This window comes from Zootoca vivipara, chromosome 1, assembly GCF_963506605.1.
Source record: "Zootoca vivipara chromosome 1, rZooViv1.1, whole genome shotgun sequence".
NCBI classification, from domain to species: Eukaryota; Metazoa; Chordata; class Lepidosauria; order Squamata; family Lacertidae; genus Zootoca; species Zootoca vivipara.
In genome coordinates, this window is record NC_083276.1 from 11,266,814 (window position 1) to 11,337,586 (window position 70,773).

The 70,773-nt window shown below is 45.6% G+C and overlaps 3 protein-coding genes across 5 annotated transcripts in view; 2 read left to right on the plus strand and 1 right to left on the minus strand.

Moving 5' to 3' along the window:
* Nucleotides 1-13,219: 13,219 nt before the first annotated feature.
* On the plus strand, nt 13,220-49,784 carry ADSS1 (adenylosuccinate synthase 1). 2 transcript variants are annotated; one of them, XM_035104825.2, is made up of 13 exons: nt 13,220-13,473; nt 24,529-24,631; nt 28,579-28,641; nt 29,432-29,482; nt 32,030-32,096; nt 35,358-35,465; nt 35,778-35,859; nt 36,862-36,988; nt 37,782-37,936; nt 39,480-39,604; nt 44,030-44,127; nt 44,756-44,905; nt 45,860-49,784. In XM_035104825.2, exons 1-13 carry the CDS (start codon nt 13,273-13,275, stop codon nt 45,910-45,912), a joined length of 1,383 nt encoding a protein of 460 aa, XP_034960716.1. In that variant the 5' UTR covers nt 13,220-13,272; the 3' UTR covers nt 45,913-49,784. The 2 variants fall into 2 exon arrangements, with proteins under 2 accessions (XP_034960716.1, XP_034960725.1); XM_035104834.2 differs by lacking the exons at nt 13,220-13,473; nt 24,529-24,631; nt 28,579-28,641; nt 29,432-29,482; nt 32,030-32,096 and adding an exon at nt 32,117-34,917.
* A 2,065-nt stretch (nt 49,785-51,849) lies between these two features.
* On the plus strand, nt 51,850-61,583 carry SIVA1 (SIVA1 apoptosis inducing factor). Its single transcript, XM_035104848.2, has 4 exons — nt 51,850-52,177; nt 54,831-55,022; nt 55,494-55,650; nt 59,150-61,583. The coding sequence occupies exons 1-4, from the start codon at nt 52,060-52,062 to the stop codon at nt 59,205-59,207; spliced, it is 525 nt and encodes a 174-aa protein (XP_034960739.1). The 5' UTR covers nt 51,850-52,059; the 3' UTR covers nt 59,208-61,583.
* Nucleotides 61,584-61,775: 192 nt separating this feature from the next.
* AKT1 (AKT serine/threonine kinase 1) overlaps nt 61,776-70,773 on the minus strand; it is a 106,244-nt gene continuing 97,246 nt past the window's right edge. For both annotated transcript variants that reach the window (XM_035104871.2, XM_035104862.2), the window contains exons 11-14: nt 68,767-68,981; nt 66,640-66,727; nt 64,474-64,576; nt 61,776-63,223 (exon numbers count right to left, since the gene is read on the minus strand). In XM_035104871.2, coding sequence (XP_034960762.1) covers nt 63,144-63,223; nt 64,474-64,576; nt 66,640-66,727; nt 68,767-68,981 — 486 coding nt within the window. In that variant the 3' untranslated portion in view covers nt 61,776-63,143. The remainder of the gene's footprint in view (nt 63,224-64,473; nt 64,577-66,639; nt 66,728-68,766; nt 68,982-70,773) is intronic.

A 70,773-nucleotide genomic window follows, 5' to 3' on the forward strand; every position in this document is an offset into this window, starting at 1 on the left:
TCTAGCGTTTCTAATAATTCTAATTCTAATACACGATTATTACTTTTTTCCTGCTTTTTTATTTTGTTTTAGGAGGTTGAAAAAAAACACAGAGACCTTTTGCAGCTTCCCAGTGATCTGGAGTGCGTTTCAAAGGCAGCTGGGTAAACTCTCCTCCCTGCTAACATTTGAAATAAAAAGGGTTAATGTGTGTTTGTTAAAGCAAAATTAGAATATGAGCAAGTGGAGAACTCTGTGGCATGGGGGGGGGGCGGGGGACGACACAGAACTACGGTAAGCAAAGGCACTCCCTTCCCCTCTTCCTCCTGTTACCCCAACATCCTTGAGCACTGGTCCTGTTAGCTAGGGATGATGGGAGTTGTAGTCCCAAAACATCTGGAGGGCCGAGTTTGCCTATGCCTGCCCTTGTGTTTTCAGCATTCCTAAATGCTTAGCTTTGGAGCACCTTGTGGCTAAAAAGCGCCCCTTTTGTGCTGGATGGGGTAGCTGTAGGGCACTGGGGACAAGGACCCTGCAGAGACCCTGCTGCAGAAATGTGATTCCTGTACCCACAAAGGCTCCTTGCATACATGTCTTGCATACATGATCTCTCTCACCACAAAGACTCTCCTTCTGCGTTCCCCATTGAGAGATATGTGGAGGTGGGGGTGTTGAGGAAGGGAAGCTTCCACAATGGGTTTGCTTATAGATGCTGCTTGTTATTGTTTTTACTAAACCTCTTCCAGAATCAATTTAAAAGAGATGCAAGTGGAAGTGGAAGGCCTTCTAAAGAAATTGTTGGAAATCGAGCAAAAAATATCTTCATCCAAGGATGATGTGAAAGTCCAGTTTGGGAAATCTATTAAAGTAAGTTAAAGGTAAAGGTACCCCTGACCATTAGGTCCAGTCGCAGACAACTCTGGGGTTGCGGCGCTCATCTCACTCTATAGGCCGAGGGAGCTGGCGTTTGTCCACAGACAGCTTCCGGTGGCCAGCATGACTAAGCCGCATCTGGTGAACCAGAGCAGCACACTGAAACGCCGTTTACCTTCCCACCAGAGCAGTACCTATTTATCTACTTGCACTTGACGTGCTTTCAAACTGCTAGGTGGGCAGGAGCTGGGACCAAACAACGGGAGCTCAGCCCATCACATGGATTTGAACCGCCGACCTTCTGATAGGCAAGCCCTCCTAGGCTCTGTGGTTTAGACCACAGCGCCACCCGCGTCCAGTATTAAAGTAAGTTACGTGGATTTAATAATGGTACTCAAGCTTCCTTTTATTCCAGAATGTTTCTTAGTTGTGTCTGCCAAATGGGTTTCACAGGTCCTTGCTCTCTTTAAGAGTCATGGGTCACATCCACACCATGCATTTATTGTACATGTGTTGCCCCCCCCCCAAGAAAAAACCACAAATGGGAACTGTAGCTTACCCTTGATGGAGCTACAATTCCCAGCACCCTTAAACTACACTTCCAAGGATTGTTTAAGGGAAGCCATGCTCTAAATGTAAACATGCAATGTGGATGTGTGACCATTGTTTCCTACAAAGAATCCTGGGAACTGTAGCTTGTTACGGGTCTCCTAAGCCAGTGATGGCCAAACTTGGCCCTCCAGCTGTTGTGGGACTACAATTCCCATCATCACTGACCACTGGTCCTGTTAGCTAGGGATGATGGGAGTTGTAGTCCCAAAACAGCTGGAGAGCCAAGTTTGGCCATCACTGTCCTAAGCTCTCTGCACCATTTATGGTAACCAGATGTCCCCGTTTCCCGGGGACAGTCCCCGGGATTCACAGCTTTCTCAGCATTCACATGTACATTGCAAACAATAAGTGTCCCCGGATTCATTGAAAAAAATCTGGTAACCTTACCATTAACAAACTACAGTTCCCAGGATTCTGTGGGGGGAGCCATGACTGATACAAATACTTTAAATGTATGGTGTGAATATGAGCCAGATCAATGGTCCATATAGCTCAGTATTGTATCCTCTCTCCATGACCCTCTGAATGGGCCAGGGATCGAACCTGGGAGCTTTGTGCATGCAAGCCACGGAGCTATGACCCCTCTGAAATGAAAGAAAATGGAGTGGCCCTAACATGGCTCTGCTTGCATGCGCTGGAGCACCTGTGGTTTTTCTTAGAATCATAGAATTGGAGTGTTGGAAGGGGCCTTGAGGATCAACTAGTACCACTCCCTGCAATGCAGGAATATGCAGTTGCCCCATACAGGGATCGAACCTGCAACCTTGGCGTTAACAGCACCCTGTTCTAACCAACTGAGCTATCCAGGGGTGCAGTTTGTGGAATAACGTTTAGGAGAGACCACTGGTGCGTGGTGGTGTGGGGCGAGACTAGCCGTTTATTTTTAATTTGTCACCCTACATTTATTTATATATTATCTTTCTTCCATCATGGGACTGGCAGCATGCATGTGGTTCTCAAGCAGTGGCTCATCCTAACGCTGTCCAGACCCAGCCCGGGTGCCTTGGTTTTTTGCAAAGTGGGGCCTCGTGCACCTGGGATGCAAAACCATGCTGCTCCCCTCCACCCCATTAAGAGACGAGGTGAATGCATGTTATCTTCAGCTGGCTGAAAAGAACAAATAGACTTGCCTGGTTAATTTAGGCAGCCTGTCAAGCAAAATTCTGAAAGCAATTCCCCTTGCTGCCAAGAGATTGTGTGCACGAAAGAGTGAGAGATTGACAAGATGTTTGCCCGCATTGTGGCTTAAAGCCAGTTGGATCTTTCTGCAGTAGAGTCTTCTTCTCCTTCAGTTGACGGGTTTGCCATTTGCACAAGCATATTCTGGACAGTGCTGCAGATTGCAGTGGTCTGGCTAGCTGGAGAAAGATTCATCGTAATAATGCATTGTGAACTGAATGGTGCGAAACAAAATAAAAAAGTGCTTCCTTGAGGAAGAAGTCTGGATCCCAAGCAACAACTGAGAAAAGCAGCTTGTTTTCTCCTGCTCTGAAGGGTAGGACTTGAACCTGTGGCTTCAGGTTACAAGAAAGGAGATTCTGACTAAACATCAGGAAGATCTTTCTGACAGTAAGAGGTGTTCAGCAGTGCAACAGTCTCCCTTGAGAGGTTGTGGACTCTCCTTCCTTGCAGGTTTTTAAGCAGAGGTTGGATGGTCATCTACAATGGATACTTTAGCTGAAATTCCTGCAATGCAGGGGGTTGGACTAGATCAGGGGTCAGCAAACTTTTTCAGCAGGGGGCTGGTCCACTGTCCCTCAGACCTTGTGGGGGGGCCAGACTATATGTTGAAAAAAAAATTGAACGAATTCCTATGCCCCACAAATAACCCACAGATGCATTTTAAATAAAAGGACACATTCTACTCATGTAAAAGCACCAGGCAGGCCCCACAAATAACCCAGAGATGCATTTTAAATAAAAAGACACATGTAAAAACATGCTGATTCCCAGACCGTCCGCGGGCCGGATTTAGAAGGCGATTGGGGCGCATCCGGCCCCCAGGCCTTAGTTTGGGGACCCCTGGACTAGAGGACCCTTGGTTCTACGATCCTACGATTTACTAGGCTAAAAGATGATTGGCTAGAAAGGCCTTTATTCTATTTATTTCATAAAGTTGCTCACAAGCTGCTAAAGAGCTCTTTTGAACTATTTTCACATACTTTTTTTCTTGATTTTTTTATACCTTACCTTATTGTTGTTGTTGTTGTTGTTGTTGTCTGAGGCTGCTTATGATAATATCATTTATATCAGTTGTTGTTTTAACTAAGGTTTATTACGAGAAGTTTTAATCTATTTTTATGGATTAGTATTGAATTCTAGAGTTAATGATTTAACTAATACAAGTCTTATTTGTTGAGTCTATATGTTAAATATTTTATATATAATATGTTTGAAAAGCATTGGTCTGTTATGCCTAATAAAGGTTATTAGATTATTGAATTATTGATAATATTAGCAAGTAATGGTTAAGCAGAGCATTAAGACCAACCAAATAGAAACTGTAAAAAGCAGTCAAACAAACCGCACCAGGTGCAATGTTATTTTGAACAATGTTTTCTAACATGCGCAAATTGTGTTTGCAAGTAGGATAGCGTAAATGCTTCCAAGGAACTGGGTGAGGAAATGAATGCCCTTGTGGAAAAGAAAGCTGAGCTTGCTGATTATCTCTGTGAAGATCGAAACACACACTCATTAGATGATCTTTTTAACACTATGAAAACCTTCAGGGATCTCTTCATCAAAGCTCTCAAGGTTTGCAATAATAAACAAGGTTCGATAATGACAAGTGGGACCCGCAACAAAATTTTGCTATGTGGAATGTTCCCATCCAGGGTTCCTGCCAGCCATGCCCTTTCCCAATATATTCCATTCCCACTCCACCCAGTTTTAATTTCTTGTACCCCAGCAGCCAGCAATTTTGGGGGAGGGATACTGCTTACACTTTGTTCTCATTGGGCTGTATATTGTGAATTCCTTCTCTTATCTCCCTACCCCCGCAATCATTTTTCTGTTGCTGCAAAACTCGGGGTTCCCCTGAACTTACTGGTTCTTCCCTCATGTTTGTGGGCGAATCTGTTTTGGCTACATAAGTAATGGCACTCACAGCCTGAAAATCGGAAATAAGGGGGATGTAGTAAAGCTACCAATTAATGTCAGAAATGCGTGAAACTACCATTGTGGGAATAAAAAAATTATTGGGCTTCACAAAACTGCGTACTTAAAAATTCCAGCCATTTCTGGTAGAAGGAACCACCAGCAGCTCCTTAGTCTTTGCTAGAACTGAATATAATCCTCAAATCTCTAGCTTGCATGCTTCTTGTGGGCATTTTGATACCAAAGGAATTACGTGCGCATACAGCAGTGTGTTTGACTTTCACACGCTTCTGCATGCACAGAGGCACCAGCACAAGCCCTCTCCACTATACTTGCTGATAGCAAGCCACTTCTGAAATTCGAAAGAGGGAGTTGCAAGAATAATTTGCAATGTTGCGTGGGGGCTTTTGTTTGGAAGGAGGACATAAAGAACCTTGTTGAGAAAGTCTTTTCATCTACTCAGAACTCTGCTTTGTAGCCTTTGTCTGGTATGAGCAGCTAAAGTAGATAACATGGTTATAATAAAGCACATGCTACTTCTCTACGCATGGGTAGTGCAGCAAACTCATTTGACTCTTTTTAATAACAAATGAACAGGGAGTTGTACAATTGCTGCTGAATTTAGTAACTGGTTGTATGTTGTAATTACCGTATTTTTCTGTGCATAAGACTAGGTTTTTAAAAATTTGGTTTAAAATTGGGGCGCGTCTTATACATGGAAAAATACGGTGTATCCCTGCACATTTTGTGGCTGTGAATCCCATACATTAATTCGTAGTTTCATGAAGCAGTATTTTCCTCCTTGCATGTCCTGAGCCCACCGCCAGTCAAATTAAATCAAATTGCATGCCGTTGACTGCCCTGATCTCATACTACTTTAGCATGGTTTCCGTCCCAGTGCACAGTGATCTACTGTGGTGGTTTGTAAATTAATTCAAGGAATGTGTTGTTGTTTTGTTTAAAAAGTGGGCTGCAATTTTCAAATTAGGTGGGTTTATTATCCATGTGCATTATTTTTTTTGTCAAGCTTCTATTGAATTTTAGATTTTTGTGTGTTGGAATGTAGGAAAATCAGGACAGAAGGGAACAAGTGGTAAAGGCAGAAAAGAGGAAGAAATTGCTTGAAGAGGAAGAAGCAGCTAAGCGCCGGAAGCATTGTTAAAGAGGTATAACCTTTGGAAATAAGTTTTCCTCTGTTCCCCCACTTTTCATTTATTATCACAACCAGTTTGGGTAATCCTTTTTAACATTTGATTTTTTAAAACTGGGTCCATGTACAGGATGCAGGGATGCGGGTGGCGCTGTGGTCTAAACCACTGAGCCTCTTGAGTTTGCTGATCGGAAGGTTGGCAGTTCAAATCTGCCCAATGAGGTCAGCTCCCGCTGCTCTGCCCCAGCTCCTGCCAACCTAGCAGTTCGAAAGCATGCCAGTGCAAGTAGAAAAATAGGTACCGCTGTGGCAGGAAGGTAAATGGCATTTCCCTGCGCTCTGGCTTCCGTCACAGTGTCCCATTGTGCCAGAAGCAATTTAGTCATGCTGACCACATGACCCAGAAAGCTGTCTGTGGACAAACACCAGTTCCCTCGGTCTGAATAGCGAGATGAGCGCCGCACCCCATAGTCGCCTTTGACCGAACTTTACCTTTTAACCTACCTAGATGCCTTCCTGATTTCAACAGCTAACGCCGGTTATTAATTTACTTATTTACGGCTCCTTAAGTGTGTGACGCTGTGGCCTAAAATGCCCATCATTTCCCTTTTTATAACAAACGTAGGGCTTTTTTGGGGGGTGGGGGAGAGAAACGGGGAGAGGCTGATCACAAAGGAGGAAGTTAAAAACAAGTAAACTTAAAATGGTTCCATGTTCCACATTGGGATTAGTGGTGGTTGGGTCCCAGGTTCCAAAAAGATTGAAGGTTTGGTAGATGCTGAACTTAAGATGCTTAAGACGGGTTTATTTTCCTTTATTGTCTCAATTTGGCCTCCTTTTTTTTAGTGAACGTTGCCATATCATATTAGGAGAAGTGGCTTGTGGAGCCGGGGGGGGGGTAGGCAAGTGGATTGTGATGGAAGAGGGACCCTCCAAAGACCAGCTCCAGATGACCCCATAGATCCCTTAGGAACCCTGATAGAGCCTCCACACTGGGCGACAACAGCAGATACCATTTCTGACAGCTACCACTGTCACCTGCAGAAATCCCCCTAGCAGCATGGCAGCGTGTTCCTGTTCCATAGCTGCCAAGTTATCCCTTTTTTACAGGGATTTTCCCTTATGCTGAATAGGCTTCCTCGCGAGAAAAGCGAAAACTTGGCAGCTATGTCCTGTTCGCTCGCTGTTTTGCTCGCTGCTTCTTGATTTGGGGCTGTGGTTAAAGGCACCTGAGTGAGCAGCATTGAGAAGGGAGCACTTAACTTTCTACAGCTGCAGTCACTTGGAGACCTCACCAAGACATTTTAGGGCTTGCTTCACGTTTAGGGTTTCCAGACTCAATAGAGGACAGGACTTCTGTGCCTTTAATTGCCCTGCTCTCTTTTGAGTCTGGAAACCTTAAAGAGAATCCAGCAGACCTTTGCTTGGAAATTAAACAAAGGGTCTGCTGGTTTCTCTTTAAGGTTTCCAGACTCAAAAGAGAGCAGGGCAATTAAAGGCACAGAAGTCCTGTCCTCTATTGAGTCTGGCAACCCTATTCACGTTTCATATTTAAGGTCCTAATCTAGAGGCCAGGAACCTTTGGGGCCAGATCTTGATCTCTCCCTCACCACCCCAGTGGATCAACTTTGAGAGATGGGTAGAACTCTTCATCTGTCAGTGCATCCTGACATCATTGATGATACCAGGTGACTGATAAGCGAGCAGTCCTACCCACATGTCAGAGTTGACTGGCAGGATGGGGGTAGGCTGGTAAAACATGATTAATAGTAAAATAATGCCCAGCAGGATTGAACCCTATGCCTGCCAGCTGATGAACAGAAGGTTTATTCCTGCTGGCTGCAGGGGTCCGGTTAGCCCAGCGTATTGTCTGCAGGGAACATGCTGGCAAAGCAGCACCCAGCAGGACTGAACCCTCTGCTGATGTACATAGACTCAGGCTATTAGTCATTCTGTTTTTTAATTCAAAGGCGCTGGTATGTATTGGCATGATTTTTACAGCATACAAATGTGAGGCATATTCTCTCCCCCCCTCTCTCTCTGCATAGCCTGAAAATGAGCTGCAACAAAGGAAGCTGGCATCTTTGATGCTTTGTCGAAGAAAGGCTTTCAGTTGTGGGAAAAACCATCAATTCCTGGAAACTCTATGCAGGAGCTGTCTTAAAAAAGAAATAATGAATCTGGCTCTCTTTTTTGGGGGGGGGAGGCTTGTACTTCAGTTTACTTTCTTAACTGGAAATAATAATACTTCATGTCCACGCAGTTATTTCCCCCTCTCCAACTTATTAAATGAAAAAAAATTGAATTATTGTTATGTATATAAAAAAGAGGAACTTGATAGTGGGTGCTTGTTTAGATTTCTGTGCTTTACGTATTAACATATTTATTAATTTATTATTTCCATTGTATCAGTTTTGGCAAGAGCAATGCCTTTATTAATTACTAAGCCGAACAACCTATGGAAGAAAATAAAAAGCTGTAATATAATAAAGTTTGAATAAAAAACAAATAGATATGTGTTCCAGTCCTGTAAGGAGTACACAATATTATATTTTAAACACTAAGGAGGAACTTTTTTATACATAAAAAAGTTTTGAGGCGAGCAGAGAGTTATAAGAAAAAAAATGGGGGGGGGCATCAACACATTTTCCTACAGTAACTTTAAAAAGGCCAATTTGAAGTGTTGTTGCTGCATATTTATATCCTGCATTTTTCCCTAACAGGGAAAGCTTTGTACCAGTTTAAATCAATGCCCATGCATTCCTTTTCCTCCTTTTTTGTGTGCAATAGACAGGTAATTTACAGCAAAATTTCTAGAAGTGCAGCACTCACTACTGGGGAGACTGAATGTTGCACTGTTCTGGCATTGGTTTGAGGCCAGCAGTGTAATATTAAGATGCAGTCAATTTTATTTAAATAACTGAAAAGCCAGAAATGAAATACTGTAATGTGATAGTTTGGGGCAAAGCAAATATTTGAGAGCCAGCATGCTGGGCTTGGAGCGGGTGGCCGAATGGGTTCAAATCACTGCTCAGCCTTGGGCTGGTCATGATTTCGGGTTAACTGCTTCCCTGACAGGTTTGTTGTGCAGCAGATAAAATTGGACAACGCCCGTGTGCATTCTGAGTGCCTTGCTGGTTGCACAATATGTCATCTGTCCCTCCACCCCACAATGGGCCTGGCTCTATTTCTAAAGGAAAGGGATAGCAGTGTTGTGGCAAATGTCACCACCTCTGCTTCGGGGGAAATGTCAGCCAGCCACTTATTTCCCTATAAAGCATGCCTGCTCCTCCAGAGAGGGGAATATGCTCTGCTTAAGTAGCATGCCTGCCAGCTGCCTGCTGCTAAGTGAACTTCGCCTGCCTGGCCTTTTGCTTGTTATTCCTTCTACGCTGTCATCCCTGTGCCCTGTGGCGTGGGAAGGCAGAAATGGTCGTGAATTTGACATGAGGATTTACTTAATTCTTTCCAGTTTTTTTTGCCTCGAAACTGTAGAGTGAGCATGGGGAACCTGTGGCCCTCTAGGTGGGTGCCGCTGAGTGGTTGTGTGCATCTACTTTCCAAGGTACCAAGGTTCAGTCCCCAGGAGATCTAGGTAGGTCTAGGAGAGCCTGTCTGGAGCTGCCAATCAGTGTAGACAGTATTAAGCTAGGTGGACCAGCAGTCTGAATCTGCATAAGGAAGTTTTCTGTATTCTGCGGACTACAATGCCCATCGTCCCTGACCAGCCTCAGACAGCATGGCCAATGGTAGGAGTTGGTCAACAACAGCTGGAGGGTCACAGGATCCTCACCCCTGATGCAGAGGAAAGGACTTGCAAATTGCTGTTTCTTTAAATCAAAAGCAACTTGTATGCATCAATGCAGGACTGTATATGCATTTATTTAAAAATATATAAATTTGCTCCTCTGTCTCACTACAGTTTCATGGTAAAGAAGGAATTCACAAAAGTCCCCCCTTACCACTAAACCAGGTGATCTAATGCCACTAAATATGTTCATACCTGAAAGGTTGTTCCATTATTGTGATGGAAGGTCTAAAAATATTTTTAAATGAACTTCTTTAAAAAATAGAATGATACTTGGGAGAAAATGGCAATGTAGTTCTCTGGATTTTGGAAATGAATTAGTGGCAAAAAACTATTTTTTGACATTTTGCCACATTGATGGACAAAGCGACTAGTAAAAAATTGTAGATATAAGATATACTATTCCTTCCTTCCTTACTAAATTTTTCTGCCGTCTTCCCCCCCAAAGGAGCCAAGGGTGGCAAACAGCAAAGTGGTAAACCAATACAATTAATTGATGTGTTTATTTTAAAACAGCCACATACCATCATAGGTAACAGTTTCAAGGTTACCAAGCACATTATCTTTCAGCCATTAAGTACCTAAGTAAATGAATATGTTTAAAGTTGCTCCTGAATTCTTTTTTGGGGGGGGCCAAGGGTCCCCTGCATGCCTGTACCATAAGATTAACCTCCTCTCATTTGCCATGTGTCTCTGTCATGCTTAGTCTCCCTCAACCTAATGTAACCCTACTTCTCAAAATTGTGCATACCACAGACCATCCCATGCATCTCTTACTGTAAATAGGGTAATTGAGGGAGTGGAGCTCTAGAACTTTTCTCAGGACAGGAGTGATGCAGTAGCATGTTCCAAAGTTCCAGGCTAATTGATAGACCCCCCCTTGTTTTGGCCAGTGAGGTGATAATGAGGCTTTCAAGTTTGTGGCAATTAGCATAGAGGAAGTCAGAGAACGTGGAAAATAAATCAAGCAGAGACTGGATCCTTCTTTCCTTCCTTTGACGGGAGTCCCTAAACTTTATAAACGGTAACACTTCTTTGCAAGACTGCATTTCCAATGAAAAGATAAAGGTTGCATTTTGGTTGGCTGCTTAACAGTGGTTGGACTCTTGCAGTCAGAAAAAAGCACCACTGAATTCTGTTGAGCTTAGAATCATAGAGTTGGAAGAGACCATAAGGGCCATCTAGTCCAACCCCCTGCCAAGCAGGAAACACCATCAAAGCATTCTTGACATATGCCTGTCAAGCCTCTGCTTAAAGACCTCCAAAGAAGGAGACTCCATCACACCCCTTGGTAGCAAATTCCACTGCCGAACAGCCCTTAAGGTCAGGAAGTTCTTCCTAATGTTTAGGTGGAATCTTCATTCTTGTTGTTTGAATCCATTGCTCCATGTCCGCTTCTCTGGAGCAGCAGAAAACAACCTTTCTCCCTGACATCCTTTTATATATTTGAACATGGCTATCATATCACCCCTTAACCTCTTCTCCAGGCTAAACATACCCAGCTCCCTAAGCCGTTCCTCATAAGGCATCGTTTCCAAGCCTTTGACCATTTTGGTTGCCCTCTTCTGGACACGTTCCAGCTTATCAGTATCCTTCTTGAACTGTGGTGCCCAGAACTGGACACAGTACTCCAGGTGAGGTCTGACCAGAGCAGAATACAGTGGTACTATTACTTCCCTTGATATAGACACTATACTCCTCTTGATGCAGCCCAGAATTGGATTGGCTTTTTTAGCTGCTGCATCACACTGTTGACTCATGTCAAGTTTGTGCTCTACCAAGACTCCTAGATCCTTTTCTGGATCTGAGGGAACTGTGCATAGGAATGCAATCAAGCTGATGTTAATAAACTGGGTTTTATACGATACACCTTTGCTCTTTGGGGTACGTGGCACAAAAATGCTGCTGGCATTTTTGGACTCTCCTTGGACACGTGGCTATGAAGGACAAACCATGGTAGCTCCTGCCATTTATATGCCACCATGGCTCTCTAGTTTTCCTGTGATGCAGGCTCTCTTCATATTGAGGCCGGGCAGGCCCACAGATGAGGTGACTGCCTCAAGGGCCGGAAGCCCCAAAGGCAGCACCAGTGCTGCCCACCCCGCCACCTCTCCAGCTGTACTGGTTTCCAGTGCTTTGTGGGTGCTGCCACGGCACGCAGGTAAAAGAGGTGGAGTGGCATCAGGGTTTGTGGCAGGTTGCTGTTTCGAGATGCGCTGCTCCTGGGTCAGTGTGTGTGTGCATGTGCACACATGTGACGCTAACTTCCCTTAGCCACTTACACACCATACATTCAAAGCACACGACTTTCCCCAGAGAAACCTGGTGGAGCCAATGTGGCGTAATGGTTAGTGTTGGATAATGACCAGGGCTATTTTTCTAGAAAATGAGGTGCCGGCGCTCACCAGGAACTTCTCCTTTGCTGTCTTAGAATGGCGATGGCGCCCACCTGAAAAAAAAAGCCCCGACTGTGACCTGGGAGACCAGGGTTCGAACCCCAACTCAGCTCACTGGGTGAGCTTGGGCCGGTCACAGCATTGTGGCCTAGCCTACCTCACAGGATGGTTGTGGGGATGAGGAGAACCATGTTTCACCACCTTGAGCCCCTTGGAAGATAAAGGCGGTATTTAAATGAAACAAACAAACAAACAAACAGTCATTTATGCCTCACAGAACTGCGATTCCCAGCACCCTTAGTAACCTATAGTTCACATCCAGGATTATTTTGGAGAATCCATGGTGTGTGGTTGTGTCCCATTGGCCTGAGGTAAAATTCCAGCCAGGGCTGTCTTGACTTCAGTGTGCTATATTAACTTTCATACACAGAAATTTCTTTAAAAGTTTTCATCGGGGTTTATTTGCCATTTGCAAGATACGTTTACATTCTTCAGGGGAGCGAACTCTTAGGTGACAAAATGCTTGGTTTTAATAGTTCTTTCAAATGCGTAATGTGTTTAATTCCACATTTTGGTTTTTTGGTAGATGCACAAATAAATAATAATTGCATTAACCGTTATTTGATAGGCATCCTATGCCCTTTTAAAGTACACATGTGAGGGTTATTGAGTTGTTTTTGTTTTTATTATGTATTTTGTGGTTTTATATTCTGATTTTATTTTGTGAATCACCCTGTGCCTGCAGGTATAGGGTGGTACATACCGTATGTAAATTCTAATTCTTACTCTAATAACAACAATAATAAACACCTTTTAATAAATAAATAAATCTTGATTTCAGTGTGCTATATTAACTTTCATACGCAGAGATTTATTCCTTTTAATTTTATTTTTTAAGTTTTCGTCTTGGTTTTTTAAACTTTTGCACGATAGAGTTGCATTCTTAAGGGGAGCGTAACTCTTAGCTGACGAAATGCTCGGTCTGAATAGTTATTTCAAATGCATAATGAATTTTATTTCGAATTTAGTTTTTTTTGGGGGGGGGGGTAACGAACGGCTTCTATCTAAACCCCCGCCGCCTGCTTCGTCTGAGGCGAACCGCGCTTTCCCCTCAGGAACGCTTCGCGCGCCCTTTGGCGACGCCCGTAGGCCCGCCCACAACTGCTTCCCCCGCCCCACCTCCAGCTCCCAGACACCCAACCCCGCTCCTCCCCTTGCCCAACGTCACGGCTCCGGCCGCCGCGATTGGCCGAGGGCCGGCATAAAAACGCGAGCGGGAGGCGCGGGCACTCGAGGTGGGCTAGTGCGAGCAGAAGGAATTCCTCTCAGTCCGCCGACAGAGCCGTCCAGCCAGCGTCATGTCGGGCACCCGGGCGGCGACGGCCGCGTCCAATGACCGCGCCCCTCACCCAGCTGGCGCCGGTGGCCTGAAGCGGCTGCGGAGTGAACCGGGCGGCAACCGGGTGACGGTGGTGCTGGGCTCGCAGTGGGGGGACGAAGGCAAAGGCAAGGTGGTGGACCTGCTGGCCACGGAGGCCGACGTCATCTGCAGGTGCCAGGTGGGTGTTGGCACTTCAGCCCTCTTGAAGTCTTCCGTGAAAGGCTCGCTGCCGCTTTTTCTCTTGCTCTTGTATTTGTGACCTTTCTATCCTGCCCTGCTTCCGAGGGAATCCTAAGTGGCTTATATGGTGGCTGTGGTAGTTTCCGCCCTTTCAAATCCTTCCATTCTCCCTTTCAAGACTGTAGCCTTTCCCCGGGGTTTCCACCTTCTTTTTATCCGCACAGCAACCCTGCGGTGTAGGCTAGGCTGGGAGAAGCACGACTGGCCCAAGGTCACGGCCACTGACTGAGTTTCATGGCTGAGTTGAGATTTTAACTTAGGTCATATTCATCCTCTCATCTCCTCTTCCTTTCCACTTATTTACTATTATTAATATTATTAGCTGCTGTAAATTTCCAGTGGTTTGACCTTACCCCAGATGGTGCATTCTTCCATCGTCTCTTGAGACAGATTGATGCCAACAAGGAATTATTATTATTATTATTATTAAGTTGGTTAGAGTGTGGTGATGTTAATGCTGAGGTTGCAGTTTTGTTCCCCGCATGGGACAACTGTCTATTCCTGCCTTGCAGGTGGTTGGAGATGATCCTCAGGGTCCCTGCCAACTCTACAGTTCTATGATTTTGAGGCATTATTGTTCCCCCTCTATTCCCCCCCCCACCATTTTGTATTGGTTTACCCCACCATATTTCCCCTTCTTCACTTTCTTCCACACAGAGGAGAGTGGCGCCCTTTAACACTTGCTGCAGACTGAATGCCGCTTGGGAAGAGGAAAGTAAGCCCGCACGCCTTGAGCTACAAATAGAAATAGCTGACCCTTGGCGATAAATGACATAAGATCCCGAGATCCAGACAAGCATGGTCTCAGTGCCAGAACCTGTGCGTCTGGACAGTAGTGAATCTGCCGGAGGCGGGTATTTGCAGCAGGTGTCAGGTGACGGCCTTCTGCAAGGGAAGGTTGCTGAAGGTGACTAGAGCAGCCCAACACACACACATAGTATGCATTGTTGTGGGCCAAGCTAAATGTGACGAAGGTAGCAGTGTTTCTTTATTCTTCTGCTTGCCTTTTCCAGTCACATATTAAGATTCTAAATGAGCTGGTTGAGGGTGGCAGCGGTAGTATAGATTTAGGACTGGGGAGATGGGGGTTCATAGCCTTTAAGCCAATTAGAGTAGTCACATTTTCTGTCTAGCCTACTTCACAGGGTGGTTGTGATGATAAAATGAGCGCTCTCTCTCTCTGTGTGTGTGCGTGCACTCACTTGAATGGTGAAATAAACCAGATATATGAAATGCAGTTGTGTATTGTCCAGTTCTTTCCACTATCAGTTGTGTTGTGATCAGTTGGGGTTTGTGAAAATGTCACTCTGGGACTTGGGAACATCATTCAATTGCAGTTAGTAATCATCTAGTGGCTTCTCTCTGAACAAGCGCCTCATCCAGCCAGGTTCAAGTTGTTATTGTTGGCATATAAAACCCTTAACAGCTAGGAGCCAGTTTGCTTGCGGGATCGCCTTACCCCATGTATGCACTCTCAACTGCTTTGGTCTGTGGAACTGTCACTGTTACAGGCACCAAAAAATATGTGCTTTGCAGTTGTAAGAAATCAATCTAATAAAATGTAGGCAGTGCCTGCACTTCAGAATTCCCTGCCTGTTGACATCAGGTGCCTTTGTTGGACTCTTTTCAAGGTCTGCTCAAAACCTTTTTGTTTAAGGAAATCTTTTTTTAAGTCCCATGGACTGCAAGAAGACCAAACCTATCCATTCTGAAGGAAATCAGCGCTGAGTGCTCACTGGAAGGACAGATCCTGAAGCTGAGGCTCCAATACTTTGGCCACCTCATGAGAAGAGAAGACTCCCTGGAAAAGACCCTGATGTTGGGAAAGACTGAGGGCACAAGGAGAAGGGGATGACAGAGGATGAGATGGTTGGACAGTGTTATTGAAGCTACCAACATGAGTCTGACCAAACTGCGGGCGGGAGGCAGTGGAAGACAGGAGTGCCTGGCGTGCTCTGGTCCATGGGGTTACAAAGAGTCGGACACGACTAAATGACTAAACAAACAAACAAATCCAGGCACGTTGCTGTTGAAATGATTTACTCTCTTTTACTAGTGATTTTCTTTATTTTTAAATGCTTTGAATCATTTTGAAGTGGTTTTTATTTATAATTTTAATGTTTCATGTGAACCACTTAAAGGTTTTATTATGGTCAAGCGGTTTTATAAATTTTGTTAAATGCAAATAAATCTGTAGACGGGTCCTCTCCATGGCACTAAAGAAATTATTCTGAGAAATTCATGTTGCTATCAATTAATTGTTTTCTGCCTGGGCATACTTTCTAACTAACCCAAGCACTTAATCAGTTTATTTAAAATATCTATCTAGTGCTTTTCATAACATATCACAGGATGGTTCACCATGAAGTACAAATGAAAGATAAGATCATCAACATAACTGGTCAGGGAAAAGGCCTCAGAGAACAGATGGCTCTTTAGCAGGCATTGAAATGGCAGCCTTCCTTTCTTTTGCAGAGGAGGTTGTTCCACCACAATGGTAACATCTGCAAGTTGTGCCATGACCTGGGAAGGTTCAGTAGTGATTAGGCAGGTCTGTATAGATAAGACATTCTGTTAGGTAACCTAAGAACAGGGTAGTTGGGTCAGACTTTTGGCCCACCAAGTCTAGCACAGTGGTTGGACCTATGGGAAGCCCCACAAGCAGAAATTAGTGTAACAGCACTCTTCTGAAGAAGTGTGCATGCACACGAAAGCTCATACCAAAATAAAAACTTAGTTGGTCTTTAAGGTGCTACTGAAGGAATTTTTTTATAGCACTCTTCCCATTTGTGATTCCCAACAACCTTTATTCAAAGGCATATTTTCTCCCAGCAGTGGAGCTAGTATATAGCTTTCATGGCTACTAACCATTGACAGCCTTTTGCTCCATTAATTTACCCACCCCACTTTTAAAGCTGGTTTTGCCAACTATTTCATCTTGTGGCGGTGCATTTCTCTGTGCACTGTGTTAAGAAATACTGTACTTCCTTCTGTCTGTCTAAAACCTTCCAACATTCAGGTTCATTGGATTCTAATAGTATGAGAAAGGGAGAAAAACATACCTGCTTTCTCCTCACCACACATCATTTTATATACCTCTGTCATAACCGCCCTATTCACCTTTTTTTCTGAACTAAAAAGTTGCAAATTTTGTAACCTTTCTTGTGGGGAAGTTGTTCCACTCCTGATAATTTTGGTTGCCTTTTTGCAACATTGTGTAGCTACAGTAACCTTTTTGATATGTGACAGTTCAGGCTCTGTATTATGTAGGATTTATTATTTTGTTTCAGTGTGCATCACTTTGCACTTGTTTACAGTGAATTGCAGTTGACATTTTAATGCCCATTCACCTAGCTTTGGGAGATCCTTTTGGAGGTGGTCCCAAGTTGTTTAGGTTTAGGGCTTTGTAGGTTAGTACCGAAACCTTAAACATGGCCCAGAAGCTGATTGACAACTAGTGCCTTGCTTTTAAGAGCAATGTTACAGGTTCGTGGTAAGAACCTTGGCACCTAGCATTCACCACATTCTGTATCATCTGCAGTTTCTGGACCAAGAACAGTGTCATATAGAACACATAGGTATGCAGTAGTTCGCTCTTGAGTTTATCAACACATGTGTCACTGTGTCCAGAAAGTGTTGCAGCTGGCATACCACCTGAAGCTCTTAAAGATGCTTCCAGCCACACAGCTGCTTGTGTCTTCAGCGACAACGATATATCAAGGAGCACCCCTAAACTGGACTGTCTAGCCACAAGATCTCCAACTTGCCAAGATTCACCCTCAGTATGTTGGGCGTCATTCTGTAGCATCCAGACACTTATCAAGAATTTGCATGGCCACACCTGTTGCAAATGCAACTGAGAAATAATGCTGGGTATGAATACTGATTATACCATGCTTGAAATCCCTTAGTGTCTACTCCCAGTGGCTTCATATTAAGGCTGGAGGGAAGCTGATACCATAGCAAGAACTCTCAGGTTATCTCTTTACATTTTTTAAAGCTCAGGTTCTGCTTGCATCCTTCTTATAAACATCTGGTTGATCACTGTGAGAACAGGATGGGTCACTGGCCTGATCCAGCTTGCTCTTATGATCTCACTTTTAAATCTTATGATAGTTTTCCAATAGTAAAACTGTTAGTAATGATGTGGAATTTTTAAATAGTTCGTTTTCCGTCAATGAATTTAAATTTCTCTGATTTTCATAGTCCCCCCCCCACTTTATTTTTACACATTTTTCAAATTAAATAAAACCTAATATATCCATTCATCATCTTATAGTAAGTAAAGACTTCCAGACTTATCTTTCATTGGCATCCTGTCTCCTTGATCCATGCCCATCCTGGCTTATAAAAGCTAGCTGGGAATGGCTGGGCGATGGGCTTTGCGGGTTGGTAAATGCTTCTCTCTGTGAGGGAGCCTTCCCAGACCCGCTGAAAGAGGCGGTTATTAAACCGCTTCTTAAAAAACCATCTTTAGATGCGGCCAATATGGTCAGCTATCACCCAGCCTCAAATCTTCCATTCTTGGGCAAGATGATTGAGCAAGTGGTTGCTGAACAACTCCAGACACGCCTGGAAGAAGCGGATCATTTGGATCCCTTCTAGTCGGGATTCAGGCCTCATCATGGGACTGAAACTGCCTTGGTCGCACTGGTTGATGATCTTTGGCGGGCTAGGGACAAAGGTGAGAGTTGTTTCCTGGTTCTGCTGGATCTCTCAGCGGCTTTTGACACCATCGACCATAACATCCTTCTGGACCATCTAGAGGGGTTGGTTGCTGGGGGCACTGTCATACAGTGGTTCCACTCCTTCCTCCTGGGCTGCGTTCAAAAAGTGGTGGGGGGGATGAGTGTTCGGACCCCTGGGCTCTCACTTATGGGGTGCCTCAGGGCTCTGTCCTCTCCCCCATGCCTTTTAACATCTACATGCAGCTGCTGGGAGAGATCATCAGGGGGTTTGGGCTGAGTGTTCAGTATGCAGATGACACCCAGCTCTACCTCTCTTTCAAATCAGAGCCAGTGAAGGCGGTGAAGGTCCTGTGTGAGTGCCTGGAGGCGGTTGGAGGATGGATGGCGGCTAACAGATTGAGGTTGAATCCTGACAAGACAAAAGTACTGTTTGTGGGGGACATGAGGCGGGCAGGTGTGGCGGACTCCCTGGTCCTGAATGGGGTAACTGTGCCCCTGAAGGACCAGGTGCGCAGCCTGGGAGTCATTCTGGACTCACAGCTGTCCATGGAGGCGCAGGTCAATTCTGTGTCCAGGGCAGCTGTCTATCAGCTCCATCTGGTACGCAGGCTGAGACCCTACCTGCCTGCAGACTGTCTCACCAGAGTGGTGCATGCTCTGGTTATCTCCCGCTTGGACTACTGCAATGTGCTCTATGTGGGGCTACCTTTGAAGGTGACCTGGAAACTACAACTAATCCAGAATGCGGCAGCTAGACTGGTGACTGGGAGCAGCCGCCAAGACCACATAACACCGGTCTTGAAAGATCTACATTGGCTCCCAGTACGTTTCCGAGCACAGTTTAAAGTGTTGGTGTTGACCTTTAAAGCCCTAAATGGCCTCGGTCCAGTATACCTGAAGGAGCGTCTCCACCCCCATCGTTCTGCCCGGACACTGAGGTCCAGCACCGAGGGCCTTCTGGCGGTTCCCTCATTGCGAGAAGCCAAGTTGCAGTCCTCCCATCAGATGTCAAAGAAAAAAACAGCTACCAGATTTTTAGAAGACATCTGAAGGCAGCCCTGTTTAGGGAGGCTTTTAATGTTTAATAGATTATTTTATTTCATTTTTCTGTTGTAAGCCGCCCAGAGTGGCTGGGGAAACCCAGCCAGATGGGCGGGGTATACATAATAAATTATTATTATTATTATTATCCTAATCTATATTCTTTAGTTTGCTACATCTCCTTATGTTTCTCTCCTGCCCCTTTCTCCATCCTTTGTAAACCCTTGTCTAGTCAACTACTGATCATAAACTTACCCCACTGGCCAGTTAACCTTGATACCTCCTTTTAAAAAATATTCTCCCAAATATTCCCACTCCTTGTTTTCTTTTCATCATTCTCAATTTGTTTAGAGCTTTTTCATTCCAGTCAAGGCTTTTATTGGGTCATCATCTGTTTAGCACACAGTATTAAATCCTCAGGAAGTTAAGGTACATTCTTAAACATTTCATCTCGAAAGAGGAAGTAGAAAATATATCTTCAGGATTCATGGAGGTTATTTAAAACCACAATAATAGAGGGTCATATAGAATCTATACCACAGATTATGAAATTCAAGCGGATGCCAGCTGCTTTATGAGCAACATCAAGGAAATCATGAAAGGCAAGAATACTTCCTTTAAAAAGAGAAAGTCTTGCCCAACTGAGAACAGAAGGAGCACAAATTGGGCTAAACAAGCAAAGCAACTGAACAAGGTGCTCAGCAACATGCATCTTAAATTATTTTAAGCTGAATAATTAAAATTTCTTTGAATAAGAGGCACTTGGACAGTTAGATGGAAGGGCAGGGGAGAGAGAAGCTGAATATATTGTCTTCCCTGTGGGAGATGTTGGGCACATCCTTATGTCAGAATGAGGTGTTTGGGTGGGGTGGGAAGGTAACTGAAGAATGAAGTCAAAGAGAGATGTTAAGAAATAAAAAATGAGAGATCTCACTAATACACCCAAGCATTTTAACAGCACAGTTCTGAGTTCAGAAATATGTCTGAGTTCAATAAATCTGAGTTCACTGGTGCTTACTCTTGTGTCGGTTTGCCTCTCAAGAGTACTCAAATGTGAGTTGATAATTTTGTGTCGGTTCGCCTCTCAAGAGTACTCAAATGTGAGTTGATAATTTTAACAAAAATCTTCATCTTGCCACTAATAAATACCTCTTTAACTAGAGGTTTGAAAGGTAGCCATTTAAAAACAAAAAAACAAAACAGGATTAAGAACAGAGCCAGATTTCTGGCTTTTAATACCACAGAGTTATCTATTAAAATGAAAGCTGGTACCTTATTTATGCTGTCATACATTTTCTCAAGTGATGGAGAAAGCTTTCAATTAAGAATGAGGGCAAACACTACTTTATGTAGTGTTAAACAAAATCCGAACTCCCAAGTCTAATGGGTTAAATTATTTTTATAGCCCAACACTGGTGTTTTACTGGGGTAATTGATACATTTTGGTGCCACAGAGGCAGAAAATCTAAGTAGCACCACCCATGGTGGTAAAAAAATCTATTTTTTTTTCTCTCTCTCCGGCGATCACTCGTAGCCGAGTAAGATCATCTTCCATAAACACAGTTTTAACAATGAGTCCGTAAGTGACTGTGGAGGCCAATTCTGGACCCACACGTCCTTCCACAGTGGGGACATTGGTTCCCAGGCGGGAGTTGATCACGGTGTGGATTTGCCAAGCGTGCCTTCCTCTTAGCGCGTTCCTCCCTTTCATCCTGAGTTCGAGCGTCTTCAAAACACATGACACCTTGGGTAAAGGCTGTTCTCCAATTGGAGCGCCTGCAGGCCAGTGTTTCCCAGTTCTCAGTGTTTATACTACTTTCCTTTTCTTTTTTTAGATTTGCCTTGAGAGAGTCTTTGAACCTCTTTTGTTGACCACCAGCATTACGCTTACCATTTTAAAGTTCGGAGTAGAGTAGTTGCTTTGGAAGACGATCATCAGGCATCCGCACAACATTACCAGTCCAACAAAGTTGATGTTGAAGAATCATTGCTTCAACACTGGTGATTTTTGCTTCATCCAGTACACTAATATTAGTTCACCTGTCTACTGTATGCTTGTGAAACATGGACCACTTAAAAAACCCATCTTCAACTTCTTGAAAGATTCCATCAACGGTGGTAAAAAATAATAAGCCAGTGGTGGGGTAGCTGTGCTCTCCTGGCTGCAGGTCAGTCACTGCTGCTCACTGGGAAGTAGATGGGGAGAAATGCCATGTCCCCTTGCTCCTCTTTTTGCATCAGCTGGTAAGCAGCAGTGATGTGACTGATCGGAGGCCAGGTGAGTGTTTCTGTCCCACCACACTGTACCCTACTGAAATAAGCTAAAGCCACAATCATGCACTTACCTCGACATAACCCTTCGTGAACACAGTGGGGCTGCCTTCTGAGTATGCGTGCACCCCCTTTGATACAATTAACTGAACCTTTATTGACATCCTTTTAATGATATCCCAATATTGTTAAATGGTGGAACAGCCTCCCTCGGGAAGCTGTAGACCGGCATCCCCAAACTTCGGTCCTCCAGATGTTTTGGATTACAATTCCCATCATCCCTGACCACTGGTCCTGTTAGCTAGGGATCATGGGAGTTGTGGGAGAAAACATCTGGAGGGCCACAGTTTGGGGGTTCCTGCTGTAGACTCTCCTTCCTTGGAGGATTTTAAGCAGAGTTGGATGGTCATCTGTCATGGATGCTTTAGCTGAGATTCCTACATTGCAGGGGGGTTGGACCACTTGGGGGGTCCCTTCCAACTCTATGATTCTATGAATATCTGCCACTTTAAAACTGGCCCTTTCATTACCCAGAGTGAGGCAGCCTGTCTAGTAACATAAGCATAAAAAGCAAAGCAAAAATCCCATGCATCCTGAGGAAGCTTGCTTCTGACAGCATGAAAGACAGAGAAGAATAAAATGAGTAGTGAGGGGAGATACAGATATGTAGAATCATAGAGTTGGAAGGTACCCTGAGGATCATCTAGTCCAACCCCCTGCAATGTAGGAATATGCAGCTATCCCTTAACGGGGATTGAGCCTGCAACATTGGTGTTATCAGCATCATGCTCTAGAGAAGAAGAAGAAGAAGAGTTTGGATTTGATATCCCGCTTTACCACTACCCGAAGGAGTCTCAAAGCGGCTAACAAGCTCCTTTCCCGTCCTCCCCCACAACAGACACCCTGTGAGGTGGGTGGGGCTGAGAGACTTCAGAGAAGTGTGACTAGCCCAAGGTCACCCAGCAGCTGCATGTGGAGGAGCGGAGACGCGAACCCGGTTCCCCAGATTACGAGTCTACCGCTCTTAACCACTACACCACACTGGCTCTAACCAACTGGAATATGATAGTTTCATGATTGGTTTTGTTTCAGTCTCTTTCTTAGGTTTTGAATGTGGGTATCTTAATTTATTTTTACATCTCAAGACTAGAAAGGTTGTTCGTTAATACATTTTAGAGGCAACCTTGTTTATGCTTCTTTGTTTATTATATCTATCTCCCGGGCATCTGTTTGCATTTGAAGAAAGAGCTTCGCTTATGGGAGTCCTTACATCTGTGGAGGATTTAAAACTACATGGTGACATTGCTATTTTAAACTTGGGCTTCTCCTTTGGGTACTGATAAAATCGCTCCAGGATCACTCGTATTATATGAGAAGGTCAAGTTTAAAGTTACCAAAGCTCTCTAAGAAAACAAGGCTGGCTTGCAGTGCCCTCATTAAAATCTTAGGTTTATTATCCTGGGTAACAATCAAGTCAGTAACTGAAAATTATGTTGAAATGATACTTGTTTTATCTTCTTTGTTGTTTGATTTTATGATACTTGCAAGCAAGTTAATATCAAAGCTCACTTCCTTGTATAATTTACCTGGATGAGTGGGGTGTTAATACTGTGTTTCTATAATTTGATGAAAGGGAACAGAGGCAATTTTACTGTCTAATGCCTTTTAATCTAGACTTTTAATCACTGCAGTCTTTTATTTTTTAATTTTTAGACACAGAAAATACAAAAGGCATCTAATGAAATTTGTCTACATAATCATGAAAAGGCCTCTTGGGCTACTTGTGTACAAAGCACATGCTGCACAGCTCAGTAAATATGTTTTGCTCTTTTCCCTCTTAAAAGTCACATTTATTCCCACATCACCTTGACGATTGTGTGCATATGCATTACAAGTGTTTCTAATTTGAAACGGAGAAGGCACCTTTAATTAGAATTAAGGTGTCTTGTGAAAAGGCTAACAGCTGTAAGAGAAGAGTAGGAAAAACAAACTTCGCATAGTTTTTTTGTATAGTTACTGAGTAAGAGTAAATAAATAAGCTAGATTTGGTAATAGCAGCTGGACTCACTTCTACAGTAAGTGCATTCCACATCTTAATGGTGTCAAAATGCAAAAATGTCCATGGATATTTTTCAGAGAGGAGAATCTTACAAGAAACTATATTTTGGTTACATTAATGTAATTTTGTTTTGCTTGGTAAGTAAAATCTATGTAAAGTTGTGCATATATATATAGCATTACCTGACATTTACAGAAGGTAAAATAAAAATTCTTTGGTTTTCCAAAAGCAAGATTACGTAGACTTATCAATCTAAATGTTGCCCAGTCACAAAAATAATAGCAGATTTGAATTTCTCACACCCAAACACATATTTTTAAGACCCCCTCAATGAAGAAATTTGTGAAAATTAAGTTTCAATTAGCAGCTGCAGCTGAAAGATTTCAAGGAGCAGAAGAACCAAAAATTAGTGCTCTTGCAGTAGAGTTGATGAAGCCACGTAGTCCAGTTTTTCTCTGATGGAATGGTTGATGGGGATAACAGTTGTAGGAGGAGCCTGGCAGAACTGGTCTTAACAACAGAGCAGATGGGAAAGCTCTGCAGCCTGTTTTATGTGACCTACCTTAGTACAGTAAAAGGCAGCAAACAAATATTGAAGCAAATGAATTAAATCAGTTACAGAGTAATCCTAAGTGGTGGTGGCGGTGGGAGTGGTGGGAATAAAGTGACTGGGGGGGGGCAGTGTTGCTGTTTTTCTTCTTTTTTTGTCTTGGCAGTTCTCCATCGTGTGACACCCTCCTCCCCACCCCCTCTGAAGCAGATGAGCAGTGAATAATAATAGCAGTTTAATATAGTTAGGCTGAAATTCAGTTAAATATGAATGCGATAAAAAACATGAACACATATTTTCAGTTCAAATCAATAGCATTCTTTGCTTATAGTAAAAACAAGTTAACATTATTTAAGTAATCATTTTTTGTATTTGTTTTGGCAGGGTGGAAATAATGCAGGCCATACTGTGGTTGTTGATGGGAAGGAATATGATTTTCACCTCTTCCCTAGTGGTATAATTAATCCCAAGGCAATTTCTCTAATTGGTAAGTATACATGTCTTGTTTGGAGACTTGAGTTCAAGTTGGGGAAATTCAGCTATAAATGGATTCTTTATTGCATGAACAATAACATTTATTGTTTCCACTTTCCACTACTGCGGCTTGAATCAGGTTAAGTTTAAACAGTCAGACAAGATTAAACACTCAGCTTTTTCTTCCCTCCTTTGATATCACAGGTGACCTATTGATTGTCACTACCGTGTTTCTCATATTTTAAGGCATCCCCAAAAAATAAGCCATGACAGGATTTCTAAGGGTTGGTGAAAAATAAGACATACCCCGAAAATAAGCCATGTCGTGTAGCCCCGACCGAGCGAGAGGCGAAGGCGCGGGACCCAGCAGGAGCTCCCTGCCTGCTTCCCCGAGCCATCGCGCATAGGGGGACAGAGCCGAAGATCGGCGGGCGCTCCTTGCTGGGCTTGACAAGCCCGGGAAACAGCGCCCACCGATCTTCGGACCTGTGCTGTGTGACAGACAGGGGTGGGGGGAAGCGGAGATCGTTCTCCGCTCTCCCCCCACCCCCGCCTGTCACCAAAGATCGGCGGGCGATGTTTGCTGGGCTTGACAAGCCCGGCAAACAGCGCCCGCCGATCTTCGGACCTGTCCTGTGTGACAGGCGGGGGTGGGGGGGAAGCGGAGATCGTTCTCGGCTCTCCCCCCACCCCCGCCTGTCACCAAAGATCGGCGGGCGCTGTTTGCTGGGCTTGACAAGCCCGGCAAACAGCGCCCGCCGATCTTCGGACCTGTCCTGTGTGACAGGCGGGGGTTTGGGGGGGAGCGGAGATCGTTCTCCGCTCTCCCCCCACCCCCGCCTGTCACCAAAGATCGGCGGGCGCTGTTTGCTGGGCTTGACAAGCCCGGCAAACAGCGCCCGCCGATCTTCGGACCTGTCCTGTGTGACAGGCGGGGGTGGGGGGGAAGCGGAGATCGTTCTCCGCTCTCCCCCCACCCCCGCCTGTCACCAAAGATCGGCGGGCGCTCCTTGCTGGGCTTGACAAGCCCGGCAAACAGCGCCCGCCGATCTTCGGACCTGTCCTGTGTGACAGGCGGGGGTGGGGGGGAAGCGGAGATCGTTCTCCGCTCTCCCCCCACCCCCGCCTGTCACCAAAGATCGGCGGGCGCTGTTTGCCGGGCTTGACAAGCCCGGCAAACAGCGCCCGCCGATCTTCGGACCTGTCCTGTGTGACAGGCGGGGGTGGGGGGGGAGCGGAGATCGTGCTCCGCTCTCCCCCCACCCCCGCCTGTCACCAAAGATCGGCGGGCGCTCCTTGCTGGGCTTGACAAGCCCGGCAAACAGCACCCGCCGATCTTCGGACCTGTCCTGTGTGACAGGCGGGGGTGGGGGGGGAAGCGGAGATCGTTCTCCGCTCTCCCCCCACCCCCGCCTGTCACCAAAGATCGGCGGGCGCTGTTTGCTGGGCTTGACAAGCCCGGCAAACAGCGCCCGCCGATCTTCGGACCTGTCCTGTGTGACAGGCGGGGGTGGGGGGGAGCGGAGATCGTTCTCCGCTCTCCCCCCACCCCCGCCTGTCACCAAAGATCGGCGGGCGCTCCTTGCTGGGCTTGACAAGCCCGGCAAACAGCGCCCGCCGATCTTCGGACCTGTCCTGTGTGACAGGCGGGGGTGGGGGGGAAGCGGAGATCGTGCTCCGCTCTCCCCCCACCCCGCCTGTCACCAAAGATCGGCGGGCGCTGTTTGCTGGGCTTGACAAGCCCGGCAAACAGCGCCTGCCGATCTTCGGCCCTGTGCTGTGTGACAGGCGGGGGTGGGGGAGAAGCGGAGATCGTTCTCCGCTCTCCCCCCATCCCCGCCTGTCACCGAAGATCGGCGGGCGCTCCTAGCTGGGCTTGACAAGCCCGGCAAACAGCGCCCGCCGACCTGTGCTGTGTGACAGGCGGGGGTGGGGGAGAAGCGGAGATCGTTCTCCGCTCTCCCCCCATCCCCGCCTGTCACCGAAGATCGGCGGGCGCTCCTAGCTGGGCTTGACAAGCCCGGCAAACAGCGCCCGCCGACCTGTGCTGTGTGACAGGCGGGGGTGGGGGGGGAAGCGGAGATCGTTCTCCGCTCTCCCCCCACCCCCGCCTGTCACCAAAGATCGGCGGGCGCTCCTAGCTGGGCTTGACAAGCCCGGCAAACAGCGCCCGCCGACCTGTGCTGTGTGACAGGCGGGGGTGGGGGGGGAAGCGGAGATCGTGCTCCGCTCTCCCCCCACCCCCGCCTGTCACCAAAGATCGGCGGGCGCTGTTTGCTGGGCTTGACAAGCCCGGCAAACAGCGCCCGCCGATCTTCGGCCCTGTGCTGTGTGACAGGCGGGGGTGGGGGAGAAGCGGAGATCGTTCTCCGCTCTCCCCCCATCCCCGCCTGTCACCGAAGATCGGCGGGCGCTCCTAGCTGGGCTTGACAAGCCCGGCAAACAGCGCCCGCCGACCTGTGCTGTGTGACAGGCGGGGGTGGGGGAGAAGCGGAGATCGTTCTCCGCTCTCCCCCCATCCCCGCCTGTCACCGAAGATCGGCGGGCGCTCCTAGCTGGGCTTGACAAGCCCGGCAAACAGCGCCCGCCGACCTGTGGAGTGTGACAGGCGGGGGTGGGGGGGAAGCGGAGATCGTTCTCCGCTCTCCGCCCACCCCCGCCTGTCACCGAAGATCGGCGGGCGCTGTTTGCTGGGCTTGACAAGCCCGGCAAACAGCGCCCGCGTGCACTTTATTAAAAAATAAGACATCCCTCAAAAATAAGCCATGTCGTGTTTTTTTGAAGAAAAAATTAATATAAGACATGACTTATAATATGAGAAACACGGTAGTATGGAAAATACAAAATTTCCAGAAGATTCAAAGAGAAGAAATTGCATAGAGGATTTTTTGGTCGGGGTGGGGAGTGTTATTGGGAACAAAAGGAACAGCTGTTATCATCCCTCTACATTTCTAATCCTCCTGTATCTTCAGCATGATTGCCATTGCTCCTGGAATTTAATTAGCAGCTTTATAAAAAGTGTTATGTACTGAGCTGAATCCTAGAACAATAGGATTCAGAATCAGCGGGAGCTACCCAATCCAACTCCAGGTGGAAGTGAATCCGCAACCTGATTGGCCTGCTGGAGCAGCCAATCAGGCGGCTGGCAGAAGTGAATCTGCTACCTGATTGGCCTGTAGGAGCAGCCAATCAGGCTGCAGGCAGAAGTCAATCCACAATATAATTGGCCCACAGGTGTAGCCCTGAAGTAGCCAATCACGCAAGGCCCATTGTGTAAATAATGTATATAAGCAGATGGTTTTGGGAAAAGAGCCACTCGTCTTCTCTTCTCCTCCTTGATGACTATGAGCTGAATAAAGAGCATGAAATTCACTCTCGACTCCGAGTATATTTCAAAAAGTAATAGGAATTCACGTATCAAAGCAGCTGCTTAGAGCTTAGTCTATAGAAGATCTACTAAGTTTGGACTTGTATGCTTGATTGAATGGTCCATTCACTAGCATTCCAAGTGAATGCATTGAAGGGATACAGATCGGGCATAGGCAAACTCGACCCTCCAGATGTTTTGGGACTACAACTCCCATCATCCCTAGCTAACAGGACCAGTGGTCAGGGATGATGGGAGTTGTAGTCCCAGTTGTAGTCTGTAGGGCTGAGTTGGTCTATGCCTGGATACAGATCTTTTGTTTTTATATGTGTTAAGCCACCCAGAGTAGCTGGGGCAATCCAGCCAGATGGGCAGAGTATTGTGGTGGTGGTGGTGGTGATTGATTGATTGATTGATTGATTGATTACTTCAGTTAATGGAGTTGGGAAAGCGTTTTTGACCCAGTCCATTGTCAGTTGGTCTGACTTAGGCATTAGGACAACTTCTAGTACCTTAATACTTTGTGCATTACTTTAAAAGATGACTGTTTAATGGTTTGCTGTCACAATTACACATTTCTATGTCTTTTTTAGGGAATGGGGTGGTCATACATTTGCCAGGCTTATTTGAAGAAGCTGAAAAAAATGAGAAAAAAGGTTTGTATGTAATGCTTCGATTTTCTATAAAAGCAGTGTCTTTTTCCTATTGCAGGTAATTTCACATTTATCAGGGGAATTTACAGGTCATGGTTAAATAATGGTATGCCTAAATCTACATGCATTCAAATAATAAGATGTTTTAGGCATGCTATTATTTAAACATGGCATCCAAATCACAAGTGAATAAACAGACTGTATGAAAGTTGCTGGAATGTTCACCTGGTAAGGAACTCCTGAAGTTTGTTCCACACATTGCCTGCTACAGCAATATCCAGAGGAGGCTCTTCTTAATGTAGCATATCATCATTTGCAAATCACAGTTGAGTAAATATGCTGTCACAAAATTGAGTTCCTTGAATGCAAGGAGGGGTAATTAATGTTTCAAACAAACACAAAACTGCTTCATATCTTTGCATTTTACAACTCCTACTATGAAAGGAGGTGAAAGTCACTCCTGGGGCCAGAGCATGGCTGTATTTTTGTGCTTTAGTTAGCTGAATATAGCTGTGGAGGGAGTTGTGTGTAAAACAACAACAACAACCCAACAATCTTGGGGGCTCCTTACTATGTGAACTTTGCCCTCTTAACAAAAGCTGGAGCACATATTGAGTTGGTTTTGGTTTTGCTCATAAGACATTACATGTGTGTTTGCTGCATTTGATGTGTCTGCCTTTCTTTTCCTTAAATAAATAATTTTAAACTGATGGGACAACTGAATAAACTCGTATCTCGGTGTTGTAGCCTCTTGGGAGCAGAAACCTAACTGGCACCGCATTTCTTCTGACAGGTTTAAGAGACTGGGAGAAAAGACTCATCATATCAGACAGGGCACACATTGGTAAGTGGCAGTCTGGTAGAGAAAGTCTTTATATACAAACAAATTATAGACACTTTGCATTCCTAGGATCTTTGTTGGCCATCAAAACCCATTATTTGCACTGAGGAGAGTTTGTGTTTTGTAACATAGATGGCGAGTAATCTCTATCTGGATATGGTCAGTGCAATAATTAAGAGTTAAAAAAACAACCCACCTCCCCCTGCTTAGTATGTATGGGGTTGGATCAATACTTCCCATGAGTTGAGTTCATTGTCCGAGTACTCCAGTGGAGGAGGTGGGGAGGTGATTATTGCCAATTATTCCTTGCTCTTGAAGCTCCCTGAAAACCTGTTATGGGTTTTTGAAGCAGGGGGGAGCCCCAGAATAGCCGCAGGGGAGAGGTGGGCTCTGCAAAATTTGTCTTCTCCTTCCCTTCCTCCAGCAGGCGCCTCTGCTGAACTAGTACCTTATGTGAATGCCAATATTGTGATTAAGTGCATTATACAACAAAATTAATACTAATATTAATAAATATATATGTTTATATATTTAGCATAAGTTGCTAACTGCTGGATATCAGTAGTACTATGTATTGATAACATAACAGCATCCTTTTATATACATCAATTTCTTGTTAATAACTTTCAGTATTAAAATGCCAAGTGTGATGCAAAAGCCTATTAATTTTAATAGAACTAGGAGGGAGCATTTAACTGTACCTTCCAGTAATAGAAGTTATTTTTTTATTAAGATACATTTAAAAGTTGCTGTCAGTTTAGTATTTAGCATTTAATGTTGCTGTTTCTGGAAAATAAACCCCAGATATCGTCCATAATATAAATAGCTTACAATGTTAACAAGGTAACAAAACAAATGCAGGTTACAGGTAGGTAGCCGTGTTGGTCTGGGTCGAAGTAAAATAAAAAAATTCCTTCAGTAGCACCTTAAAGACCAACTAAGTTTTTATTTTGGTATGAGCTTTCGTGTGCATGCACACTTCTTCAGATACAGTGAAATAGAAGTCCCCAGGCACTTATGTAGAGAAGGGGTGGGGATGGGGAGGGGAGGGGGGATCACTCAGAAGGGTGGTGGAAGTGGGTGATTGACTGACTGATAGCTGTTGATGACCGAAAACGACTGCAAATGGTTTTGCATGAAAAAGCAAGGGTTGAGATGGCTGAAGATCGCTTATCATGTATAATGAGATAAGAATCCAATATCTCTGTTCAAACCAGGTCCCTCCATGGTTTTGAGCTTGGTGATATGTTGTAATTCAGCAACTTCTCTTTCCAGTCTATTTCTGAAATTCTTTTGTAGTAAGACAGCTACTTTGAGATCTTGTATAGAATGTCCTGGGAGATTGAAGTGTTCTCCTACTGGTTTTTCTGTCTTCTGGTTCCTGATGTCAGATTTATGTCCATTTATCCTTTGGCGTAGGGTTTGGCCTGCTTGTCCAATATAGAGAGCTGAAGGGCACTGTTGGCACCACTAGTCATCACATACAGCTCCCAAGTTAAAACAGTACAACGCATCATCAGAGATCTACAGCCTCTCCTGGACAATGACAGCTCCCTTTCTCAAGCTCTGGGAGGAAGACCTTTCATTGCCTACAGACAGCCACCCAATCTTAAACAACTCCTCACCCACAATAATACAACCACCAGACTTAACATGGACACTGGTACCAGAGCCTGCAATAAACCCAGATGCCAACTTTGCTGCCACATACACCCGGACAACATCATTACTGGCCCCAACAACATCCAACATACCATCTCAGGACTATTTAATTGCTCATCTTCTAACATTGTGTATGCCATCAAATGCCAACAGTGCCCTTCAGCTCTCTATATTGGACAAGCAGGCCAAACCCTACGCCAAAGGATAAATGGACATAAATCTGACATCAGGAACCATAAGACTGAAAAACCAGTAGGAGAACACTTCAATCTCCCAGGACATTCTATACAAGATCTCAAAGCAGCTGTTTTATTACAGAGAAATTTCAGGAACAGACTGGAAAGGGAAGTTGCTGAATTGGAAATCATTACCAAGCTTAAAACCATGGAAGCACCTGGGATGAACAGAGATATCGGATTCTTATCTCATTATACATGATAAGCGATCTTCAGCCATCTCAACCCTTGCTTTTTCATGCAAAACCATTTGCAGTCGTTTTCGGTCATCAACAGCTATCAGTCAGTCAATCACCCACTTCCACCACCCTTCTGAGTGATCCCCCCTCCCCTCCCCATCCCCACCCCTTCTCTACATAAGTGCCTGGGGACTTCTATTTCACTGTATCTGAAGAAGTGTGCATGCACACGAAAGCTCAAAACAAATGCAGACACAGAGACAGTTGGAGCCGGCACTCCATGAACATCACGGATCCAATGTCTGGATCTGATCCACTTGCTTGACTCTCAGAAATGATGTTACTAAGAATCACAAAGGCTTATTTAACTTGGTCTCTTTGCGACTCAAATAATGTGTGTGAGATACTTGAAAGCCCAAACTGTTTTTGTCTCCTTTGATTCTTCTCCATGCGGCTTCTCCTGTGCTGTGCAGTGTTTGATTTTCACCAGGCAGTGGATGGACTTCAAGAAGTGCAGCGGCAAGCGCAAGAAGGGAAAAAGTAATTATGCATCTTGGTATAACTAAATTCTGCTACATAGATGTGGCCTGAGTCTGTAAGAATAGGGCACCCTGTATTTGATCTCCTCAGCATATTAATAAATAGAAATGATCAATACATATTGACTTCCAAGAGGGCTCTGCATGACCAAACTCTAGATTTACAGGGACCACAGGCAACATGACAGCACCCTGATCATAAATGGGGCATGTTGAATTCCTGGATGGAGTAAAAATGTTGTGTGATGAAGAGAATAATAGGGGCCCAGACAGGAAGCTCCTGCTCAGAAAAGTCTGATCCGGCAAACTTTTAGTTTTAATTGCCCTTAAGTAATTACCAAAATATCAAGGGTGTAGTATATGTGGTGCTGATCTCCCAAGAAGTCTGGTTGTTTCTGCTCTAGGCTACTTCAGTGCTGCCGAAGCAGTGGTCTTTCACAATCACCTGGAAGCAGAATTAAAACAGTAGTTCCACATGACAATATTGTGCTTTATTTCCCATAAAAATCCCACAAAGCCTGTTGCTTAGTATGTTTTAATTGAAAGTAAGTCTTGCTCAACAATGGTTTCACTTACTCACTCCTAGCCCTTTAATTGTTTTCACATCAGCCATGATATTTCTGAAATGAACTTTCAGTTAGTTCTTGGTACCTACTGGCATATGTTGTTGTTTAGTCGTTTAGCCGTGTTCGACTCTTCGTGACCCCATGGACCAGAGCACACCAGGCACTCCTGTCTTCCACTGCCTCCTGCAGTTTGGTCAGACTCATGTTGGTGGCTTCAAGAACACTGTCCAACCACCTCGTCCTCTGTCGTCCCCTTCTCCTTGTGCCCTCAGTCTTTCCCAACATCAGGGTCTTTTCCAGGGAGTCTTCTCTTCTCATGAGGTGGCCAAAGTATTGGAGCCTCAGCTTCAAGATCTGTTCTGGCATATAATTGTGGTTAAAAAAAATTAACAATTTATCTGGCTTAACAGAATAAATAAGTCATTAGAAGACATGCTGGCAGGGTTTCAATTAACTCATTAATTAAAAGGATCAGTTCAGGAAATCATTGAATCATAGAGTTGGAAACGACTTCAAAGGTCATCTGCCATCGCATGAAATCAGCATCAATGAATGGTGCCCCAAAAGATTGGGGATATTGCCAAAAAACCACTGGAATGAGGCATTTTGACATCAGTGTCATCTAGAGTCTATAAAAAATAAACAAATTATTTCTGTTCTAGGGAAAATAGCTGGTTTGTTAGCAATGCTCATGAGCTTGGTTAGGCTGAGGATGGTGGCTGTCCCTGGGTCACTATCCACTGTTCTTATTAGCTCTTTCACCTCCATGCAAGATGTTCTGCTACAGGTCCTGCATCTTAGAACATGGTGGCTCTTCCTTCGTGACACTACACAGAAATGGCAACATGTTGCTTCCTCATTATGGGAAACCTGGGCACTATTGATATCCTGTACAACTTGGACATTAAAAAGACATTAAGTTGTCCAGAGGCAGATTTGGGTGTTGGAATACCAGTCTGATTCTTTATGTGAGCTATATATTAGAGGTAACAAAATTGATGTATGACAGTCTTTCCTTCTGCAGTGCCCCATTGTTCAAGATGTTTCCCTTAATAATGAAGTTGACTTGACCAAAATATATTTGCAATCTGGTCTAGTCAAATTCAATACCCCTTGATTGATTGCTTTAGGGCAGACATAGGCAAACTTGGCCCTCCAGATGTTTTGGGGCTACAACTCCCATCATCCGTGACCACTGGTCCTGTTAGCTAGGGATGATGGAAGTTGTAGTCCCAAAACATCTGGAGGGCGAGTTTGCCTATGCCTGCTTTAGGGCTTGGAGAAGCAGCCGCAATCGGGGAAAAGAGCAGCTGGGATTTCCCCCTCTCCTCCATTATGTTTGTAGAGTTACTGAAGCTACTGCTAATCCTGGACCAGATAAGGTGTAGCAATATATGGGAATCTGCCCTCATGGCTCTATGGAAATAATGTTGCATGCACACCCTGAGACTTGATAAGAAATGGAGCAAGTAGTCCAGCTCACAGCTAGTCTCAACCCACCCAGGCAGGCCACAGAAGGAGACGCATTCTTTTCTGTAGTTGGAATCGGATCCAACAGTGTTCCCTAGGTATATGTCCTTCATGAAGCTCTGCAGCAGTTTATCTTCCAGATAGGTTGTATGTATGCCAGGATCCCACAGTGTCTGACCAGCATGTGGTAGGGGAAATTCAGCTTCAAGTAAAAGTGAATTCCTCCTCATTAGGAGCAAAACCAGTCTTCCGCCTATGATGGATGGCAAAGGCTTCCAGTATTTTACCAGGCTATACTTGCAGTCATGCTTCTCTCCCTCCCAGTCCACCCCTGTCATGCCCATGTACTGGCTGTTATAGTAGATAGGTCAGTGAGCTGGAAAGTGATACCTCGTCGACCTATTTAGAACAGCTCTGAAAGATCTGGCAGGGCAGTAATGAAAACAAGCAAACCTACTGGAGCGTAGGAAGTTGGCATATACAGTTCGGCATGAAAAATCAGTTTTATGTACCCTGCTTTCTTGTCCTGTGCATTGTTTGTTGTGCAATAGTGTAAACTTTGTTAATAATGCTCTTGCTGAAAGAAATCATACTTAATAGTATGTAACTGAAGCACAGACTCAGGGTGACTGACCCCTAGTGGATGTTAAGTCCAGAGAAGGAAGATTGGGAGCAGATTGGAAATTAACTGTGAATTAACCGGGTTTCCCCACAGCAGCACAAATCCACGTAGTCAGGCTTCAGGAGTGCTTGATCTCAGTTCAGTGTGCCATCGGTCTTCAACTGGTGAGTCAGACGCTAACTTAAGAAGTGGGGGGGGTTGCATCTGCGGTACTGCCACTATTTTCTTCATTTGAAATGGAGAAACAAGCAAGAGAGTGTGGTCAGACACAAAGGACAGCATTCATTTATCTTTAGTAATTGTATAGAAGGTTGTATTTTTGTGTGTGTGCATGGCCAGCTTATTTGGGAAAATAAATAAGTCTTTACGACTATTAAAAATACAGGAGCGCCTCGTTCCTTTACATCTCAGCCAAAAGAGCAGAAAGAAACAGGCAAATAAATGGAGGAGAGAGGAGGGTTGAAGAGTCTCTTTTTAATGGTTTTGGTCATCAAGCAAAAAGTATACTTTCAAACAATTTCTATTCTAAAGCATTCAAAAAATGTGTCTCCATAAGCCTTTTTAGTTCAAGACTTGATACCACTCATTTGTCTTCTTTCACTAGCATTGGCACAACAAAGAAAGGGATTGGACCAACCTATTCTTCCAAAGCGGCACGGACAGGACTTCGGATATGTGATCTTCTGTCAGACTTTGATGAATTTTCTTCAAGGTATCCTACTGAAGCACATAGCAAGAAGTGGGTGGGGATTTTTGCTTAATGTGAAATCTTTTTCTTATTGCTTCTATACCCCTTAAACGCAGGTAGGGGGAACTGGGAAGCTATAAAGAATAGTTGTGTAAAATTGTCATTAACAATTTCAGACGAACTGGTGCCTGGACAAGAGGTATATACCAGGTCTCTAGTTGGTTTAGAGAATCCTTCCATTTTGTGGCATTCTGTGTGACCTGTAGCCAAAGGTCATTATATAATAAGACCCAACTTTAAAAATATGTGTGCTAGGAAATTGTTGATATTTTACAGATTTAAGAATCTTGCTCACCAGTACAAGTCGATGTTTCCTTCTTTAGAAGTTGACACAGAAGGACAGCTAAAAAAACTAAAGGTAAACTAGTTATACTTTAGTGTTTAAGACAATAAAGCAAGGTTATATAACTAAATTATATAACTTATTTTTATTTTCTATAAATAACAAAGACTATGAAATAGAAAAGAGATTGAAATGAAAAGGGAAATTTGAAACTGATAGCATATGTGGAATGCAGTATATTGCTTTCCATTGATCTCAGAGTATATAAATATTTTACCTAGAAAAGATAGTATACTATACTGTAGTACAGTGATTGAAATCTTTCACTGTTAAATACCAGTACCCAAGACCAGCTCGCTTGTTGTACAATACCTGTGGTCACAATCCACTAGGAACCTTTCCTGCGCAACCCCACAATATGAATGGGAGTTGCACAAGAACACTTTGGAGAGACTGTGAGTGAACACTTCCTTATGGTTTGGCTGATAGTTTGGTTTGGGGCCATTTGCCTCTGTATGTGGCCTGAATTGTCCTGCCTATACTTGGGCTTAGGGATATTTGGCAGATGATATAACAGTGAATGGGAATTGTGGGGGTTCATGAGTCTGACTGTTGTGGGGCTCCAAGGAGCTTTCTGCATATGTGCCAACTAGGGTTCTAAGGCATAGTAGAAAGGAATATGCATCTGTTTGATGGATATGTGCGATTATGTCTGGCATGTTTAAATTTCAGAAGATGAAAGTACACTTGAGTTGCACCAGATATAATGTTGACAGTATGAGTTCCATTGAAAATGATTTGTGAACACAGAAGACCACTTTCCATACTTGGGTTTTATTCCTTCTGTCTGCATAGCAGTTTGGGCATTGCCCTGAAAACATGTGACTGTCCTGGGTAAAGTGAAACTTACAGGAAACTACCCTGATTTTATTCTTTATAGATCCCTCCACCTAGTTAACAGTTTAGAAATGGTTACGGTACTTTCTGGTTTGGCTTTTGGTATGCTTTTATTCTTGGCTTGCAGCCAATCTTCTAGAAACATTTGATTTAACCTTGTGTGTGTGTTGGATCTTGCAGGGCTATGCTGAAAAAATAAGACCAATGGTCCGAGATGGTGTTTATTTTATGTATGAAGCGCTGCATGGCTCTCCAAAGAAAATTCTTGTGGAGGGTGCCAACGCAGCACTGCTCGACATTGATTTCGGTACGTCTCCCTGTACAACATAATATTTTTCTACCTCCGTAAGATCTCCTGTGTGCAGAGGTAGGAAAGGTTATACACCTATTTCTCAGGTAAGGTATACACCTGGTGAGATGAAACTTTATATACCTTCACTGAAATCTGGCTGGCCAGTGTGGGAAACAAGATGCTGAACCGGATAGGCAGAGCTCTTCTTCCATATGCATGCCTGCTTATTTGTGACACCTGTGTGACACATGGCATATTAGAAGATGTCTGATATGTGACTAAATTTTTGTGTTGGCTTGGGAGGAGTGCACCAAGTCAGAACTTACTAAAATCTGAGGGAGTTAGGATACTTTATACTGCTAAAGGTATAGCTAGCTGTTCTTATCAGTCAACTACTAAACCACCTGTTCAGCCTCTCCCATCCTGTAACAGGGTATAGGGCAAGGGCAAGGGGAACCTGTCTCTCTCCAAATGTGTTCAGAATCTACCTTTCATCAGTCCCTGCCAGCCTTGGCATTGGTCCAGAATGTTTGGAGTTGTAGTCCAACAACATCTGGAGGGCCACAGGTTCTCCATCCCTGGTGTATGTCCTTTTCTGTCAGCGTATATATGCGGAATTTTGCTCGTGCTTCATCTTCTGTGCTGTGCATACCTTCATCTTCCTTGATATGACCAGGGGTCCCTTATCCCCATATTTCAAAGCACCTTGAAGTAACTAACAATGCACATGAGAAGCCATCTTGAAATAGAATAAGCAAAAGTCATTCGTTTTTCCCCATGCGTAGTTCATCTTTCTTTCGTTTGGCAGGCACATATCCCTTTGTGACGTCCTCCAACTGCACTGTGGGCGGTGTGTGCACCGGGCTTGGTATTCCTCCCCAGTATATTGGAGAAGTGTATGGTGTAGTGAAGGCCTACACAACAAGAGTGGGAATTGGAGCCTTTCCCACTGAACAGATAAATGTAGGTTTAGTGTTACCAAAGGCAAAGACATAAGGTCAGTGGGATAAAATGTCGTAACAAGATGATGGTCTCCTGCTAATGCACACATGTCTTAGACTATGCCAAGGGGCCGTATTTTATCTTGGGGCCGCAGTAGATTCAACACAAATCTCAAGCTTCGTTCCAAAGTAAGAAACGCACCTATGTGATAACTTTACTCTTCTGGCTGCTTTAATTTTCTTATATATGCTGCTTATGTACTCTCATAATTCTGTTGTTTTGGGTATCCCTGTTGCCAGGGTCATCCTTGATCTGAATCGAAAGTGATCTGTCAGTATCATGGCAGAATCAGTATTTCTTTCAATTTGGAATTTTTATTCTGTAGGATTTGTCTACATCTGCAGCTACTATTTGGTGGATGCAATAGCGCTGGTGGTGGGGAAAAGAGCCCCCTCCTCCCCAAAAAAACCATATTTGGAGACAACTGTCTCAAAGGCAACTGATTAAAATGAGCTGCTAAAAACAGAATTCTCGAACTTAATCTGTTCTGGAAGTCTGTTCGACTCCCGAAACGTTTAAAAACCAAGGCGTGTCTTCTGATTGGCGCAGGCACCCTGAAAACAATAGCCGGCAACCGCATTGGATATTTGGCTTCTGAACAACATTCGAAAAGTGGAACACTTAATTCTGGGTTTTTGGTGTTCAGGAGCCGATTTGTTTGTCAACTAAGCCAGTCGAGAACCAAGGTTCCACTGTATAAGCTCAGATACTCTCAGATTGGTGATTTGGTAGATGGTGAACAAGGGTTGACCTCTTTCCCTCTCCTCTGCTCTTACATGCAGTGTTCCTCTCTGTTTCCTGTAATGTGCAAACTGGCAGACACTGTACTTTCAAAAGGGTTTCTGACTCCGGTTTGGAGGGCAAATGCTAATTAAGATTTGCCAAACTGGATGTTGGGGTAAACTCTGGTTACTGCAGAAGAGGATGCTCTTTTCAGATCCTCCATTTGGAGGCAAGGATTATCTGAATTGAGCATCCTATATCCTGTGACCTGCTCAAAGAATTTATGTTAATGGTGTGGAATACATATAATAAAAATAAATAATAATAAGTGATTGATGAAAGAATATTTTTGATGGTCAGTTCCTTGTGTACTTCTGGCGCTCAGAAAATAATTTTACATATCAATTCTTAATGTTGGCTTTTAACGCTGTAGGTAGTGTTTCTCCATCTTTTCTGTTCACATTCTTGTGAAACCCTGGTAGGCAAACATGGAGTGATGTCCATCAGATTTCTCCTTCATGGACCAAAATTCAGGCATCTCATACAGTCCAGCATCCTAAGTTGTATTGTTCAATTAAGCAGAAGTGCTTTTTCTGAGTTGATGATAAAATACACAATTTATAATTCAGATTAAAAATGCATAATTAGTATGGAAATTAGAATTCTTGTTCTGGTTTTTAGTACATCACATACCTGTTGAGTTTTAAATAAAACAAATACGTTACATTGATGCTTAGGATTAATGTTGCAGAAATCTCACCTAAATATTTGTCTCTGGCAGGAAATGGGAGATCTCTTACAGTCCCGAGGCCATGAATGGGGAGTGACCACAGGCAGAAAAAGGCGCTGTGGCTGGCTTGACCTTGTCATATTGAGATACGCTCATATGATCAACGGATTCACTGCGTAAGCATCACAGATTTTGAGCTACACTTGGAACTCATAACTTTTTATCCCGTGGAGTACAAATATGTAGGTAACTGTTATGTACTGAGCTGAATCCTAGAACAATAGGATTCAGAATCAGCGGGAGCTACCCAATCCAACTCCAGGTGGAAGTGAATCCGCAACCTGATTGGCCTGCTGGAGCAGCCAATCAGGCGGCTGGCAGAAGTGAATCTGCTACCTGATTGGCCTGTAGGAGCAGCCAATCAGGCTGCAGGCAGAAGTCAATCCACAATATAATTGGCCCACAGGTGTAGCCCTGAAGTAGCCAATCACGCAAGGCCCATTGTGTAAATAATGTATATAAGCAGATGGTTTTGGGAAAAGAGCCATTCTTCTTCTCCTCTTCTCCTTGATGACTATGAGCTGAATAAAGAGCATGAAATTCACTCTCGACTCCGAGTACATTTCACTGGCGACGAAGGTGGGATCCTGCTGAGCTGACCGCCACCACGCACTGCACCGCAGCACCGCCACCTGCTGCACCGCTGCATCGCACCGTGCATCCAGGCTTCAGCTCCAGGACCCAAGGAACCCAGAATGGCAACCGACAGCAGCTTCTCGCCATTCAAACCAGCATCAGGAGACTGGGAAGGGTACGCCGCCCGTTTCAACTTCCTCCTGCAAGCGAAAGAAGTCACCAACGATGCCATGAAGAGGGCGACATTCTTCAGCGTCTGTGGAGAGGAGACGTTTGAAATCGCCCGGGCTCTCCTTGCACCTAGAGATGTCGCTACCGTCTCTTACAAAACAATAATGGAACGGCTGAAGGAGCACTTCTCACCACAGCCCTCGGTGGTAGCTTGCCGAAATGCCTTCTACGCAAAGCGGCAAGCCCCGGGGGAAACCATAACTGGGTTTGTGACCTCCCTCCGCCAAGCCGCCCGGCTATGCAACTTCTCAGAGTTGGAGAACATGCTTCGTGACCGCCTCGTCGGTGGCCTGAGGGACGAGATGTTGCAACGACGCCTCTACGCAAAAAAAGACCTCACGTTCCAGATTGCTCTGGAGGAAGCCCTGGCAACCGAAGCCGCCGAGAAGTCAACGCAAGAGGCACGACCGGCCCCGCCATCCCAACCGAGGGTCTACCACGAAGACCTCACCGACGAATCCGAATCTGACAGGGAGGAAGTACACCGAGTACAGCGGCGCACTCAAGCAGCACACACACCACAGCAGCCTCGACGAGAAGGAGGGAACTGTGCAAGCTGCGGGGAGAACCACGAGAGGAGGACCTGTCGTTTCCGCAACGCAGAGTGCAGGCAGTGCCGAAAATTGGGACACATCGCCCGGGTGTGTCGGGCTCGACTCACCCGTCGACAAGCATCAGATGACCGACCCAGGAGCCCCAGGTCACACGGCACCATGCACCAAGGCAACTCGACGGAGATCACGGACTACCAGGTATTCCAGTTGCCCCATCCCAGCACAGAGAAAATTTATATAGAGGTACAGATAGAGGGAGCCCCATGCCGCATGGAGCTGGACACGGGTTCAACTCTATCCATAATCTCGGCCCGAACATTAAGGGAACTGTGCCCTAATGGGGGTCCCAAACTAAGGCCGGCCCCATTCACCCTCCGGGACTTCCAGAAACGTAAGGTCCCTACAATGGGGGTGGGGACCTTCAGGGTGCAATATCGAGGGCGAAAGCAACAATTGGACTTGCTGGTAGTTAAGGGCCCCTACGTTAGCTTACTGGGACTGGCATGGTTTGGACCTCTGGGGCTAGCCGTTACCGGGGTGAACCGCACTAGCTTACAAGTGGATGTGGACGCCATATGCAAAGAGTTTCCAGGGGTTTTCGATGGGGCATTGGGACGATATACAGGACCCCCCATTGCCCTACAGCTAGACCCCGCTGTACGACCCATCAGGCACAAGGCCCGCCGGGTCCCGTTCGCCCTGAAACCCCGCATAGACGAGGAATTGGACCGGCTCGTGGAGCAAGGAGTGCTGGAGCCGGTGCCCAACGCCCCCTGGGAAACTCCAATTGTCACACCCGTCAAGCCTAACGGTTCGGTCCGCATCTGTGCAGACTACAAATGCACCATAAACAAGGCTCTCACGGCCCATGCATACCCAGTGCCAGTGGTCAGCCATGTCCTCGCCACCCTGGCTGGGTCAAAAATCTTTGGCAAACTGGACTTGGCCCAAGCGTATCAACAGTTACCTGTGGACGAAGCCACAGCAGAGGCTCAGACGATTGTGACGCACAGAGGGGCATTCAGAGTAAAGCGGCTGCAATTTGGCGTTAGCGTGGCACCAGGCATATTCCAGAATCTAATGGACTCTCTCCTTAAAGGGATTCCTGGCGTCACCCCCTTCTTCGATGATGTACTGATCGCCGGGCCCACACCAGAGGAATTTGAGGACCGCCTCCGCTCCGTCCTGCACCGTTTCCAGACGGCGGGCCTCAAGGTGAAGCGGGAAAAGTGTTTACTGGGAGTGCCGCAGGTGGACTTTCTGGGATTTAAGGTGGACGCAGAAGGGGTCCATCCAACCGGTGACAAGGTACGGGCCATTTGTGAGGCCCCAGCGCCCAAGAGCAAGCCCGAACTTCAGTCATTCTTGGGACTATTGAACTTTTACCATGCCTTCCTTCCCCATAAGGCAGCGGTAGCGGAGCCCCTACACAGACTCCTAGATAAAAGGGCCCCTTGGGTGTGGGGCCATCGACAAAGGGCCGCATTCCAGGCAGTCAAGGACTTGCTCGTCTCGAACTCGGTCTTGGCACACTTCGACGAGAGGCTGCCAGTGGTGCTGGCATGCGACGCCTCTCCCTATGGCATCGGCGCTGTCCTGGGACACCAACTCCCGGATGGAAGAGAGGTGCCGGTGGCATACTTCTCCCAGACGCTTGCTGCAGCCGAACGAAACTACTCACAGATTGACAAGGAGGGTCTGGCAATCGTGAAGGGCGTAAAAAAATTCCATGATTTCTTGTACGGGCGGCCCTTTACCATAGTGACTGACCACAAGCCGTTGCTTGGCCTGTTTGCCCCCGAGAAGCAGACCCCCCAAGTGTTGTCTCCACGTGTCCTCAGGTGGTCAATTTTCCTTGCCGGCTACCAGTATGCACTAATCCACCGCCCTGGGAAGGCGATGGGCCACGCAGACGCCCTCAGCAGGCTACCACTACCAGAAACAGGCCCCGACCCAGCGCCTGCGCAAGAGGTTATGACCCTGGAGCTGCTTCCCGACCGACCCATTCAGGCACAAGAAGTTGCGCACCATTCCACAAAAGATAGGGTCATCTCCCGGGTCCTGGACTGGGTGTGGCGAGGATGGCCCAGCAGCAGCCCCGGGCCAGAATTCGCTGGCTACACAAACCGCAAACATGAACTGTCGGCCCACAAGGGGTGCCTGTTATGGGGAAGCAGGGTTGTTGTTCCCCAGCCCCTCCGCAAAAGGGTCCTCACAGCCCTACACGAGACACACCCAGGGGTAGTGAGGATGAAGGCCCTTGCCAGGAGTTATGTGTGGTGGCCGGGGATTGACAGAGAGATAGAGGCCTGGGTCCAACACTGTCGAGTACATTTCAGTAACATTAAGATAAGATTAGCTTAGCCAAGTGTTACGTTTTGTGCATTGATAAGAGCCAATTGTTCCAGGTGTTATAAGGATGATAATATCTGTCTATATGGAATTGCTGACAGGATTGCAATATACACTGCTCACAATGTTTAGGAATGAAGCAGTCGATAAGAGCCAGGCAAAAGGAAACCCTGTTCATGGCCATGTGCTTTGTTGCTTGAACATGGAGTTGCTTGGCAGTTTGGCAAGATTAGGGGAGGGGATAAAACACTCTGCACTGCAGTTTAGCTAAGCTGGAACAGCGATCAGCATTAACCAAGGTTCATAGGCTGCTGGCCTAACAGAAAAACATGGTGATGAGAATGCTTGCTTGAGAGAGGAGGGTTTTGAAGCAAGAGGGCTTCCATGGTCTGCCCCTAACCCCTTAGCCCAAGGGTCAAATTGCATTTGCACTGGTCCAGGGGCATGCCATAGAATGGTTTCCTAGTCTACTCTTGGGGTTTCAAATTTGGGTTGGTTCCAGCAGATCAATAGGAAATTTAAAAAAATCACCCCCACACTGCATTCAGTTTTTTAAAATGCATTTGATATTTACGAATCGTACCTAATCTTTAAAATATATGCATGTAATGCTTGACTTCATATTCTGCAAAGTTTCTGAACATGTTTATTAATGTACCTATAATATGCCTATTTATGATTATTTATTCCATGATTACTCTTGTGTTCATATTTATTCATTCAGTTTGGCCGAATGAATTCAGATGAAGACAGATGGAGGGGATTAAAGAAGGTGTTGAGTGAGGATTTGTTTTACTCGTAATTTTACCTCATGTTTCTTTTGGGCAGCCTGGCATTAACAAAACTGGATATTCTGGATGTATTTGATGAAATCAAAATTGGTGTAGCTTACAAGCTGGGTGGCAAAAGAATTCCATATTTTCCAGGTATGTATCAATTGCTTGGTTTCTTAATATCAGGCTTCCTCCCCTTCCTCCTTTTAACTGATACATTACAAGTGTATGCACACAGCTCTGCTGGTAGATCATGAGATTCTTAATCTCAGGGTTTGAGCCCCACCTTGGGCAAAAAGATTCCTGCATTACAGGGGGTTGGACTAGATGACCCTTGTGGTCCCTCCCAACTCTACAAATATATGATTAGTGCTGTTGCTTGTATCAACAGGTCTCTAGAGTTGACTTCATATTTGTTTTAAAAAGTGCCAGAATTTGGTAAACAGAACCAAATGCCCTCTCCATTATTCCCTGTGTACATAGGAAGTTGCCCTTATATAAAGACAGACCATTGGTCCATCTAGCTCAGCACAATTGACACTGACTGGCAGTTGCTCTCCAGGGTTTCAGGTTGGAGTCATTTCCAGCCCTCCTTAGAGACTTCAGAAATTGAACCTAGAATCTTTTTGTTTGCAAAGGACATGCTGTACCGCTGAGCTGCCATACATGTTTCATGCAATCTAGTTTAAATTTAGCCAATTACACTTTGAATTTTGTTCATGCCAGTTGATTGCAACCATTTAGCTCATAGAAACATCCTCACTTTGTCTCATTTTTGAAGCTAACCAGGAAATACTGCAGAAAGTGGAGGTGGAGTATGAAACAATGCCAGGGTGGAAAACCGACACAACAAGTGTCAGAAAATGGGAGGAACTTCCGCCTAAGGCACAAAATTACATTCGGTTTGTGGAGAACCACGTCGGGGTAGCAGGTACATATCGTTTTGGCCCCTCTTCCTAGGGGGGCATTCCATGTGTCTACCAAACCATGCAAAATTATTTCCAGTTGGGCAGAAAGGTTGTTCCAGGTCTGGGGGGGATTTGACTAGATCAGCGGTTCCCAAGCACTGTTTGCAGTACTCTAGAAAAACTTTGTAGTGATTGACCCCTCTCCTATACTTCCCTATCCAATGTTTAGAGCCATCCATGCTGAAGTCCTGCATTGGACTGTGCCCCCCCCCAATCCAAAAGGCACCTGCCCCACAACATGTAAAAAATAAATAAATCCCTGTGCCAGCTTTGAATATTTACAGGATCTGAACTGGCAGTCACTGACCAGGAGCAATATATATTTGAGGCACAGGGGATACCTCCATGAAGATGTCAACCCATTGTCCAACTGTGAAAAATGTGAATTCTATGTTAGGAGTCATTAGGAAAAAGACTGAAAACAAAACTTCCAACATCGTAATGAAATATTGTGTGTAGTTCTGGTACTCTCTCCTCAAGAAGGATATTGTAGAATGGGGGGGGGGAGAAGGATATTGTAGAATTGGGGGGGGTTCAGAAAGGTAAACCAAAATAATCAACAGGAGGGAGCAACCCCATTTGAGGAAAGGTTACAGCATTTGGGGCTTTTTAGTTTAGAAAAAATGTGAGTAAGCAGGAAGATGAGATGTATAACATGGTGGGGGGAAGGGGGCAGGGAGAAGCTTTTTGTGTGCCTTTTAAAAAATGAAGTAGGTCTGTATAACCTCAGAGGCAAATCACAAGAATAAATTGTTAAATGTTAAAAACGTCTATCTGCTACTACACTGCAGTTCTGAGTTAATTTGCTCTTGAAGACTCTGGTCTACACATTAGAATTACATCATAAAATAGATTCCATTATGTTGTTTACTCCCCAAGTAATTGTTCTAATAATTTTTTATTTCTCTCCTCTTCAGTGAAATGGGTTGGAGTTGGAAAATCAAGGGAATCGATGATCCAGCTCTTTTAAACACACAAAGAACATATGTGCCAAGAAGCAGTTTATTGTACATCTGTTCCTTTCTGTACCCAAACCGAGATGAAGATGCTGTTCTTCCTCGACTATGATTATACATGCCTTGTACTTGTCATATTCTCAAGTAAACGTATCCAAAAATTAGGAACACAGAATAAGAACAGAAATTTTGGGGAGGGGAATCTTAAGGTCACATTTAAAAAGTGCCAAACCTGCACTGAATTATTTCTCCAACTTGCTACCAATACAGTGGTACCTCTGGTTAAGAACTTAATTTGTTCTGGAGGTCTGTTCTTAACCTGAAACTGTTCTTAACCTGAAGCACCACTTTAGCTAATGGGGCCTCCTGCTGCCGCCACGCCACCGCCGCACAATTTCTGTTCTCATCCTGAAGCAAAGTTCTTAACCCGAGGTACTATTTCTGGGTTAGCGGAGTCTGTAACCTGAAGCGTTTGTAACCCGAGGTACCACTGTAGTGAAGTTTATTCCAGATTGCAGAAGGTGTAAGAAGGAGGTTCCTATTCCTATGTCAGGAAGCAATAATATGGCAGTGTTCAATGTATGTGGCATTTAAAATTGTGCTGGTTATGGAGCACTGCACTTGTGTAAAAGCCAGCACAATTCAGTAATTCTCTTTCAAGCCCAGCAGTCAAAGTGACTACTTATTTTAGAAATAAAAGCTCTTCAGACATAAAGGGAGAAGAGATGCAAAAGAAGTTATGTCATGGGAGGAAGGAAGGCAATAGCTTAAGTCCTTTTGTTGGCAGTGGGTCAAACTGAAAATAGCTGACAGACCTAAGGGATAAAGAGCTTCCCTTGAAATATTTCCCAATAGGCACTCCACATGAAGTCCTTTGGAGATGGTGCTCTCTTGTGCCATTGTGCAGTAGGCACAAGGACAAAGAAACCACAGCAAAGTAAGAAAATGTCCGGGGAAGCCAGTCTTTGCAACATCCTGAAGTGCATCACCACATGGCCAGTGTGTGAGTTCACTACATCCTTCATTACAGCTGAGTAGAGCCCCGGTCTTGGACCCTATGTTGCCAAGCCATAGCATGGATTCCCTTCCACCAACATTACTTGCCACTACTTAGATAGGTAGATTTAAAAGAGGATTAGATAGATTAATGGAGGATATCTATTGTCATCTACTAACTCGTGGCTGTGTTCTGTCTCCACATCTGAATACCAGTTCTGGAGTGGAGAGTGTCTGTTGTACTTGGGTCCTGCTTGTGTGATTCCTGTGGGCACCTGGTTGGCCATTATAAGAACAGGTCACTTGCTTCAGCCAGAGGGCTCTTCTTATGTTCTTAAAACAAGTTACCTAGAGCAGCTCCTCATCAGCCTTTCAAATAATGAGTAGAGAATGATAGTGTTTTTTTTCCTATGGAGCTGCGCTATTTTGGACTGTGGGGCAATTCTTTTACGTACAATGAATGTCTCCAATCCCAGCAAAATAAGCAGTGTGTATGAAGGAGGAATCCTTTTGATTCATGCAGAATAGCAGTGGTTTTTTAAAAATTATTATTCTGTGTTATTATTATTCCATGTGAAGAAGAGGGCCTAGGGCTCGGATCTGTTGCTGCTTGCCTCTATTTTTAAACAATGATTAATTGTGCCATCGGAACTACATGTTCCCCATGAATATGAGTGTGTTGTGGGGCAATGAAGTGCCAAGCTGGAATGACATAAAGGTGAATGTTGGTCTGGATGCACTTTTAAGGTCACTGCTTCCAGTAGCAAAGGTTGTGACGGCCTCTGTCCATCCATCTGTATCACGGAGGATACTTGCCTTACTAGGTTGTTTGAAGCATTATAACTAGATATTGCCTGTGAAGTGCCTTGAACCCTAGAAAGGGCTATACAGATTCTAAGTATTGTGATTCTGATCTTATTGAGGCCATTACACAATGAACAAGTTTTAAAAGAAAGCAGCCAAGGTGTGTTGCAACTGGGTGCTCCTGAATTGTTTTTATTGTGGGGGATTATGGCCCCTGCCCCTTGCAATACCATTGCTTTGGACAGCTTGGAAATGGAGATCATAGTTTAGTTATTCATAACTAATAGAAACTCAGGAACAGAGAGCACTGCATTGAGACTCACTGCCTTCTGCTTATTAGTTAACAATGGTTACAATTCAACACTGAACTAAGCACACCTAAGCCCAGTGAAAACCAATGAGCTTTGGTGGTTTGGATTGTGACCAATGCCTTTCCTGGGATCCAGAGTAGTGTGTGTGCTTTCACAAAGGTGTCTCTTAATTTTTCCTTTTGGTGGCATCCTCTCACGGAGGCTGCTGCCGGGAGAGCTGAAAAACCTTGTGGACAATCTTTTACATCTCTGGTTCCTAGTCCATATCTCTGCCTTAGTTTTGCCAGTTGGAACATGGCAGGTAATACTTGCTTACCTACCTCATGTAGACAAAGTAGGCTCTAGCTCGCACTCAATGCTACACTTGTTAGTCTTTAAGGTGCCGGAGGGTTCTTTGTGTTTGCTGCAACAGACTGCTCTGGAATAATTTTTGTATGTTCTTATGAGAATCATGGTGGGCCTCAGCCTTTTGAGAAGACTAACTTTCTGACTCACAGATTATGTTGACTTAACTTTGAGACTTAAATGTTTTGTTAAATAATTTGTAAAAGCGCTTTTAATTGACAGGGATCTAGGAGGACCACTGCCAGGTCAGTTTTCGTTGCTGTCACAAATAGCCCAAGAATTCTTCCCTCAACCCATGGTGCCTTGGCGTATATGCATTTGGACAAAGTACACCAAAGTGGCCTTTTGCCTTGCAGTTATCAAGCTTTGCTCTATAATCACTTAGGAGTGACTTGCTTACTGTACCTTGTGACTTGCCTCCTGCTTTGTAATTTGAAATGGCATTGTTGTCAATTATTTTTGCCCAATCGACTTTTTTTTCACACTACTAACAAGATGCACACAGAATTGTTAGAGGAGGAGGAGGGGTCCTTGTAGGCCATCTTGTCCAATCTCCTGATTGTGACTATCCAGAGCTAGTGCGTCCTTAATAGATAACTATTTGATGTATGCAAAGCCTGCTGCTGAAGTCTTGCAATATAGGATGCTTAAACTTTTTCCAAAGTCTGTGTCAGTTGAGCAGCCTAACCTGGGGCAACCTGAACCACAGCCTGCTGGGAAGTGTTCCCGTGCAACATCCAGTGAAATTAATGTGAGCTGTGCAAGAATGTTGCTTTGATAAATCACATTCGCTTCAGTTGAGCTGGCATGGAAGAACTCACTAGAACACCATGCCCAATGACATCAGGCTTTTTAGTTTGCACTAAATCACAGTTGACCTTGTGTTCTATAGCTTTATTCTGTTTTAACTCATCTATGAAGAATGTTATTAAGTTATTTTAATTGCAATCTGTTCTCAGTAAGTAATAGCACTGAATAAAATTCAATTTATTTTTATTTATTAGGGAATCATGTTACAGTCCACAGTTATTCAAACCAGCATAAGAAATGTTTTTCTGTACAATGCATGCTTCTCTCTTGACGGTATCCTGTTAAATATTATATTGGCCATTCACTTGAAATTTGGTTATAATTAGTTTCACAGGTTACATTTAATATTCATAACCTGAAGCAAATTGGTATGGTTGAATTAATAGGGTTGAAAACAGCATGGCAAGACAGTGAAAATGTCTTAATTGTGCATCACAGCAAGGACTATAGTAACACTTTTGTGATGCTCTATCACACTTGCTGATACTAGCTGGGTGCACACAATTCAACAGATGCACTAGAAGTGTTCTCTTGATTTATTTTTGTATATGGTCAATCAATAGGGATGTACACTTTTATCTTACAGCTCTTTGCTTTATAAAGCCTTACAAGAGTAAGAATTTGGTCTCTTGAGTCTTCTTTTGCAATCACAGAAGATCTTGATCAATATTCCACTACTGTTCATGAGAATCTGGCAAATTAGCTAATGTATGTCCAAGAGGCAGTTCTGGTTTTTACATCAACTTGGTTTGTGTGTGTGGTAAAAGAAAGGTCAGTGAAACTATTCTAACCTGGTCCCAAAAGCTCAGCTGAAACCTCTTTGGGGAAAGGGTTCTACAGCTGGGGCAAATCCACAGCATAGGCCCTTAATCTCTGAATGAGATCTTAATAACTGGGCAGGTCCATATTTCTTTACTCAAGTTTCTTAGATCTTGGCCTTCCTCCCATCTTGAGTTCAGGGTAGCTAGTAACCAATAAATAATCATGCAAAACAACACAATATAAACCACAATATTGTAACAGTAACAACTAAGCAGCATAAAATATCAGTAAAAACCCACCTGAAAATAGTTTACCCCAGTATACAAATGCCTTGCCAGTATAAAAATATCTGTGCTACAGTCTGTAATGTGGAGCAGATAGTCCTTGATCTAATCTACTGCCTACTGTGTTTTAAAGAAAACCCAGTATCCTGAATTGCACCTTAAACAGATGGGAGATCTTTGAATATTGGTTAACATTGGTAAAATGTATGTTCCATGTTGCTGGTTTCATTAAATAATCTTAGCTCCAGCCTTTTAGAACCCAAGGGCACATTTAGAAAACTAAGAATGTCATGGGTACCACCTCAAACTGTCTGCCATTGGGTTAGTAGTGATTTGTGTTTGTGGTAGACAGCCAAAAGAAGACAGCAGAGGAAGAGGATCTAGGAAGACAAAAAATAATAATGGGAAGGCAGAGTGGCGCAATCCTACAATCATTAGAGCAGCATATCTGGGCCTTCAGTACTCAGCTCTCTAAAATTCCTGCCAAGATAATTCTGCTCCTGCATGAATAAAGCCATTGAACTCCAGAAACTTCAGGAGCAGCAGGATGCCAGAGAATGTGAAGTGGCTGCCACCTGGCGCACCTCCACTGCCCATCATAAGGAATGCTTTGCAGGTGAAGACCAACAACCTGGCTCAATACCTGGTTATGCTGGGCTATGTGAAGCTTGCACTTTGAGCAGCCTGCTGAGTTCCCCAAGATATAAGAAAAAAGCCCAACAAAATTTGTAAAAGAAAGATTGGGAGGGGCAAGGTGCTCCCCAGATCTGGCAGAGATTCCAGAATTAGCTACTGTACCTTGCACCAGATGGTGTTTCTGTATAGTTTTCAAAGGCTACAATTTACTGGCCGGTTACATACCTGCACTGGTAGAAGGGGTTGCAAATGGAACATCAATCTAGGTTCCTTATTTGAAAGAAAGGAGGGGGGCAGTTAGAAACCACTCTGTGCCCTTGTGAGCTCATGAGCACACAAAGAGGTAAGTGCATGAGAAGATGGTTTAAGAAAGGAGGAAGCTGCGTTTGGGAATAGCTACTTTCTCGCTGCAACATTTTGAAGAGTAAGCTCCTTGGCGAGGTTATTCTCAGCTGTGCGCAACTGCTACCTTTAATTGAGCATCTCACAAAATCAGCAACGCAACAAGCCAAGCCCAATGAAATAGAATTTTTTATTTCATAAGCATTTATTCAGCGTTTGATTGTAAGCCAGAAAGCGGTTTACAAAAACATTAGATAGATAGATAGATTTGTTGTTGTTGTTGTTTAGTCGTTTAGTCGTGTCCGACTCTTCGTGACCCCATGGACCATAGCACGCCAGGCACTCCTGTCTTCCACTGCCTCCCGTAGTTTGGTCAAACTCATGTTCGTAGCTTCGAGAACACTGTCCAACCATCTTGTCCTCTGTCGTCCCCTTCTCCTAGTGCCCTCAATCTTTCCCAACAAGATAGATAGATAGATAGATAGATAGATAGATAAGATAGAGCAACAGTACGACTTACCTCCACGGAAGCGCCTCGGCCCCACCCCCTAGCGGTGTCATCAAGGCTACGGTTCCTGTGGTAGGAGGGCCTGCTTCGAGTCCCGCCCACACACCCTGTCATAAATCCCGCCCACGCCAGCCCCGCCCACCTATGCTTTCAAGGCGCTCTGCGTCCTTCCTTATTGGCTGACACACCTCGTGACGTAGAAGTAGGTGGGGGCGTGGCGGCGAGATCTGAAAGAAGTTTGTGTTGAGTCGCCGCCGCCGCCGCTGCTATTTTCCCGCGCGGGAGGGCCCAGCCAGCTACATAAAAACAAGCGCTTTCCTGCCGGCGCTGGTCTCCTCGGGCGCGTGACGTGAGGGGAAGGGGATGCCGAAGCGCTCCTGCCCGTTCGGGGACTCTTCCCCGGTGCAGCTGAAGACCCGCGTGAGGCTGAGGGAGCTGAGCCAGGGCGTCCAGGGCGAGCGCTACCGCCGCGAGATCTTCGGTGAGGAGGCGGCGGCGGCCGGGCGCGAGGGAGGGACTCGGAACCGTGTTCTCCCGAGGACGAAACTTTGGTCAAGGGCGCCGCTTCCTGACCAGTTTTTCACTCTCGCGAGCACTGAGTTCATTCTCTCGCGAGAACGGAACGCTTCAGCGGGGTGGGGGTAGGGGAAGGAGCAGAATGGAGCAAAGGCCCTTTTATTCTTGAGGGGAGAGTTGTGTGAAGAGATTCCTCCGTCTCCACATCTCCCAGCCTTTTCTCTGCTAAGCACACAGCTCAAACCTGCCTGGTGTTTGTTTCCTCTGAAGGGAAAACACTCTGCACATGCCCAGGCGCTGTGGTTCTTTTCATGGAGAGCGTTTTTTGAAGAGATTTCCTCCCTCTCCTCTGCTGCACCTCTCATCCTTTCCCTGCCTGGTCTTTCTTTCGGCACATGCCCAGGGACCAGTGGGTTCTCTCTTGAAGCTGAGACACCCCACCCACTCGCCCTGCATTTCTAAGCATAGAGGTGCTTGACCTCGAACCTGCCTGCTTTTCCTTATGAAAGGAGAGCACTCTGCACGCGCCCAGGAATTAGTGTTACAGTTAGGCAATTTTTACACACCAGACTTCTCTTAACTGCCTTCGCCTCTTTGGGATAGGAATGGGTATTGTGTGATGAAGCACATGGCAGACCAGCTCTGCTGTGTTTTGGGAGGAAGATTTCTGATTCTGCTGCCTTAATGCTCTGGACTTCTACCCCAAAGGCCTCCCCTGCAGGCACTAGCGCTTAGGCAATGCTATTGTGCTCTTGCATCTTCTGTGGATGCTGAATCAGGGTCTGAAAATGGGGCCTTTTTGCAAGAGGGAACTAGGATTAAAGTAAAGGTAAAGGGACCCCTGACCCTTAGGTCCAGTCGTGGACGACTCTGGGGTTGTGGCGCTCATCTCATCTTGACCGAGGGAGCCGGCGTACAGCTTCCAGGTCAGTGTGGCCAGCATGACAAAGCTGTTTCTGGCGAAAGCAGAGCAGCACATGGAAACGACGTTTACCTTCTCCTGTAGTGGCACCTATTTATCTACTTGCACTTTGACATGCTTTTGAACTGCTAGGTTGGCAGGAGCTGGAACCGAGCAACGGGAGCTCACCCCGTCACAGGGATTTGAACTTTCGACCTTCTGATTGGCAAGCCCTAGGCTCTGTGGTTTAACCCACAGCGCCACCCACGTCCCACCTACTCAGCAAAGGGGCAGAGAGATTTTTCTCCTCTTTAACCTGTCAAGGAAACACAAGCGGTTGCTGGTGAGGCTGTGACAGCCTAGTTCCCCTGGCTTTGGAAACCACATGCAAATCAAAATGGATAGAAATAAACATTTCCATAAAGCTGTGGTTGCCGCTCCACTTTGAAGTTAGGCTTGAAAGAAGCATTCTATTTTAACCAAAAGAATAAGTTGTGTACTTGATTGTAAGTGTGTGTGTGTGTGTGGTGCCCAAGGTCCCCCCAAAGTTGGTGACTCCTGCTGCAGAGCCACTCTGCATTGCACTTCCTAACTTTAATCCTGGTTACATTCTGCAGTGTGATCTCTCTTGGTAGAGTCTCCAATGTGATTTTAAGATTTTCAGCTCCTTGCTAATTAATTTGGTTTGATCTCCATTGTACCTCGCTTTCTTTTTAATTGCATGTTTATTCATGTGTCTTTATCTACGTCACACATTGGTGTGCTTTGTGTTTCTGGTGTAGTAGGTTTTTGTGTGTGAAGCCACACAGCTTTGCTTTTGTGCACATGAATGCATGGCCACGCATTGGGTGGAAGTGCATATATCCTCCCGCCCTCCCTGTACACAAATCTTCTGTCTCTCCCCCTCATTTTCACCCCACGGGGCATTTCCTATGCCCTAATTTTGCCACAGTGTTCTTTCTGCCACAAACTAACACAGTTGCAGGGATTTGTGCAACATAAAAACCTTTCAATGACAAAGCTGGTATATCTGTTACACATTTAAATATAAGAATGCAATGCATGTTGGGAAATCAGGTTCTTATTACTGTATAAGCTATTGCTTGGACATAAAAAGATTTTTGACTAACAACTGGTGGTCATAAGAGTTTGTGTTCTAATAAGCTGATAAAATACAAAGTGCAGATGAGTTGCATATGTTTATGTTTCTGTTCCTGTGTGAGAGGAATCTGGGGTCAGTGCTTTATCCTGTGAGTAATGAGCTGTGGCTGAAATGTGGACTGGTGTTTTCATAATGGGGGATTGAATGGGGATACAGTGCTGGGAAAGTAGGGTCTGTTACTTGGGTTGTTGCCATCTGGGCAAGTTGTTAGCTACTTCACATTCTCAGAACCTAGCGAGTGATCTGTAGATAGCATAAAGAAGCAGCCTTCCTTTCCTCCTTTGAAGTGATCTTTGAATTGTAGAGTAGAAGGTACCACAAGGGTCATTTAGTCTACCCCCTGCAATGCAGGAAACATTTGCCCAATGTTGGGCTCAAACCTACAACGCTGAGATCAAGAGTCTCATGCTCTACCAATGAAACAAAAGCTGTTGCAGAATAGCTTTGAGGTGGTGGTGGAAATGTTTCTTTCTTGGGGAAGATGATATTCAGTAGAGTGGGAAACCAGTTCGAGATAGTTTTCTGTTACCATTCCCACCTTGTCCTTTTTTGCAGAGAAAACAAAGCAACTGCTCTTCAGGGGTGCCCAGGCATACATGGATAACACATGGAATGGCAGCACGGCGGGAGCACACTCTCCAGAGCTGCTTGCAGGCAGACCAGAAGTTTGCTCTCGGCTTAGTTGCAGTGGACAAATGTTAATTGGGCAGGATGGAAAACTTATACAGCCCTGTGCAAGAGAAACAGGTAAGCAAGTTTAGCCAGCTTTCAAGTACCTGTGCAGTGGATTCTGTTTCTGTTCACTTTTCTTCTATTGGGTTGCAGTGTTAAGTTCAGTGTAACTGTGATATGCATGTATAGAGCAATTGACTTGCTCCAGTTGGGCTTCTCTGGAGGAACTGTAAGCCTTGATCTTTGTGTGGCGTAGGGAGCAAACTGAGGCTCACAGGGCATATTCAAGTTGTCTGCAGCATTTCTGTGAAGAACAGCAGGCACAATTCCTCCCTTCAGAGCAGCTCAATAGGATTCCATATGTATCATCTAGTTTAGATTTCGGCATCACAGAGCCTTGGAATGGATGATCCTCAGGGTCCCTTCCAACTCTACAATTCTTTGTAGATGGCTTGAAGATTGTGATCTGCTTTCTGAAATGGGTGCTTTTTCTGACACTTGATGCTCAAATCTGTTCTAACATACAATCTGTACGTTTCTACACAGCTCTGCCGGAATGCGTTTCCACGGCCTGCTCCTCGTGCATAAGAACAGTTGACGTCAAAGAAACTTGCTCTCAGTGCGATCGGCACATATGCCAGAATTGCAGTAAACTCTGCAGCTGTTGCCATGTAGTTGCTTGCTCCTTGTGTTCTGTTACAGAGTAAGTGTCCATGCAGACTAGGCATGAGTTAAAACTTCCTTCAGTTGGTTTGGGTCACTCTGCATGCTGAATGTAGCAAACTGGTTGGTAATAGCATTCCCCGCAAAATTGGTTTGGAGAAGTGGGACGTATGCCAAAAGCTGCAAGGAAGCATTGACACATTGTGAGATATATGCAATGGCCTTTGAACCTCAGATTTTAGTTTGAACTTAGATAATATTAAGAAAATCGAGGAGAGGGAAAGGCAGTCTAGGTTAGCAGAACTCCCTGCAAATATTGGCATCAGAAATTTTCTCATGTCCTGGAGCGGGGCTGGAGAACCACTTCCAGCCACCAGTGAGCCAAGTCCCCAGCCCTTGCAGGCTATTTTAACAGTGTGGCAAATCAAACTTGCGAGCAAAGGCACAAGTCATTGCAAGCACTCGCAACCAGCTGATTAGCACCGTGTGAAAACCCCACTTCTGCCAGGAAGCAAGCCTTTTACCTGGCCTACAGGTAAAGGGCAGGAGAGGGGCTTGGCTTTGGCACCAACAGCCTCATGGGCCGAATAGGGAGGCTTCTCAGCCTGGGCCGCTTTGGGAGGAAAATAATATACATAAGCTAGTATCTTGAAGCCCATTAAAATAACGGGTGCTAGAGCAGACCTCTTGTCTTCCTTCATCCCCTTGGTACCGTGTTTCCCCTATTTTAAGACGTAGTCATTATATAAGCCATAGCAGGATTTTAAGCGTTTAGGAAATATAAGCCATACCCCGAAAATAAGCCATACCTCCGAGGAGCGAGACTGCTGAGTGCCCCAGCCAGCCAGCGGGACCCAGCACGCCGCGGCAAGAGTATAGAAATAAGAAGTAAAGCAGAGAAAGAAGTCACAGCGAAGAGGGGTGTCCGGCAAGCGGCGTGGGCTACCGCTGAGCAGGGCCGCCGAGGGGGAGGCAAGGGTGTGCGCGGATCCTCGGGGCCCCGCAGGCAGAGCTCAGTGCCGGACCTTGCGCTGGACTCCTGAGGGGGGGGAGGCGAGGGGGCGCGAGAGTCGATTGCTTTTCAGCAGATGCTGCCGCGCGAAGCAGCTTTCCGCGTCTCGGGAGGGAGTTGCGGGCGAAGAGGCGAACAATGTGAGGCTCGAGGTGGGCGAGACGGAGGGGCGGAGAACAAAAAGTCTGGGCAGCAGGCGGCTGCACGCACCGTGGCCTCGAGCGCAGGCTGGGGAAGAGGAGGCGAAGGAGGCGCGCTCAGTGCTGTGGGGGCTGAGGCATGGTGCAGTGCCCCGAGCCTCTGGGAGCCGGCAAGAGCAGGAGGCGGCTTGCCAGGTCAGCATCCAGCAGTGCGCGCGGAGCACCCCGAGCCTCTGAGAGCCAGCAGGACGAGGAGGAGGCTTGCCGGGTTGTCGCCCAGCAGCGCGCGCGGAGCGCCCCGAGCCTCTGCGATTGTTGTTGCTGCTGCTGGCTGCCGGAGGCTCGGGGCGCTCCGCGCGCGCTGCTGGGCAACGACCCGGCAAGCCTCCTCCTCGTCCTGCTGGCTCTCAGAGGCTCGGGGTGCTCCGCGCGCCCGAGCCAGCAGCCTGGCCTCTCTTTTTTTGCCTGCCTGAGGCGGCCTGCCGCCCCACCACCGGAACCGGCGGCTGCGGAGCGCTCCGCAGCGCCAGGCGGAGCGCAGCGGCCTGGCCTCTTTTTTTTTCTTTTTTGCCTGCCGCCCCGCCACCGGAACCGGCAGCTGCAAAGAGGAGCGCTCCGCAGCGCCGAGGGCTCGGAGCGCCCTGCAGCGCTGGGCGGAGCGCAGCGGCCTGGCCTCTTTGGTTTTGGTTTTTTTGCCTGCCGCCCTGCTACCGGAACCGGCAGCTGCAGAGAGGAGCACTCCGCAGTGCCGGACGAAGCACTGAGCCAGCGGCCTGCTGCCTTGGTGCCTGGAACCAGCTGCTGCTGCAGCGCCACACAGAGCGCCCAGCAGCATCCCAGCCAGCTGCCTGGCCCCTCCGAGGAGGCCTTAAGGTACAAGACATTCCCTGAAAATAAGACACCGTGTGTTTTCTTGAGTAAAAAAAAGAATAAGACTGTGTCTTAAAAAGGGGGAAACACGGTACACGCGAGTGTGCGTACGCACGACACGCATACATGCCGCTAGGAACCCGACCCCGACCCGGTGGGGCACCTGCTTCGCTGGGGCAGCAGCAGCATCTTGAGCAGCGGGTGCATGTAGAGCCAGAGGCCGCTGCGAGCCAGGCTCAGCACCCGCATGCGGGGCTCCAGGATCCGCAGGTCCATCGCGGCGGCGGCCCGAAGCTCGTGTCTCGGCAGCGGCAAGGCCGGATCGCAACCCCGCCGCTCGGCTATAGAAGCCGGGGCTGCGGCGCCACCTCCTTGGCCAGGCCTGGCCTACGGGGAGGAGGCTCGCCGGCCCCAGGATCCACCCACCGCCACCTCCTTTCCGCCCCTTGGTTGCCTGCCACCATGGGCGCTGCTGGGAGAAGGAGAGGTGTTGGGGCGCTAGAACGTATGTGAGAGGAGCGGCGGGGCCGCGGCCTTCCCTCCCTCTCTGCGCTTGGCTGCGGGGTGCGCCAGGAACGCAAGTAAACAAACTCGCTCTCCTGTCATGCCCTGCGGCTGAGCGCAGAGAGGGAGGGAAGGCCGCGGCCCCGCCGCTCCTCTCACATACGTTCTAGCGCCCCAACACCTCTCCTTCTCCCAGCAGCGCCCATGGTGGCAGGCAACCAAGGGGCGGAAAGGAGGTGGCGGTGGGTGGATCCCGGGGCCGGCGAGCCTCCTCCCCGTAGGCCAGGCCGCAGGGGAGCGTCGTGGATGCGGCGTCGGCGTCCAAGTGTCTCTGCGTTCCAAGTCCCAACGGCTGTCCGTGGGGCACATGCGCAGTAGCGCAAACCCAGTGACACAGGGACTGGACGCAGAGACGCTTGGACTTTATTATATAGGATAAGCTCCTCTGCAGCCAACATGAAATTGAACCATGAGTAAGCATGAGTGAGTTTAGGTGATTTTTGCCTCCAAATACCCACACACTACCTGTTCCTGCTGTTGCTGATCTCCCTGGAACTAAGCAGGGGAGGAGCAAAGCAGGGTTATGATGTTCCTATGAGTATCCACATACTTTGCTTAGTCATTGTATGGCTTAGCATTGCATGAGAACTGTTCCATTGTTTAATTTGTTGCACGAGTTCACGGTTATACATGCCCTTCATTAATTGTCTCATCTCTCAAAGCAGTTGCCCACTGTAGCTAAATGCACCCTGCATGTACAGGTTATTCTGGTGTGGGCCTCGATTTAATCCAGCAAGGTGATTCTTTGGTTTTTTGGTGGCTGGGGGAACCCGGCCAGATGGGCGGGGTATAAATAATAAATTATTATTATTATTATTATTCCCTCACAGCTTAATTTATTCAACCTCATGACTTCCTTTGCATGTGGTAGAGGTGATGGAGCTGGCGTTCTCTTCCTAAACCGTACAGAACACAAAGGTGCACTGAATTGCCTGTTGCCTTCTTTCTTCTAGGTCCGATGACATTGGCGAGCGAATACTTTGCAATGGCTGCTCCATGTTTGAAGACTAAAATGCTCGAAACGACAGTACTAAGTTTTAAGGACATAATTATCTTGTTTAAATAGGTGGACAATTCCCACCCCACCGCCCGTCTTGCTACTGTGACATTGGGGTGCCGCTTTATAAATAGTGTATATTTCTAGAACTGTAATTTTAATAGAATAAACTTTTTATATTATCTCTCGTGGAGGGTGCATTTGGCTAGCCTTGCTGGCATCTGTTCTGATTAGGCGGAAGAGGAGTTTTATTCAATTCCTTAGAAATGCAACGTAATGGAATGCTGAAGCTCAGAGGGAGCTCATTCTTCAGATGCGGAGTCTCTGGTTCGATCCGTGGCGTCTTTAGATAGGGCTGAGACAAATGGACAACTGTTGCCAGACAGTGTAGACAAAAATGAACTACAGGGGTCAGTAATCTGACTGAATAAAGGACCTTCCCATGCCCCTAAACTTTGATGTGGTCAGAATCTGATTCAAAGTATTCACGGTAAACCTCCTTTTTCAGTGGCTTGGATCATTTAAGCATCTTGTGTTTGCAGCATCTAATACTGCTTCTAAACAGACTGTCCAGATTCAGTTTGTGAATGACTGTCTCTTTCCCCCCAGTTCTTAAGTAATGCTTTGTTGAAGAAATGAGCCATCTAAATTGTTCTATGTATTTTTTTTTATAAACCTAGACTCATAGGACTTATTTTAACTCTCTTCCTTCCAAGTAAGAGTGTTTGGGTATACATGAAAAGTTGAAACAACCCTGCTCACATAACCTTCAAAGAGGCTCAACCACAAACTTGTAGACTCTCCTGATACTACACAGGAAGTGGTCACAAGTCATTTCACAAATGATGCCAAGTGGTTGTTCATGACACCAGTTGCATTACATAGGGGACAGATAAGTAGGAAAGTTTAGGTCAGGCATCCCCAAACTTCAGCCCTCCAGATGTTTTGGACTACAATTCCCATCATCCCTGACCACTTGTCCTGTTAGCTAGGGATCATGGGAGTTGTAGGCCAAAACATCTGGAGGGCCACAGTTTGGGGATGCCTGGTTTAGGTACTTTTAACTATCAGTTTCACATTGGACACCCAATTGTGTAACCTCACTGTATACAAGTTGTACAAGTGACAATAAAGTATTTCAAGTGACAATAACGTATTTCAATTTCAATCAGGAAAAAGTCAAGATAGGAAATGATGCAGGAGAGCAAGTTATAGCAGGCTGAATTTTGGGATTGATTAATTATCAGAGTGCTTTATTTCAAGCTAGAGCTGCCACATTTATGTCCAAGTAGTAAAAATCCACTGTTGGAAAGCAGGTTTTGGATCTGAAAGGTTGCCTTTTGTGTGTGCGTTGGGGTGGTGGTGGTTTAAAAGCCCTCATATGCTGCTGTCAGCCAGATTTTATTGCACAAGTGAACCCTTTGTAGTAGCTTTCTCTTTGGAGAGACTTTTTTTCTCAGGCTTCAGCCCCATTTCCCCAAACAGCTTTCCCCCTTCCCACCCTCCTCCTCTCACACTCGCTCGCTTGAGCTCAGCAGCATTGCTTCTTGCACATCTCTGTACCAAGTCTGACCAATCTCCCGGTCGTGGGATCTTTGTGGCAATCAAAGTCCTGCTAATGAGACACTCCTTAAACACTTCCCATTTTGTATTTCCTGGAAATGAAGTTCTTGTTACGGCTGAGCTCTCGCCTCTCCCCCCCCCCCCCTTGATGGCAGGTATATATTTTTTATGTATAATGTAAAATCATACACACACCTCAGTCTGCTGATTATTCTATTGTAGCTCCTTGGCAACAGCTTGTGTGCCCCACCTTCTTATAGCAGGCTGATAATTCAGCCTTTAGCAAGGTTCTCCCAAATCCATTGCACAGCAGGCAGGGGAAAAGGCTGCATCCAGTTTTGCTCTTTCAAAAGTCTGCATTGTTCCACCAAAGCCAAGGCCCGAGCTAACTTGTTAAAGCACATTTTATTGAAGTATTCTGAGGGAAACTTTCATATCATAAGTAAAAATACTAGAGTTGAATGTTGTAAAAAAACAAAACAAAAAAAGAACACACAAAATGATGGGATTTCATGTAGAGGGAAAACTGAGGGTATATTCCCTTTCAAATTAAAAAAAATAAGTGTTAAGGGACTGCAGTATATTCAATCAACTTTTTTTGCACAGGTAAGAGAACAGAAACAAAAGCATATCTAAAAAGAACATAAAGCCACAACTGAATAAACTCATTCGCGGCACAAGCAAGCGTTCAGAAATCCTGGCCCGTGTCAAAAGGCAAAGAGACAATTTAGTTACAAATGTCTGGCAGATTCAAAATGAGGTGGCTTCTGTGAAAATGCAAAACAAAGTGATAATAAAGGGGAGGGTATGGGGGAAGAGAGAGTTCACTTTTCGAACACATGAAGTTTCACCCAATTAATATTTTTTACACCCATCTGCAACTGCAAAAGGCAGAGCTTCTCCTCACCAGGGACGGGGAACTTGCAGGCACATGGATGTTGTTGAGAGCAAACACAGCAGCGTCCAAAGGGCCACGCATTCCCCACCCCTGGATCCAAGTGCTGGTGTCACCACCGAGCTTTCCTCCCCACCCCCCTAAAAATAATCATTAAAAATGTACACCGAAGCATGTGACGGAACACATGGATGTAGTAATATCAACGTGCATTTCACGTTCCCATTTTAGAACTGCCTTTTATAAATATACGAACAAAGCTATGGCTTCGTTGCCTGAAATTTGACTTGTCAACTTGTTTGGCAAGATGTTTCGTCGCTTAAGAATATTGTGCGGTTGCTGTCGGCATTTTTCCTTTTGTCATTTAATATACAGGCATGCCTGCCCACCCCTCTCCCCGCTGGTCAATTCTGCAACTAATAAGCGTTTGTGGTCCCCCCCCCCCAGTTGAAGTTGGTAAAACTGGCTCGTTTCTCCAAGGCACAACTAGTAGGAAACTGGGATGAGAAAATATTCTGGGAAGATGAGTTCAGAAAGACCCTTGTACGACTTCTGCTGGTTTCAACATGGGCCATGGCAAGAGAAAATGCCTGTGGATATCTGCTGATATTCAGCAAGATTAAACCTAGATAAATACACTCAGAGGGAATAATTAAAACTCACTGCCTTTAGTAGACTACCTCCCAGTGCACTGCAGAATATGGATCAAGTTCCATACAGCTCTGTTTGATATGTAACTGTACTGTCTTTTAAGAAGGTGTAGTAGCATAACTATCAGTTCTGCTGATAGTTTACCTCATTGAGGCCATTAGTGCCATTCCTATAATTAGTATCTTAACTTTGCTGACATTTTTTGTTTTGTTTCTGTCCAAATAGCGGCTGAACCTTTTGTTGTCTCCAGAGTTTGTCCAGACTATTTTTGCATTGTTGCTTGTATTGCACTACCTAAATCTGTCTCTCATCCTAAATATATCTAATGATTCAGAGTGCAGGTTCACTACTTACATAATGAAATGGTATGCAATAAATAAAAAAAAAGAGGTTTTCTCAAATGGTCACTGCTGTTGCTGCTGCTAGGTTGAAAACCTTAAACTTCATCTTTTTTACTTTTTTCCACACAAAAAACCCCCAAAACCAAATAATAATGGAAAATCTGAAACTGCTAGAAATAAAAGAGTTTTGGTGCATATTCTTAAAAACCAAAAAAAGGTCGTTTTTCGGAAGAAAAAGCCTTTCTCTTACATTTTCAATTGCGCTCTATGAGTGGATCCTTTGTCTTCCTTCCTCAAAATCGCTTCAGAGATTCCGATTCAAAAATGCATCAGGATTGTTTTAAATATACAACCTGTGAGGCTTCCTACAAATTCAACTAAACTGTAGTACAAACATAGTTTGCAAATCATGTATCGTAGAGAGATCTCTAGTGTCCGTCGAAATTATAAGGTCCCCAAAATGCAGTCTGATTGGTTCCTGTGAATGGATAAATGAAACACTAAGCCGTTCCGCTGGCCGAATAAGAGAACTGAGGGAAGTGCGGCCGTCGCTCGCTATCGACGTAATCCATATTGTCATCTGGAAGCAGAAAGAAAGCATTCTATTAATCTGCTGAGATACCAGTGCGTATAATGCTTTACAAGCAAGGCTTGAAAGACTTCAGGCCTGTTGGATCTACTTTGTTTAATTTTGTTTTGGTTACCCAAGACCTAACTAACCAGAGCTAGATGCAAAAAGATGCGTTGTCTTAGAATTAAAAAACAGGGTGCCTCTGAGCATATTCCGAGCTGGGGGCTTTGCTTTTCAGTACCAGAACTAAACTGAGCTCACAGTCCTTTCACACAGGAGTTAGGGGCTTCATGCAGAAAAGTCCCAGGTCCAATTTGTGGCATCCCCAGGAGAGACCCCCTTGCCTGAAACCTGGGAGAGATGCTGCCAGTCAGGACAATACTGAGGAAGATGGACCAATGTTTTGACTTGGTCCAAGGCAGCTTCCTATGTTCCTAACCTTTCTTTACCTTAGCAGCCTAATATAGTTGGAAAAAGTAGTTTTGTTGCTGCAATTGTTAGGATTCAGAAACCCCTTTTTGTCTACTTTGAACCTCCCAGTGATCTCCAAGAGGCTCTCATTCTATCTTTCGTCCACTCCTAGTTTACCTGGCAACTTCAAAATGCACACATTGTGGCTCTCTGTCTCAAGAAGCTAAGTCTACAGGTTGTCTAGCCAATGAAGGGGACTTCCTGGGTCATTCACGACTGCTGGCCATGCTGGCTGGAGCAGATGGGAGTTGGGAACAGGCAGGTGAAGCCAAACAAAGTCGAAAAAGGGGAGCCTGCAGAACGACTTTCAACCAGCCCAGCATTCCTGTTTGGACTTTGTAAAACCAGAGGTTCAAACAGGAGCTGGTTGAAAAACCTCTATTTTTGGAGGGGGTTTCAATGCAATGCCCTTCCTGAATCAGAAACAGGTTTGCATGGGATCCTGCTCAGCTAAGGAGGCAGGGGTTAAATCATGGCTGGCTTGGGTGAGAAAAGACGTGCATAGCCAATGCAGGATTTATCACCCTTCTCCTCTCTTCCAGTTGACATCTGAACCACTCTCAACCATGCTGAGCCCTCATGGTGGGCTGAGATTGGCCTACAAGCCAGAGGTTCCCAACCCTCGATCTGCAGTGCTTTCGATAAAACTCCAAAGAACTAGATTTAAGTCTTTGCTTTCTGGGAGATACTGGCTGAATCCCTGTCAGTGCACACAATCCTTTCATTAAGACAAACCTGGTGATACAGCGTGATATAAGTCTTTATAATGACAACCACAGCAGTTTTACCTTGATCAGGAGGGGTGATAGTGATCATCTGTGCTGTGAATTCTTCATCAAAGTACCGCGTGTCCGTTTCAGACGTCACCTGCGGTTTAAATGGTGGTACGAGCTGGAAATAAAGGAGAGAAGCAAAACCATCAGTATTTACCATCCTACCATAGGTGGGGGGTGGTTCCGCTCCTTTTAAAATGGCTAACTCACTCTGCTGATTTCACTTAGCATAATGTAGTTCTGGCACCTGATCTGGCTTTTTCACCCACTTTATAAATGATTGCCTGATGTACTGAACTTGAGAGGATGGGCGGGTCGTTTAGAGCTCAAGACCTCACAGAGCAGACAACTGGACCTTAAAGCGTGATGCTGACCAATTTAAATACGTCTACAGTATGTTGTTTTAACTTTTTTTGTTTGTTTTAATTCACAATCCGAAGCGATGGAAAACAAGGTTATGATGCGCACAATTTAGGGGTAAAAAGCCAAGTGATTATACTGTCAGTTTTAGAAAACAGCGGAACTAGTTTATACATAACCACCTGCTCACATAAAGCTATGTCCCAGCGCAGGCTACACGGGTCCATTTATGGCATGTTGCTAAGCCAAGAGTAGCCAATGTGCTGCCTTCCAAACTACAACTCCCATAATCCCTGACCTCTGGCCAAGTTTGCAAGGGCTGATGGGAGTTGGAGTCAAACAACATTGTGTAACTGCCCAGGGCTAGTGGGGGCTGGCAGGGATGGAGAACCCGCAGCCTTCCAGCATTGCTGGGCTACAACCCCCATCCTCTCTTGAGCACTAGCCATGCTGGCTGGGGCTGATGTGAGTTGTAGTTCAGCGACGTCCGGAGAGCCACTGGTCAGCCACCCCAGGGTCAGAACAGTATTGGCATCAGGTGGGCAAACAGAGAAAAAGGCTATGCAGAAGAAGATAAAGCTGAACCACCACTATTGTGTGTTAAGAAAAGATCAATAAGGGGTTGTTGTTTTTCTTGGAGGGGGGAGGGAATTCTGCCATTATAATTCTGTTGATTGTGCATGCCTGGCCTGCATGGAATAAGAGTACTTTCCGTACTCATAAAAATGCTGGACCACTTCCCAACACAACCTGAGAGCCAGCAGTGCTGGATCTGAATTCATAATGACAAGGCATCAACCAGGAAGCAGAAGACAAGACAGCTGAAATGTTGGTTCCAAGGTGCATCGCAGGTTACCTACACGGGAGACTATTGGCGCCCAGGAATTTGAGCAAAGGCCTCTCCAAAGTGCAAGCAATGGGGACACCCCCATATCTGCTTACACAATGCAGCTGCACTCCTAGGAGTCCTTGCGTGAAGTTGGGGGTGGCGGCAAGGGAGAGAACAGTCTGTTGCAAAACTATTCTGGTTTGCTGCGAAAAATATTAAGGCTTCAACCTGAAGCATGCTGTGTAAAGATGCACAGAGATTGGCCTTTAACTCTACACCATCGCAGTGCGAAAACTGCAGCGCAGCAGCCAGAGAAAATAGTAGACTTAAGCTATGAAAGTGTTTAAATTCCATGTGAAAAAGTGCAAGACACGGAGCCAGTTTTTTAAAGAGATGCATAGCGGAAATGGAGGTAAATGAGGGCATGGGCTGCCACTCACCCAACCTGACTCACCCCTTCCATTTTTCTCTGCAAGAAGCTTGGAGACAAGGGAACCAGGATAAGGTCTGGGAAGTTTTATGGGCTTTGAACAGGCAGGGACAGGAGGAAGATGCTGACACACAGGGGGCAAATGGAACTGTAAACCATCTTTCCCACCTGATTGCACAAAGCCTTTTTAATTAACCTGAATGGCATGATACTTGGAAATGTCCATGCTGACAGCAACGTTCAGTGAAATGTTAATCAAGAAACCATCCTCAAGGTCGCTGAATCCAACAGCCGTCACTACGTGAGCCAAAAAAGCCCATTTGTGAGCCAAAAAGGCCCATTTTGATCAGCTAACAGCCAGCCACACCAGCTATAAACTTTTGAGGGTGTTGAACACTAGAGGGTGGCAGAGAGCCACACTAGCAAAGCCATGGGTTATGAGGAAGGGGGGGGGGGGAACAACCATCTTGCGGTTCCCAATGCCTGGTTTTCAAGAGCATTCCTGCCTCCAGGTATGAAGCACCAACAAATCACATCTTCCAACATGCAAAACTCTGAATACCTTTTTTTCATACACATCTTGCCATACGATGCCAGCAAAAAATTTGTGTTGCATAATCTCCTTGGCGTCATCCTGTCCACCGCCTAACCTGTGGGGAGAAAAATACCAGCGCCACTTTAGCATGGTGCAAACGTTTTGGGTTTATACGCGGTTTTATAATGGTACTCATTTGGCCTTTGGGAAACTGACTCGTTGCTAGCTAAGTGACGGTGCAGAAAAGTGTGGACGGGGATGATGCCTCTACCAAGGAGGCCCTGTGCAACCTTGCATGCTGATCGCACCACTTATTTATTTAACAAAATTTAACAAAAGAGCCTCTAGTAAAGCTCTAATAAAACAAGCCTGTAATAAAACCTCTAAACAGTTTCAACGATGCATTAAAATTATCAATTAAAAGCAATTTGAATGCATTTAAAAATAATTAAAATTAACAGCAAGAAAGGATAAAACACATCAACAACTACATGCCTGGACAGGCTTGCCTAAACATATATTAAACATGCACTTAAAACATTTAACAAAAAATAATCAACAGTCAAATAATCAACTTGAACTGCAGTAGATTTTTTTGTGGGTGGGTGGGTGGAGTGGAAGAAACACTTCATAATCTTTACTTGCTCTATGACAGGCATAGGCAAACTCGGCCCTCCAGATATTTCGGGGCTACAACTCCCATCATCCCTACCTAACAGGACAGTGGTCAGGGATGATGGGAGTTGTAGTCCCAAAACATCTGGAGGGCTATGCCTATGCCTGCCCCTATGCCTGCTCTATGATATTCCATTTCCCCACATTTGCTATTAAAAGGAGCATGAAAGGAGCAGCCAAATTCTATAGTTAGCAGAAATGCTGTCAGATTATACGGACATTGGGATGACACACAAGGCGTTTCACTGCTCATTTTAGAGGATGCTTCGAAGCAACGTCAGGCACAAAGGGGAACACTGGCTTAAACAAGCCAGGAATACCAGCACTAGAGCCGACTCACAGGAGAACAAAGAGAACAATGGCCCATCTAGTACGGCTGGGCGGTATCTGGTTTTCAGCATCGTGACACCAGCTAAACAGTGTGATCTATCATGAAGTCTGAAATAAGGAAGGAGCTATGAAGAGGCATCAGCTGGCTTCACGGTTTTCCCCACATTGTGATTTTTGCATAGCACACACACCCTGTGATTCACGATACATCGCCATGTCAAAAATGATGATGCCGATTATCACGATATGGACTTCAAACCACGGTGTCTCCGAAAAATCTTACACATCACTTGGGAAGACAGGCGAATTAATATCAGTGTACTGGAAGAAGCAAAGATCACCAGTGTTGAAGAAATGATTCTTCAACATCAACTTCGTTGGAGTGGTCGTGTTGTGTGGATGCCTGATGATCGTCTTCCAAAGCAACTACTCTATTCCGAACTTAAATGGAAAGCGTAATGCTGGTGGTCAACAAAAGAGGTTTAAAGACTCACTCAAGGCAAATCTATTTTTAAAAAATGTAGCATAAACACTGACAACTGAGAAACACTGGCCTGCGAGCGCTCCAGTTGGAGAACAGCCTTTACCAAAGGTGTCATGGGTTTTGAAGACACTCAAACTCAGGACACAAGGGAGAATCGTGCTAGGAGGAAGGCACACTTGGCAAATCCACACCATGATCAACTCCCGCCCAGGAACCAATGTCCCCACTGTGGAAGGACCAGTGGGTCCAGAATTGGCCTCCACAGTCACTTACAGACTTATTGTTAAAACAGTGTTTATGGAAGACAATCTTACTCAGCTACGAGTGACTAGTAACTAGTTCAGCATCCTGTTCTCGCAGGGGCCAACTAGATGCCCAGCAAGACTCTTCCTACCTGAGATTCCTAGCCACTGGCTTTCAAAGGTGTGCAAGGCCATTTGATAGCCTCCTCCTCCTCTTCAAATTTGCCCCATCCTTTTCGGAAGCCATCCAAGTTGGTGGTTATCCCTGCCTCCTGTGGGGGGCAGTTTAACAATGGACTGTGTGTGTCCATCTTAGTTTAACTACGCCTTCTGGGAAGAAGCACTTCCTTTGACCTGCCCTGAATCTGCCTCCGGGATTTAGGAGCCGCTTGCATCGGAAGACCAGAAATGCCAAGGCCTCACCTTTGCTTCGGATCCTTCTTCAGCAAGCCTGACAGAAGTGACTTTGCTTCGGGCGATAACGTGCGTGGGAACCGGATCTCTTCGCTGAGAATGAGCTCAAAGAGCTTCTCGTGGTCCTGGTTGTAGAAAGGGAGCCGCCCACACATCATTTCGTACATGACGACTCCTAAGCCCCACCAATCCACTGCACGGCCGTAGTCGTTGTCCTCCAGCACCTGCAAGAAGGCCAGAGCTTTATGTCAATGGCAAGTCTAACTTATTCATGGGTCAGATAAGCGGAAGTAAGGAATTCCTGTCCTGTAACAGTCTGCTTGCCTTTTGTTTCCTGCACAGCATCCATTTAGGCCAGGGGTGAGGAACCTTCTCCCCACCCTCCATGGGGTCTTAGTAGGACACAAGGGTCTGGAAACCAAGCCTTATGAGGATTGGTTGGGCGTGTTTAGCCTGGAAAATAGGAGACTGAGAGGAGATATGATAGCCATCTTCAAATATCTAAAGGGTTGTCACATGGAGGAGGTAGCATGCTTGTTTTTTCCTGCTCTGGAGGGTACGATCTGAACCAATGGCTTCAAGTTACAAGAAAGGAGATTCTGACTAAACACCAGGAAGAACTTTCTGAGGGTAAGAGCTGTTTGACAGTGGAATGGTCTCCCTCGGGAGGTGGTGGGCTCTCCTTCCTTGGAGGTTTTTAAGCAGAGGTTGGATGGCCATCTGTCATGGATGCTTTAGCTGAGATTCCTACATTGCAGGGGGTTGAACTAGATGACCCTTGGGTCTCTTCCAGCTCTATATTTCTATGATTCTGATAGCTTCCATCATCCCTGATAGCTGGACATGCTGCCTGGGAGTAATGGGAATTGGCGGTGCGTAACAGAAACCTGGTACCCAAGACAGTCCGTATGTTTACGCATATGCAAAAAGAGGCTACTCTAATGGGACAAGAAATGGATGAAAGGGTTTATCATGATGGACAATGAAGCCAGTATTTAAAATATGGGTAGATGCACAGGAATACGTATAGAAATGGAGAATGCTTTGCATCAGATGAAGGGGTTTACTGTTGCCATTATACAAAAGAATTACTGAAGTACTTCAAAGCTTTGACAAGTTCCATTGCCACAATGGCACTCGAGAGCATTTTAACCTAACAGGCCAGAGATGTGAAAGCTCTCCAAAACTCCTCCAGACCTTTAACTATTCTGTTGGCAGTTGTGCCCCCACCCCACCCCGCTCTCACACACAACTAGGAACTCTTAACGGGTTTGTTTGTTTTTAAATGCAGGCCAAGAACTTAAGTTAGAAATTGTCTTGCAAATTCCACCCATCTGAAACATAAACAGAAATCTATGAGGTTTCAACACTGGAGCGCGCGGGGGGGGGGGGGAGAGGACACACCACACATACATTTGCAATGCCCAGCATAAAAAAACAACAGCTCACAACAAACTTAGGAAAAGTACCCCTCTCCCCTACCCCACACAAAGAGAGAAGTGTGGATGAGCAAAACAAACAAACAGAAGAGATCAAGTGTTAGGAAGAACAGTTTGAAAACTTTTGTGTGTTTAGCTGGGGGAGGAATTACAGGGGATGGGATGAGCGCAGTGGGGTGTGCAGTGAAACAACAGAGGGTGCAAACTCACATGCTCCCAACCCCCTAAGAATGACTCCCTTATTGTTATTGCTACCGATATGCACCGTGCAATAAATTACACAGCAGGATTGCTGCAGAGGTTTTTACAGTTCTAACACTCTTCTTGTTAAGGCAGTCCTTGTTCCTCTGTTTAAAAGGCTGGCCAAGAACAACTGCAATTTGGCCGCCCTCCCCCAGAAGCGCTTCTGCTGTGAGCCTTTCCAGCGGGTTGCATCTCAAAGAGCCAGTGAGAATCACTCCATTGACTCAGAGGAGGCTCAGCGCCACTTGGCTCACCCTCCTCGTACCTGGACATTTTAACCATCATGTAATTTTATGGAATACCTTTCTTTTAAGCCACCTTGAGAGCACTGGCA

Excerpts from the sequence above, each read along its gene's own strand:
- SIVA1 (XM_035104848.2), top strand. The coding sequence starts at position 52,060 with ATGCCGAAGCGCTCCTGCCCGTTCGGGGACTCTTCCCCGGTGCAGCTG. Across the intron at positions 52,178-54,830 it reads CTACCGCCGCGAGATCTTCG|AGAAAACAAAGCAACTGCTC; the intron begins GTGAGGAGGCGG and ends CCTTTTTTGCAG. Across the intron at positions 55,651-59,149 it reads TCCTTGTGTTCTGTTACAGA|GTCCGATGACATTGGCGAGC; the intron begins GTAAGTGTCCAT and ends TCTTTCTTCTAG.
- ADSS1 (XM_035104825.2), top strand. The coding sequence starts at position 13,273 with ATGTCGGGCACCCGGGCGGCGACGGCCGCGTCCAATGACCGCGCCCCT. Across the intron at positions 28,642-29,431 it reads TGAAAAAAATGAGAAAAAAG|GTTTAAGAGACTGGGAGAAA; the intron begins GTTTGTATGTAA and ends TTCTTCTGACAG. Across the intron at positions 44,128-44,755 it reads AAGAATTCCATATTTTCCAG|CTAACCAGGAAATACTGCAG; the intron begins GTATGTATCAAT and ends TCATTTTTGAAG.